Here is a 72,089-nt window from a genome sequence, read left to right on the forward strand (position 1 = left end):
AAAAATTTATAAGAGTGCGGAATTTTATTTAAAATGAGAAGATAACAACAAAAAATATATTAATGTTTAAAACACAAAAAACAAAATACGTTCTATTAGTTTCTCTCAAATTTTACATCTGCCATCCCTCATAATAAAGTAAAAAATATATATTTTCTTAACAAATACTTAGTTCACTCCCCACGAGATAGATAAGCTAAAGAGTTAGAATGATATTGCGTTAATTTAAACTCTAAAAAGATTTTCAAGTTTTCAAATGGATCAAGTATTGAACTTTCAACCCATTTTAAATTTCAAAAAAAAAAATTGTAGAATTTTGCCTTAACAGAGTTCTTATCAACTTCAAATGACTTCAAACTTAAACCCAAGCATTTCCATAGAATGAATCAATTTGATCCAATGTCCATTGCTTCACTACATGTCAATATTGAGAATTAAAGGATATTCCAATATGGAGATCATCTCAACATCACCTAAGACTTTTTATGATTTAAAGAATCAAGTTCAAAGCGTAGTTCAGTCATCCTAGATACCAATCCAAATGATATGATTGGAAGCTCAAGACTTGAGTTCTTCCAAAGCTTGAATTAACTCAACCTTAGCAAAGGCCTCGTACGCTAATTTTGTCTCAATGAGGTTCATGACCTATTGCTAATGGTCTAAGGACTTGTGAGTTATATGTAGGGTCGTATAGTGCACTAAGTCAAGAGTGGAGCTTTCAAGTGAGTTACTTTAGAAAAACTTTATATTAAATTCTAGTCACTCACCCAAGATTATTTACCCAAATCTTTGATCTTCCGTGGTGTCCTTTGGGTTGATGTCCTCATCTTGAGTATGCCTCTTCGTATTTCATAAGGGTTTGTTTGATTTCTTAATTCAGCACTGAATGCATAAGACGGCATAGGTATTCGCAGAAGACATAAGTAATTGGGTTTAAAAAATAACTTTTTAATGACTACTCTACCATCATATAATTATGTTTTCTCTTTTAAGATTTCTCTCTACAATTTCACTAATGAAAATGAATGACATGTAACAAATTCCAAAAAAAATAAAAAAACACAATTCTATCTAATATATGTTAAACACGTATATAACATTTTGGTTACCTTTTATATTGGTTCACTATAGAAAACAATTATTTATATAACAGAATTCTATTCAATTTCACATACTTTCTTTAATATTTTGAACACCATTTTTATACCAAACATAAATATTATGTAATTATTTATATAATTAAATTCTATTCCCAAAGAAGAATTGTATTTCATGTACATTCTTAACACTCTTTTCAATACATCACCATGTAATTCAAAACTCATATATTTTAAATTTTACTTTTTTTTAATCTTTTGTAACATTCTTTTTGATATCCAAAACCTATATATTTTAAATTTTTATTAATTATTTATATAATAGAATTATGGTCCTAGATAATAATTCTTTTTAACTTTCCTTAATTTTTGTAACACATTTTTTAATACCTTACATAAATATTATGTAATTCAAAACACATATATTTTAAATTTTACTTTCTTTAATTTATGTAACACCATACCTACATAAATATTATGTAATCCAAAACCAATAAATTCAAAATTTCCATCAATTATTTATATAGTAGAATTTTATTACAAAAATTTTCACAATTGGCTTTTTGAAATATAAAATATGCTACGTCATTAATTCTGAAAAGTTAACATAATTCAAGAAAGTTTAAATATATATATATATATATATAAAACACTAGCTTTCTTTCAGAACATTCTAAGAAGAGGATTATTTTAACAGAGATGAAGAAATTTGACAAAAAAATCTCTCTCATATTTTAATGATTTTCAAATTTATTTTATGGTATCTCAAAATCTTTGTTTGACTCTTGCATTTCCTTACAAATTTGAAATATTTTTCAATGTAATTAACAATTACTGTTCTTGCTTTTTTTAGATTCAAAATCTTAAATTATAAACATCTTTTAATTATTGTGTTTTCTATATATTTTTTTTTTTTTTTTTTGTTAATATCTTATAAGTTGACTTTTCGGGACAATTTTTAATTGTATCCATATATATTCTACATGAAATATTTATGATATGAATTTTATTGGCATACGATAAGATTGTGTTAAAAAATATATACATAAAAGTTGAATTTCAGTGTACATAAATAAGACCACCATGTAAATATATATATATATATATATATATCTATAAACATATATCTATTAACCAGTTAAATTTCACTCACCAATATTTATGATCAATTGGTACAACTGTACAAGTTGAGGAAGTAATTGTCCAACCTGCCCAAGTAATTATAAATATTAAAGTTATTTCTTCTGCAAAATTATTACCACCTACCAGGCTACCAGGGACACAAACGGAGGCTTTCTAGTGGGTCCATCCACCGTATTCACGTGCTTATTGCACCACACGTGTCCACTAAGTGCATTTTATGAGCTATTGTGTGCGTTGAAATGGAAGTTTTTTTATAGTGATTTTTTACTTTATACAGTTACGTTTCATTATTCAATTGCCCAACAACAACACTGTACATACTCCATCATTTTCTATCAATGAGGATTAGTAACAATGTACTCGAGGATCCACGGCCTAGTGGTTGGCTTGTTAGGCTTTGGTATATTTTTTTTTGGTTAGTTTTCACTGTTTTTATAATGACTTATTCGATTGGGGTGCGAAAACATTCGTTTTAATTGTCACAATTAATCGAATTGTTGAGGGGTCATTTCAATCGTGTCTTTCCTAATACCCCGAATTAATTAAAATAAATAAATAATATACTCAAGGAAAAAGATAATCATCCCAACTATCTTATTCTTTTTTCTTTTTATTTTTTATTTTTTATTTTTAGAGACATCACCAGTGACTTAATTAGTGCGGCGTTCAGTTTCTCAAACATGTGTGCCGTATTTGAATTTCCCCTCTTCCTATATATAATAATGATTTAACAACATAATTTCGTAATTATATAATTCAATTTATGTGAATAGAGTAATGGATCCCACCACACTAAATCATTACTTTAAAAAATATATTTGAATTATTATTATTATTATTATTATTATTATTATTATCATTTAAGGCTGGCTACGGAAGAAAAAAGAAAGCAGTATATATATATATATATTCGTTGACAAATTTCTTTTTTCCCCCACAAATATATTTTTCTTCTAATCTCTTATGTGAAATGAATTATTCATCATTTATTTAACTATATAATTTATGTACAGCCTTTTTTATTAATTTTTTTATTTTTTAGTTTTAAAAGAAACTCATAACATGCCCATCTCATGAAAACTTGAAAGTTTTACATAAGTTTAATTATAATTATTTTAACTATGTGAAATTTAAGTTTGGAATACATTGGAAATGAGATAATCCAATTTTAGAGACTCCAATAACATTAATAAGAAAGTTTTGAATAACATTAATAAGAAAGATGAGGCAAAAAACAAAGAGAAAAGTAATTGACATATCACGGTAGCAGTCGATTCAATATTATCAAGTATATAACTTGCCTCTGAATTTTTATGAGTTGTGATGACTTTTTTTTCTCTCTTTGTTTTTCTAAATTTGAATCATTTAAAAATGAGTCATTGGGACCGTGTTCAAGTCTCCCTTAACCCTAATTTGTAAAGAGAAAAAAAAAAAAAAAAGAGGGTTGAAATATTGAAGATTATAATACTCTAAAAAATAGTATTGGATTTCATTTGAGTTTGTTGTTGAATCATTGGTAACAAATAAAATCTCAAAATACAATTATTATTTTTTTCATTTGTAAGAAATTCAATCAATCATTTGTTTATATGGGGGATTCAAATTCTCGCCTTTCCGTACCACTAATTGACTGATTTTATGGAAGACATGGATGGAAACATATACATCAATATAAGCATATAATGTGTGTGTGTATATATATATTGCACAAGAACTAGAGTCAATAGTCCATGACAGATTGTAAAAACATAATGATCCGATCCTATATAAGCACATTCATGAAGAGCGACAAAAATAAATGTAATTACGTAGTGCATGTGTTTAATGATGGACTATGAAGTGGAAACACCAACTTTTTTAAATTAAAAAGAAATGTATCCTTAAATCTATCTAATCTTTAGCTTTGGAAAAAAAATAAAAAGAATTCTTAATTAGGAGTTAAATCAGCACTAAAAGGAAAGACTAAAAAAACTCAGTTTGAACTGATCTTGAACCCCAAAAAAATAAAAAATAAAAAATAAATAAAGTTCAAATTTCATATAAATTATTCACTCTATATATATATTGTTCTATTATTATTATTAGGATAAAGTACAATAACACCCCTGAGGTTTGGAGTAAGGACAGATAGATACAAGTTGGCCTATTTTTGGACAATAACACCCCCTCGGATTTGATAAAGTGGATAAAGACACTCCAACAATGGTGAATTGATGTTGCTACCATTTGACACAGTAAATTATCAATTTAAACCATACAACCATTTTCGATTGACTAAAATGCCCTTGGATTAAATATGTGTAAACGGATTACCGGGTACAACCCGTCTGAAAACCCATTTTTTATGTCTCCTCACTCGCTTGTTCTCTTTCAACTCTTAAATCCTAACCCTAACCCAAACAAAGCCGCCACTGCTTCTCCCTCAAACCCACCAACGTCACCATCCCCAAAACCACCCACTGCTGTGTATTCACTACCACTGCCACCACAATGATGAGGGAGCCGTAACAAAGCCCCAAAAAAATAGAGGCCGATCAAATCCTCATGCACGGATCGACCGCAACAGAGCCCAGCAGCGGTTCTGACGAGCAAGGAGTGAACGGCGATGAAAGGGTGAGCACGACAGTGAAAGGGCAATGGTGGATTTTGCTGAGGTAGAAGACGAAAGGCAATGTTAGTGGTCATGTTGGCACGCCGGAATATAGAGTGGTAGTGGTGGTGGTTATGGGTTCACACGGTTTGATTTGAAAATTTGAAATTTATCTTCAGAACTATGAATCTTGGAGTGTATTTCACGAATCTTGGAGTGTGTTTGATTTGAAATTTACAGGCACGGGATTGGAGGTCTCCAATTCTGCCCGCAATGTCGAATTCTTCGGTGAATTCACAACACAACAACGAACAGCAGCACAGCTCCAAGTGTTCCCGCAAGAAATCCATAGACGAACAAAACTAGTGGTGATAGTGCTGATGATCGGTGGCCTCGACTCTACAACGGACATGAATGAGACGAACAAAATTGATTTTCCAGAGAATTGAAAATTTAAGTTTTTTGTTGTGAATGGGTTTAAATTTGAGTGAGCTGATTCTTCAAATTCAATTTATGTGACTACAGTGAATCAGAAAAGCAAAATTGCTAACAGGGACTTAAAGAAGAAGAGTGTCTATTGTCTGGTTTTTCAAAATCTAACTGGATTTCACTAGTTTAGGGCTTTAATGGTGGATGTAAAAGACGACACAAAGAGTCAGTTAGAGCTAATTTTAGGGCCAGTTTGGGAAGTGTAGTGTGATGTAGTGTATTGCTCTAGCCTAGAACAGAACAAGTGTTTTATAGTGTGATGTTCTGAAATGAGAACAAAACATGTTTGGTGTTCCAAATTTGCTCTGAGAATTTTGGAACAAAAATATGGTAGAACATGTTTGGTAATGTATATTATTTTAAGAAATATGAAAACAAAATATGTTTGGAAGACTGAATGTGTAACCAAAATCAGTAGAAAAATAAAATAATTAAATATGTTGGAATAAGAATGTTTTTAAATAATGTTTTTTTGAATACATTTTTTCTAACTTTATTAAGTATAAAGTTAAATTTAATTATTGTATAATTTTAATATACAATTGATATAACTTTATATATATATATATATATATATATATATATATATATATATTGTTCCTCCATTTATCTTAGTTTATTATAAAAACTATTAAAATAAATTATAAATTGCAAAACTTATTAATACTGCATATAATTTTGACAGTCGTCCCATACATTATTTCAATGTGGAACTGAAAGAAAGTTTCAATATATTATACATTTCATGAATTTTAATATATTACATGTATGAGTTTCAAAAATATTACAGCATTCGTCAACAGTCACAATAAAAGTTCATGAAATAAAATTAAACTAATATATTACATCATTTCTCAATAGCCACAATAATCAACAACAACAACAACATGAGCAAAAATAACAAGAATATAGTTATAATAAGACAATAACAACATCCATAGATAATGTAGTTTTGCCCATTTTATTGAGCTTGCATAACAGTAACTACATCCTCCAACTCTTCCTATACATGACCACCCATTTGCAGACGTTGGTGCATGTCATCCAACCATATAAATGCACGATCATGTGACTAAATTAGAACAAAGAGTTGTACATTATTAGAATGCACCTGTAACACTAAGATGTAGTTAAAATATTCTTATTAATGCAAAGAAAATTGTATACTTCCCAAGCTGGACATCTACAGAATGAACGTCCATAATTCTTAAAAGTTTCAGCCATATAAAGATTCATTCGACCCCTTCCACATGCACAAGGTGGACCGTCACCCTGTATCTTATACATGACTGCATATACAAGTTATTAAACTGATCCAAAGAAGTTAATAAAAAATATAAAGAGAATAATTTATCGAAATCATAAATTAATGTGAAAATAAAATAGTTATTACAGTTATCCAAATCCTAAGAAATAGTTAAAATAAAGTAGTTGTTACAGTTATTCAAATACTAACAAATGAAACAAGTATAAAGTAGTTATTACAGTTATCCAAATATGGTAAACATGTAAATCCTATTTCAAGGGTGATGACTTGCATTCCATATAGTATCAGCAATATAATCACGTACAATATTCATTGGTCACGAGCGAGACTACGACACATTAAGCTGAACATCAACTTCATCATCTCCAAAAATTTCATATATCATTGCCTCCACAGTTGCATCATTAAATATTGGATTTACGTGCGCCTCCTTTCTTATAAAGTTATGAAGTGTGCAACAGGCTAATGCAATAACAACTTGGGCTTCAAACCTATATGGGGGCATTTGCTTCAAGATGGGGAATCTCATCTTAAGCATCGCAAAACAACGCTCAATTATATTGCGCAATGACGAGTGCCTATGATTATATATTTCTTCTCTATCTTGGGGTTGCCGAGAAACTCTACGGTACTCTTAGAAGTGGTACCGTTGGCCCCTGTAGGGAGCCAAGAAACCCGGTTGATTGGCATACTCGGAGTCCACCAAATAATATTTCTCTGCCATTTTACAAACTATAAGGCACGTTTTATTACCATGATATTTTAAATAAGTATTGCAAAATTATAGCAAGTATGACATTTACCTTCTGGAGGCATTGGGAAATGCAAATCCTCATTATTAATGGTCTCATTCAATATCTTAGAATCATTAGCAGACTCTTCCCATCCTGCTACAACGTACGTGAACATCATAACAAAATCACAAACAACCATTACATTTTGTGTGGTATCCCCCTTCCTACCACGAAATGGTATTTGTTGGTCCACATGTACGTTCGCATGGACATGAGTTCCATCAATTGCCTCTACACAATTCTTAAAAAAATGTGGTACTTTTTTGACTTCTTTATATGGTTAAGAACTTCGCTAAAATCTGGGGCGACAATAATCTGTTTTCCTAAATCACAGACTTTTTGTAAAACCGCATGGAAGTATTTTGAAATTGTATAGGTAGAGTGTTGAAATCTTTCTGCGACCACACGATTCCTTTCATTATGAGCTAAAGTAAGCAAAAATATGCCAACTTGTTCATAAACACTTACCACTGTAGAGTCTTTCAACCCTAATGACTTAAGCTCCCCACACAACTTCAAAAAAATAGGGGTGGACATCCTGAAATTTTCAAAACATCTACTTCCATGCCCATGCAAGATCTCCATTATATATGCTTCCCCGGTTAAAAAGAGAATCCCTACAAGGTCGTCTCTCATAATGTTTCTTATAATAGTCCAACATACATGCCATTATGATGACACAATCATTCTCCTCATCACCATCATCATACAAGTCAATTATTGTCCTAATATCCATCTGTATAAATACAATATTTAATAAACGAGATAAATTACAATCATCTCAAGCAAAATACCAAATAATAAATAAAAAGCAAGACAACAAATAAAATCAAAGTAAGCAAAATAGTTATATTGTCATTACAATGAAACCAAATAACATAAATACGAGTGTACTTAATATTACAATCAACCAAAGTCATAGTAAAACCAAATAAGAAATAAAAGCGACACACTAAAAGTCATAATATGTACTAGTACAGTCATCCAAAGTCATAATAAAATCAACATACCAAGTCAAATCCTATTGATCCAACCAACCCTCTTATCATCAGAAAGGTTATTAAGAAAAAAATCCCTCCAAACTTCATCATTACGTAACATCTGGGTGACCTTAGCATATTATTTCATATCAACGCCCTCCAACTTATTCAAAATATAACAACATAATTTAAAATCACCTTTTGTCTTATCCGGAAAATTGACTTCAACTTGCCCAGCTTCATGAACTGTTTTCATATTAGATAATGAAGAAGCGACTATGACCCTTTCAATTCGATCTGTTTTCTCTTTATAAATGTCACTCATTTTCTCCATAACACGATCCATTGTGGAGGCAAAACTCTATCTCTTTGGTTTTTTACCACGAGGTTCAGGAAAAGGAGTGAACTCATGATGGCCTAACTCAACAAAATCATCATTAAGGTCAAACGAGGTATGTGTGCCTTCATGGTGTGCGGGGGGCTTGGTTGAGAATGGGTGGACTGTAAGAAGTATGGACATGTGCACCTGTAGCGTGTGTGCTTCTAAATATGGTGGTGAGCTTGTCAAAATAATTGCATGGCTTCTTTTGATACTTACCATATTGGGCATTCACTTACAAATTATTAAATTACTATTAATATTAAGTTAAGTATAATTTTTTGTAAAATCAACATACATTTATTTGAATAACTAACATCGATCAATCTAGTCCATCTTTCATTTTCAACTATAGCCATGCCCGTCTCAGCATTGTATCCCATGCCTATTTCTCCTAACAAACTCACAAAGGCTTTGTAGTCTACCCTCATGTGGTTGAATTTGCTCTTAAGTTGTTTCGGTACATAGTTCTTGTCTGTACGGACCATCATGCCTTTTCGTATATTCTTCCAACCATTTGGACTAAAATTTGTGTTATTCCGATTACCAGCCTTCACTTCTTCCTCCATACAGATGATGAAAGCTTCAATATGAGAATCATCCCATACTAGTTTTCCATCATCGGTATTGTCTGTAAGGTCCTCTATTTCTTCTCCCACCACATTGTCGGCATTGATATCCATCTAATTACATAGTTTTAAAAAAAATATGTTAAAAGGGTCATTAACAACTGTAATCTTTTATTAAGAAAGTACGAATACATTTACTAAGTTGTCATAATAATATGACTTATCATGAGTTCTACAACTTCAGTCCAAGAAGAAGTTTAATTTAACCATAATTGAATAAGTATTGATAATGGCATTATTCAATGGTCTTGTTGATGTACTTTATATTATAATACCATGAGGATGTTTTTAGCATTAACACTTATAAATTTTCAATTGTGTGGGCAATGAATACCCCATCTATTTTAATTTTGTATTATATATATAGTGAGAGAGAGAGAGAGAAATAAGAATAATAAGATTTTTGTCACTAAATTTTATCTTTTATTTTCAGTTTTATTTTGTCCAACTGTTTGCGTATAATAAGTAAATGCTTTTGGATCATTCATACAAATATCTAATGGAAATGTGAATTATGTGACCAAGAAGTTGACACACCTCTAAACTACTTTGTGCCAATGCAAAAAGAGGGAAACAAAAATTGTCCTTGTGTGTGTATGCAAGAAACAAACTCCAATATACCATATAAAAAATTCCACTATGTTTAATAACTGCTTCCATGTTTAGTTTCTTACAACTGTAATCTCCACTATGTTCGCTAAATCCTATTTCACTAGTGTTCCAAATCAAGAGTCACTTGAAAACCCTTATACTTATGCGGCTTAATTTCAACACGAAAACCAGCAAATCAACAATGGTATCTTGTAGACAAAGTTTCTGTGTACAACTAGGGGGAAATGGTGGAGGAAAAAAAACAAAAAGGCATAAACTGTCATATATATATAAATATTGGATTTTACAATGTACACAACAAGTGAGATGGGTTCATTTATTTCGTACAACAATTAGTCTATCTCATTTTTTGAGTCCTTCAGTAAGAATAAGATAAACTAGACAGCAATAAAAATTATAGCTACAACAATTAAGTACACAGTTAGGTTAAGGGAAACACACAAACATGGAAATTCGACCAAAGCCAAAAAACATATATCCATATACAAAAGAGAGAATCAACCAAAATCAAGCATCATTTTGAGTCTCTATAATCTATGTATCCATATATATACATATGTGCGCCAGTGTGTGTGTATATACACACAAATATAAATATACGCTCACACACATAACCAGAAATGCCAAGTGAGATTTGGTGAATTTCTAACTTCTAAAGATTTTTTAAGAACTCCAAAATGCCGAGAAACTCACTTGGTGTCGACGATGAACGTAATAGACTGAGAATTGCGTGTGAATCTGAGAGTGCAGAGAGCAGCGGCGAAGCTTGGGTTCGCCGGAAAAAGCAGAGCAGAGGTGAGACAGAGGGTTCCTTTCTTCAGATCTGCATACACAGCTCAGCGATTTGAAGCCCGATCTTCAAACAACAATACCAATTTTATACAGAGCACAACGAATTCTGATGAAGAAAAAGCAGAGGAACTCATCGGTGAGAAGGAGACGACTCTCGGAAAGCTTCAACCCCGGTACATTGTGAATCGCCTCTGTGAGTCGTCTAGAGAGAACCCTATAAATGTTCCACCGAATATATTTATATGTGTTCTCAGAATGCTCCAAGTTTGGGCTGTTGTTCCAAGCTCTACAGTGAATAGTGGGTCGGCTTTATTTTGGGTACACTTTGGAACACCGATTTTTTGTTCCAGAAATTGGCCTATTCTATGAAATTGTTCTTGCACTGTTGGACACAATACAGCCCATGCCAAACAAGTTGGTGTCCTCAATAGTGTCCATTTGCACTGTAGGGAACAACATCGAACAAGATAGAGCATCCCCCAAACAGGCCCTTAATATTTTTTATCCAAACAAGTATGCGTATAGTATATATATTATATATATATATATAGAGAGAGAGAGAGAGAGAGAGAGAGAGAGGATAATTCGGTCCTCTAATTATTTTGATACCTTATTATTAAAATTAATCAAATAATGAAGGGTAAATTAGACTTTTCACATATTTTAAGCTCTGTTTGAATTGCAAATCTTATCAGAGATGTCATTGTCAAAAAATAAGTTAACTTTTATTTATCTATTCTTATTCCAAATTTCATAAATGTAATTGTACTTTATCTTTATTATTATTATCATTATTTTTATCATGTGTATACTGTGTTTGAAATGGTAAACAAAGCGTCGAACTGTTCCGTTCATGACCTTCACAATGACAAGACATGACCTCCGCAATGAGAAGACGGTTGACATTGGTTCTGATTTGGTAAGTTACTCAGTCGGCAGCTGGGAAATATTTATTAATTATCATATTTTTTATTTCTTCTGAAAAATTGTTTATTTGTTTTTGTGATCAAGTGGTATTGGTTTATTGGTGATTGATTGAGGTTTGTCACTTGGAAATTTAGGGCTCTTAGATCGTGCATGATTTGGTATTTTTATTTATTTATAGGATTTTGTTTAAAATTAAATTGAATTACACAATATTTGCAATTAATTTTCTATTGGGAATTTGGAGAGTTATACATAGGAGGATTTGAAGGTTTTTGGACTTTTATATCAAATAAATTGGATATGAGTTATTGAGTTGTGCATGTGCAAGGACATTGATAAAAAGAAAAGAAAAAAAGAAAGAAAATAAAAGAAGCAAGCAGGTAATTTTATTTATTATTTCTTCTTTCTCAAACATTTTTGTTAGATAATGTTTACAGAAAAAAAAAAAAAAATCTTAAATTATATTATCATATTCATATACGAGTATGTAAAGTCTTGAAGCTAGGAAGAAGGAAACTGATGTGTTATATGATATAAAAATGACAAAAATGTCAATAACAATAATAATATTATATATATTAATATTTGTAAGTGTCAATTGTTAAATAAAAATTCTATAATTACTCTTTGTATAAATTATTAAAGTACTTTTATATTTTGTACCTAATAATAACGTTTTATAAAAAATGTGAGGAGTTTTGTTTAGTTAAAATGATACTTTTTATTATTAATCTCTCATTGAGTTAATAACTATATGTCTTTCTCAAAGTGGAATTAATGTACTAATTTCTTTTTTTCTTAAAATATTTGAATTTTTAAAAAATTAAAACAATTGCTTGATAAAAATTAAAATTTTAACAAAGTTTTTTTTTTTTTTTTTACAACTTCAATTGCTGTTTTTTTATTTTTTGAATTATATTTTCCTCAATACATACAATATTGGAAGAAAAAATATATTAGAATTGATTTATAAAATTTTACTTACACAACTTCAGTTTGGCCCCAAACAAAATTATTGTCTCCACCCTGATTATGATGAACTTAAATCCTTAATATTTTTTCACTTTTAAAAAGCAGAGAAGACATTTCTAGTTTTCCCATTTTTTTTTTTTTTTCATTTGAAACTATGTATTTTAGTAATTATACAAAAATTTAAATTATTATTAGAAATATTTAATTTTAATTCATTTATTTATGTGATTTTGATATTGACACGTTAAAAAAAAAAAAAAAAAAAAAAACCACAAATAGGCGCTCTCTCTGCCTTCTGGGTTGTTCGGCAGACAGATGTTCTACTCCTCCGCATTCCAGAAGCTCTACATCATGGCAGCCAAACCCCATCGCTTCCGTCAAAGTACTCTCTCTCTCTTTATATATATACATATTGATGTATCTATCTATCTGAATTTTATGCCATTTTCACTCTCCCAAAACTAGGAGTTTCAAAACCCTAACTTTGTCGCCTCTCTGGTTCTTGTAACTCTTGTCTAAAATGCTTGCCTTTATATCTTGACAATGAAGCTCTTATATTCTTTTTTATTTTGTTTACTCAAAAACAAAAAGTTGCAGATACTACTCTTCAGAGCGCCGCAAAAAGACCCAGATCAGTTTCCACAGACTGTTCCATGAAGGACGCTTTCGCCAAATACGCAGACTACCTCAATGGACTTGTTAGCCTTCTCACCCTTTTCGTTTTCCTGCCCCAATTTGCTCTATAATGCTTCAACACTATGTAGAAAGCTTTGAAATGGGATGGGTTTAATTGGGTTTTTCTCTATAAGTACTCAAATTGGTTTTAGTATTAGGGTTCAAGTGTGTGGCAAAAGGGCCTTCATTCCGCTTAATGCTTGCAAATTGTGATGAATTTCTCAGTTTCTTGACATTTCATTGTTAACATTATTTGCTTATATGAGATTTTGACAATGTCCATTCATAGCTTAGCATATTACCCTTCTTTTTTTTTTTTTTTTTAATAGCTTTTCTGCAGTTAAAATGATTCATTTGGGACTAGTTGGTAGTAATAGAAATTATAGAAGTGTGGGATATGTATTGGTAAATACTCAAATGGTTTTGAATGGGGTTTACTATATATATATATATATATATATATATTGCTAAGTACTAAAATGTGTTTTAGTCTTAGTGTTAAGTGTGTGGGTAAAGGGCCTTAATTCCGTTTACTGCTTGCAAGCTGTTGAATTTCTCAACTTCTTTACATTTCAGTGTTAGCACTATTTGCCTATATGAGATTTTGATAACGTCCATTCATAGCTTAACATATTACATTTGGGCTCTTTGAAGTCACTTTTATTTTTTTTATTTTTATTCTTATATCTTTCCTGCAGTTATAATCATTCATTTGGGACTAGTTAGTAGTAATAGAAGTGTGGGATATGTAATTGTATTCTTGTATCTTTTAATGATTCATTTTTAGTTTTGTTTGATTGTATTCCCTCTTTGGTTGCAAAAGGTTCTAGCCTCTCCTCTCAGGCTGTGAGAGGTCGGGATTTTGTTTTGTTTCTGCCTTCGGATTTGTCTTATACGTTACTTGTTTTTTGGTTTAAAAACTTATCCTAGAAAATGATTCAATCTCTCAGCATCAATAGAGTTCGTTGCACGTGATGAGGAAATAATTTAATTCTATGGGTGATCGATATATCATAATGTTCTTTTTATATTTGTATCTTTTATCTTTTATTTTATTTTTTTGACTTTTTTCGTAGCATGAGCCAATGCCTCATACAAAATAATTCTTGTAATGTCTCTGTGCATTTCTAAGCAAATAATATTAGTGTTCTAAAAGGGTAGTGAGGCTACCATCTAAAAGCCAAACAATTCCCTACTGGATTCGTAGCTTTAAAGAGCTAGAAACACCTAAGGTTATGCATAATTGAATTAAAAGATGTATATATGTGGGATTCTAGTGTGCAATCTTTTTTGGGATATGGAGTTGGTCTTGGGGTAAAAAAGGAAAAAAAGAAAAAAAAAAGAAAAGAAAAAAAGAGAAAGAAAAAAGAAAAAAAGAATTGGTTTTAGGGTTTACTCTCACGGTGAGTGAAATGGAAGGGGCTGAAAATGTTACCATCACTTTATTTGCTCCAAGGAAGTGGATATTTGTGAACATTGAAGATTTCTATTTCATGACTTGGTGATGTTTCTTATTACTTCCAGTTCCTTTTTGGTATTTATATACACCCTAAGTGTCCATTCCAAAAAATTGACAAGTTGGCTACCAATGGTGTTGGTTGAGGTGGTTTGTGTGTCAAGACTCTAGGTTTTTTCTTTCTTTCTACGGAAGTCAAATTTTTGATAATGCCCTTGTTGCTAATAAAAGCATTTATTCCTAAAGGACGACCTTAACCAAAGGGTTGTACATCATCATTTGGAAGTGTGTATGTGAATATGATTTCCATTTTTGTCTGCATTATAGTTTGCACTTTGGTGTTCATTTTAGCAAATGGATCAAGGTGCACATATCATCTTCTTTCTCTTCACTGGTGTGGTCTAAAGAAGGGCCTATGTAATTCAATGTCCTTTCAGGTTCATTATAGTTGAAGCATGCAAAAGGCTTCCGGCTTCGCTATGTAAGCAAGTCACAATTAAGACGAAAAAAAGATTGATTGGGTCCTAAGAGGTCATCATAGCTTGAGCTCAGTTCGGGTTAGTATATACATACGGAGTATTTTTTTTCCTAGTTGCTACTTAGACACCCTCCCTTAAGGAATTATTTGCATCCAAGAGGAGTCAACCTTTAGACCTAATGCTTCATGAGGCACCAGGACCAAGTGACTTACCCACTTGAGCCAACCCCTTGGGGTTGGTTGGTATATACATATACATATAAATATGCATATGGGTCTGTGTTTGTCATGACAGCATTATCCAACCTTCCCTAGTGGCAATTTAGTTGCATGGATTGTAAGATACTGCTAAAAATGGGTAGAGTTGTAGAATTCTATATCTAACTATATTTTGAATAGCTTGCATTCGAACCCCCAACTTGCCTTAGGACAGACTGAGTAGCTGGGGATCATGTTTCAGAAAGCAAACATTGGGTTCTTTTGTATAATTAACAAATGATCATTATGATCCTATGACTAAGACCTATGGTTTTTGAAACCTATCTGGTTAATTAGTGGTGAATTCCTAAAGCTGGTTTCTAAATTGATTTAAGTGATTGGCTTAGTTAAGATGAATAGATTGTTAAGCTAGGAGTTGAGATTTGAAATTAAATTACACTTGGTTTAATTAAGTTTGGCTTTTTGGAATGCTTTAAGTCACTTGAAGGTAGAGTGTTGATGTTGGTTTATTGATTGGTTAAATGATTAATCATGATGTGTTTGAAACCTATCTAACCTACATTGAACACTAATAGTTTATTTTAGTAAATAAATACAAACTTAGACATACAACAAAAACTAACTAAATTATCACACATGTAATTAATATAACTTTGGGACTACTGAACTAACTATGTTGACTGGTTTGGCTAGACCAGTTTATTGATCCAATAGTAAAAGTTGACCGAGGCACATGTCCTTTGAGTGATTAAATTCTCTAGACAAACTTAGTCGATTGGTCCCAAGGGATTAGTTGACTAACTTCAGTAATGGCTATTCTTTGGTTTGTACGAGACAACTGACACTATGTCATGAGTCGACTGAACAATGAAAGCTTCAGCTAGAGATGCCACTAGAATGTTTGAGTCGACTGGTGCTCACAGAGCGGTCACCTGAATTGGCTTGATGCAATACATATTTTCCATCTTTTGAGTTCAATCAAGGCTCAATTCCATTCCATCTCTTTTTAGGACTTCATGGATGTATATATAAAAGTTCAAGTCCTAATCTTTTGAGTCTAGGGACCATTTCTGTAGAATGAATCAATTTGATCCAATGCCCTTGGCTTCACTAAATGTCAATAATGAGAATTAAAGGATATTCCAATGTGGAAATCATCTCAACATCATCTAAGGCTTTTTATGATTTAAACAATTAAGTTCAAAGCCTAGTTCAATCATCCTAGACACCAATTCAAATGATATGATTGGAGTACATGGTCCTAGTTTTGTAGCTTAAGACTTGAGTTCTTCCAAAGCTTGAACTAACTCAACCTTAGCAAAGGCCTCATACACTAATTTTGTCTCAATGAGGTTCATGGCCTATTGCTAATGGAATAAGGAATTGTGAATAATATGCATGGTCGTAAGTCGAGAGTTGAGCTTTCAAGTGAGTTACTTTAGAATAACTTTATATTAAATTCTAGTCACTCACCCAAGACTATTTACCCAAATTTTTATCTTCAGTGGTGTCATTTGGGTTGATGTCCTCGTCTTGACTTTTGATGCCTCTTCGTATTGTAGAAGTCTCTGTCTTGACTTCAACGTCTTTTGATCTTTAGCATATTATCATGATCCTTTTTGGTCTTTGCCGTTGATCCTTGAGCTTAACTTGAGTTTTCTTATATATTTAACCTATTTAACATAAACTCAAGTAGACACCAAGGTGCTGTTTGATAACTTAATTTAACGCTTAATTCTGAATGTATTAAGCGCATATCCAATTAAGTGCGTTTGATAATGCAATTTAAATATCACTGAAAATGGTAAGCACCACTTAAAATGACAGGGACATCACTTATCACTGAATGTTGTACACTGAAAATTCAAAACGATATTAAAAAATATATATATTTTAATTACCACTTAAAAACTTCAGCACTTAAAATTAGCTCTTAAAATTTTTAGTACTTAATTTTCAGTTTTATCAAACAACACCTAAATCTAACACCTTTAATGATTTGTTATCATCAGATTATCTTAATTACCGTTGGTTTGAAACGTTTAGATCAATAGTTTCCATTGGTTGTTCATTTCACGCAACCTTTTTTCTATTATCCCGTGTAAGATAATTTTTACATATCAAAATACAAGCACAGATTCGTTATATAACATTAGTCAAGACTAGGAGCATCCTAAACCTAAAGGCATGCTATCTTATTGATCGTGCAACATGTTGCATACAAGGTGTAATTTTAGGTATGTCCTCCCTTCCTCCCTCCCTCCCACCTAATGAACATTAATACTAAAAGGGATTTTGTTATAGTTACTGTTTTAGTTGCTCATTGTGCTACACTATCCATTTGTCTTGTCAACATCCAACTAAATGGCGATGGGAAAAGGGTGGGCTTGCCATTAGCAACACTCAACCTGACCCTTTTTTGTTTCATAGCCTTGACTGGTTTCTCATGGTTGGCCAATCCTCGACTTTGAGTAAATTATCTCATTCCTCCCCTGATTTACCCTTTGTTTGGTGCAGATGATTTAATTTGGGCCTATAATACCAAGCTTTACCAATAAAAGCAAGTTAAACTTTGGGACCTAATTTTAACATTCACCAAAGCCTACACTATATAGTAAACAAATTATCTTTCCAACAATTTTGTTCATCCATTTCTAAAGGTTCATCCCTTCTTCCCAAGAAATAAAGTAGAGGAAAACCTCAAATAGTAAAATTGCGTTCCAAATCTTATGATCGAGAGAAGCTTATAACTTAGAACATGACAATGGAAAGAATACTAGGAAGGCATACCATATTTAGAGAGATTGTGATTCTAGACACTAGGAAGACATACCATATTTAGAGACATTGTGATTCTAGAAGAGGGAGTTTGTAAAGTGTAACAATGATAGACCGCATGGTATATAGTTGATGGAGAGACTGTTAGATGGGTGTGGGAAACATTAAGAGTAAATCAGAAATCCTAAAGAAGTGTTATCAGGATAATTTAATGCTCCATTTTGTACGAAGGATGGAAAAGTAGATGGAAGGGAGGGTAGGAAGGATGGATGTGGTATATCCATAGAGATGGGGAGGTGTCCTTCCCTCTTTTTGTTTGGTTGAGGGAAGAGAAGAAAGAGTTGATACCTTCCCTTGTCAGGTAAGAAGGAAGGGAAGGACATATTTTGTATTTTTCTTGCCATTGTATCCTCGTTACCTAAAATATACAAGTAAACATCAAAATTCAAAATCATGCAAAAATTGAAGGGTACTAATGTCACTTTACAATATACAGAATAGTGATCATTCTCTTCCCTCTCTCTTTCGTCCAATTTTGAAGGAATGAAAATTGGTGGGCAGGAGGGAATAGGGATGGCTCATCCATCCATCCTTCCCTCCCTTAACTTCCCTTCTACCAAATAATGGAGACTTGTTTCATCCTTCGTCTCTTCCTTCCCTGCTACCAAACAAATCATAAAATTACGCAGTGGCAATTAAACAAAATCGGTTCAAATGGGGTGGGTAGGACTGGTCCACTAATCTGGACTTTACCTAAATTGGGTCTGGGTAAGTATTTTTCTCCCTGAACCTGCCTTACTCTTTGATTAAGTACGTTAATCTGTACCAATTGGGGTTTGGTGGGCAAGTTACTAGGGAATTAAGTATATTGTGATTCCTTAAACTAAGATGGAGTTGAAAGGGCAGTAAGACATCCATAATGCCGATGGCTGTAGTGAGCAATGACATATATGAATTCTTTCTATGTGGAATGGGATTTTTGAAAATGATATGTAAGCCACTTGTGCTATTGAGTTTGGTTTGATTGGTATTTATAAAACTGTTGCGCCAAGGGGGTTCACTACTCTTTGAAAATTTGCTTAAAACACACAAACTTTTATGATGCTTAAGATATAGTTGATTGTTCAAAAGCATGCTTAGCTGCCTTCATGTTATTTAGGTTTTGTCAAAATGTCCTGAACTTTAAGCTTCTACCTTATGATGAACCTGGTAATAAATTCATTTGACATCGGTTTTCCAAACGGCATTCTATTTGACCATCATGCTAATTTTAATCTTGTAAATGCGGCAAAATACTTTTTATCATTAGAAATCTAAATGTGGTGCTACTGTCAATCTGAGGTATGCATCCTGATATCTAATGACCATTCATATTTCCATGGTAAGACATGGGTTGTCACATCATCCATGTATGTTGATTGTAGCAAGGGAAGGAGGGCCTGTTGAGTGGTCCTTGTCATCCAGCATTATCAGTCCTCAACAGTCTATATGTGTGGATAAATTATACTATTGTATGTGATTTGAGCAAACAAATGTAATATACTTTACTGGTCTTTTTTAAATATTGGTTGCCGTTGGACTGAGTGCAAGATGTTTAGAAACAATTCTTGTTGTCGAGTAATAATATCCTGGACTTTTTTGAATATTTGTAGCACATTGTTGAATTAATGTCTTTAATGTTATTTATTTTCCTAGATTTATTTATTTATCAACCTCTTTATGTTGTAGAATGACAAACGAGAAAGGGTGGTAAAAGCAAGTCGAGATATCACCATTAATAGCAAAAAGGTCATATTTCAGGTGCACAGGTGACAATATATTTCTCCTGGCCTAAAAATATTCCATGAATTTTTGTATTACATCTTGCCTGTTTAGTGATAGATGCTTTAAATCTCCTGTAATGTCTTCCACATAATTGATAATGTAGCTGTAGAACTTTTTTATTGGGTAGATCATGATCTTTACTTCTGCTTTAAATGCAATGTCCAAGGAATCAATAGAACCGCTTCTCTACTTCTAAAATGTTGCAGATGTCTGACATTTCTTTTATTATTAAGTTCATAATTAAAATGAATGTTAAATTTTTTTGTTATTTATTTATACCGTCTGCTCTGCATGTGTTTCTGGCACTCTCTGGTGTGGTGTTATTACATATAGAAATCAGTTATAACCTATCCTGCCTTTGGCTTTATCTAACTTTGAGGACTTGGTACGTCATTATCTTGCTCTGACATGGACCGTAAGTGTTTGCTAGTGCATTTTTGTTGCAATTTATTATTATTATTATTATTATTACTTTTTATTTTTTTATTTTTTTATATTTTCCATTAACAGGATCAGTAAGGACAACAGAGAGGAAGTTCTGGAGAAGGCGGAAAAGGATCTAGCAGCTGTGACAGATCAGTATATATCCCGGCTGGTAAAAGAACTGCAAGGGACTGATTTCTGGAAGCTAAGACGAGCATACTCTCCTGGGGTAGCATCTTCTTGCCCTTTTTACCTGCTAAGGCTAGAAATGGACTGTTCCAATTGACTTATATTGCTTGAACATTACAGGTACAAGAATATGTTGAAGCTGCAACACTATTTAAATTCTGCAAAACTGGGACTCTTTTGAATCTTGATGAGATTAATGCCACTTTATTACCGCTAAGTGATCCATCAATTGAGCCTTTGCAGATTAATGTCCTCGACTATCTGCTAGGGGTAATTGCCTTAAATCTTATTTCATTTGATTTTTTAATTTTTAAAATGGAGCCAGAGCAAGTGGTAATTCAACTCAAAAAAGCCTTTTCCGAATTATTTGGGTTAGCTGTATTAATCCTGTTTGGCTATTCCATCTATGGAAGGCCATATTCTCAAATCTTATGCTATCATATCTTTCCTATCTATTTCAACACATCTTAGTTTTAGTCTTCTCGTGTCACTTTTCCTAACTGTTGCAGTCCGTTGTTGGACAGTGTATTTGCGGATGAAAGGTATAGATTTCTATGTGACGATGAAAATAGTTAAATCGACACAACATTATGTCATTCTAGTTTTCTGATTGATTTAATATATGTGATAAATAGTCAAAGACTTAACACATCAAAATGTAACACGATGAATCTTATGTTAAATTTAATGTGTGTGTGTGTGTGTGTTGGTAATGGACTTAAGTGTTCTGCTTTAGCTCGCGGACTTGACAGGTGAGTTGATGAGATTGGCGATTGGTCGAATATCAGATGGCGAACTTGAATTTGCTGAGAAGATATGCAGATTTGTACGTAATATCCACAGGGAGTTGACCCTTCTAGCACCGAATATGGATGACAGTTCTGAGATGAAGACAAAGATGGATACGATGCTACAAAGTGTAGTTAAAATAGAAAATGGTATGGTATTGATGGTTTTCCTTCTGAGATGTTGCAAACTAGTACTATTATTTCTTGTATATATTAAACCATGCCTCCATACTAAAAACAACTGGTCAAATGACTAAAAAGATTTGCAGATACAACCCTTGGCAATTGGCTAAATCGCTTATATAATCCACTTTGACTTGTATGCTTCCATTTCATCATATTTTCTCTCAATGGCGAACAGATATTATTTTTACATTTTTTTTTTTTTTTGATAAGTAAAAATATATTAGAAAAGCGTTCAAAAGGGGAACGCGTCCCTAATACAAGGAGAAAAAAGATCTAAGGATCAATAGAATCCAAGAGATCAAAGAAATCATCAATAGAGGAGCATGCATTTCCTCTTACATAGTAGAACAAAGAACGAAGAATATGAATTTTTAAAGTAGCTAAAGACGATTCTTTTCCTTCAAAGGATCTGTTATTTCTCTCGCGCCACAAACACCACCAGACACAATTTGGAATAATCCTCCAATATTCACGAGCTTGTTCTTTAACAGGACACCTTCTCCAAGCGTTAATCAATTGTGAGGAGTGCTTAGGCGTTACCCAACAACCGCCAATGGCGAACAGATATTATGACAATACCATTGTACAATTTGTTTTTACTTTAAACCCTTTATCTCCAATTGATAATGACGATAATGCCATTATGTATACTCTTTTAACTCATCTAATATAACCCATAGTATATGTTAATGTTGTGTCCTGAGTTTTGTACGCGACCCTGTTCTGACCCAAAAAAATGGAAATTTTTTTGACCGTTTTTCACTTGCTGGTCTTGGATCCTGTTTAGGACTCCCTTGTAGTCCAATATATAAATGCATTTAGATTTTGGAGTGAGTCACAAGAGAACATTGAACCAGGAAAGAGTGAGAGAGAGAGCTAGGGTTTGGGGGGCTGAAACTTATAATCTCCTGATTTTCGCATAGTGAGATCTTTTGCCAGATCTTCACCGTGGATGAAGGATTTGCCAAACCACGTAAATCTTTCTTAACTGTTTTATTGGTTCATGGTGTTAGTCTTAATTATATATATATTGTCTTTGTTATCAATTTGATAGTAAAGATAAAAGCCCTAATGTGTTTTCTTTCCATTTATAGTCCCTAACGTTAGTTGGTAGTAATCTTAATACCAGTTTATCCTATAAATTCTATGCACTAACTTATCCTTCTTGACCCCATTGTGATTTTATAATAACTATTGTATGATGACTTACTTTTTGTTTCCATTTTTGCCCCTAACATCAATTAATATTTGCAATTTCATTATTGTATATGTATGTATAATAATAATTCTCTATTGTTTATTATAGAAGTGGCATAGGGTGCTCTTCTGTAGGTTCCATTCGTCTAGAGATGTGCTTGCATTTAGCCCCTCAACTTTTATCAATGAAGCTCTTAAGGGGCCATTTCCCAGCAATAGGCCCTACAAGTTCTGGCTGATGGATTCTGTTAACGCCCTCTTTTTTTAGTTAATGATAAAGATAATGCCTTTTTGTGCAGCGACTGCATTTGGTTCTGTTCAGTTGTCCATAATTGCCATCTATAACTGCACTCAATATTTTCTGTGGTATTGTTGTATTCATGGTGATGGTTGTCGAAAATATTCTATATGACTTAGTGGGAGGAGATTTGGCCACTCTGTTGTGAATTTTTTAGCTATTGTATGTTGTTTGGTATGGTCACATCTTCTTTTTAATGGAGTTTTTGTACCTAGAAGATTAGACTTTTTTTTTTTATTAGTATTCTTAAAACAATTAGCAATCGACTAGGCTGTCTACTTCAAGAATATTCTTGTGGAATTAATATTGTAGATTGTGAGACTTCGTCAAGGGTGTGTGTGGAATTGATTACAGTCTAATGTGACCTGCTTACAGGAAAATGTTTTGCCTGATGATCCTTAAAGATTTTTTCGTAACCTGTCTTACGTTTCTGATTTGTCATGCAGCTTGCTTTAGCGTCCATGTCAGAGGATCAGAGTATATCCCACTTCTTGGTTCTGCCGATAACGGTTACTCCTTACTGGGGGTGACTGACCTTGAATGATGAGTAATATCTGCATCACCTTAAGGGTCATTTCCTCTATTTTTAGTTTGTACCACCATTTAATTTACCTATGTTTTGCTGCAGTTCTTCTTATCTGGAAAAAAGGAGGAAAGCTCTCTGGTTTTATCAATCAGAAAGCCAGACGCCTTGTGCACCCACTTGGGCGCCCAGCAGACGATACATTTTGGAACACTTCAATGAGGGTAACTTGGTGCCTCGATCTGCAGGTTGGAAAAAATTATCAAGCTTTTAAGTACATCTTTTATTAGTAATATTTAGTGTTGAAGACAGAACAGTTGGGCTTGAATTGAAATGCCGTGGTTGAAAGTTTTTGAAGTAATTTTTATTGTGGTTTTAGTATGTTTCTTTGAATTTGGTTACAACATCAAATAGTATATACATCTCAAGTTATTAACTTTTGATTGTTGTTTCAATATTATGATGTATAACCTTGTGGACTGTTTCTGATCCGGGCCTAATAATTTCCGAGAAATTTTATTGAAGTACAAATAAGCTTATGTCTGGACTTCACTGCACTTAATGGTCCAAAAATGTGGCACAATCCAAGCAGAAGCATAATTGTGTTTGTGTGTGTGTGTGTGTGTGTGTGTGTGTATAATTCTATGTTGATATTGGATTTTGATGTAATTTGATAGAACTGTATAAGAAGTTTAGCTGGATGTGGAGGAGCGGTTAAGATGCATTGAAGTTTTAGGCAGCTGATCATATTATTGAATGCAAGCCTTCTTTGATTTTATTGTGGTTTCAGTATATTTCTTAGTATTTGGTTACAACATCAAATAGTGTATACATCTGGAATTTATATATACGAGTCTAAAGAAAGTTCCTTAGACCATTTTAAACATTGGTTTGATTTTTTTTCTCTTTTTCTGGGGAGATAGAGGTATATATTGATTTTAATTACTTTGCTAATAAAAATATTGCATGTTGAGTTTAAAAAATGCTTTGGGTGTGTCCGATTGCATGAAATTGGAGCTTTGAAATTGGAATTGGTATTGGTAGAATTAAAGAAAATTTTGGTTCAAATTTTTTTAGGCGGTCAATAAAATTGAAAATTAAGTATTAAAAATCCCAAGTACTTGAAATTTTTGGTATTGAATGTATTAATTTGAAAATTTGTTTGATAACGTTTTAATTTTAAGTGCTAAATTCATTAAAGGTGTTTAAATTATATTTTTGCATATTTTTGTTCTTAGTATCAGGTTCTCATAATAATTTTATATTTATAATATAAAAATATTAATAAACAACTTTAATAATGAATATTAATGTCAAATCTAATAATAAATTTAAAATTATGTTTTTTTTGTTTTTGTTTTTTTTTTTTTTTTTTGCCAATATATTTTATCAATGTAATTCACTCTCATTAACATTTAATTAAAAAGAAACAACTAAACCACACACACACACCTCTACTCTTATATATATATATATAAGAGTTTTTCAAAAGAGAACCTATAATGCTCAGGTTTCCAGAAACGAAGAGTAGACATAAAGAAATTGCAAAGAACTTGATTATTTTAAGGGTAGAGTAGTCATTAAAAAATATTTTTAAAATTTAATCATTGCTCCTTTTGTTTCGATGTAAGATGTTATACTTGGATTTTTTTTTTTAATTTTTGTGTTAGACAAAGGTTGATGTCGAGTGCATCGGGGAGGACGTGTGAAGTAACTTGACAAAAATTGACGAGTAAGTTATTATTGTTAGATTTTAATATTTTTTTTCTTTGTAAATACTTTAAGACAATCAAAAATCAAAAAATAAAAAAATATTTTTTGAAAAATATTTTACGAAACAAACAGAGCCAAAGTGTGGAGTTCACATCTATGTGTAAAGTGTGAACTACATGTTCAGAAGACTGTTTGAGCCTTATACCCTTCCATCCCCTCTAACCACTAATCCTTTAACATTCATGGCTTGAAAAAAAGAAAAAGAAAAAAAGAAACCACCATTTCAGACTCTGTGTAGAATTCGAAGCTGGCATCGATCTACAATACACATGTTTGCCTGATTAATCTGGTATACAAAAACAAAGCTCTATATTTGGCGGAGCCATGAATGGGCTAACATGGGCTATAGCCCAGGTCCAATTATAAAAAAATAGTTAGTACTACTAAGCCCATGTACTAATTTTCATTTTCCTATCAGTCATTCAGCCAGTCCAATTTATAATAAAACATTCAGCTCAGCCCAATCCAAACACATTGTTGCAAACCCAAACACATTGTTGAAGTCTCTTTTTCTCAATTGTGAACAATTTGGATGTTCAAACTTATAAACAATTCCTTAAATTGTACGGCAAGCTCAATTTTGTATCAAGTAACAAAGACACTTAAACTTTACTCTTTTGAATACAATTTTAAAGTTAAAAAGTAGTTATGTATGTTTCTAATCTGCTTGAATTTTTTTTTTTTCACCAGTAAATCCTCTGCTTGAAATTTATCTTTAGCCCCCACTTTCAAATCCACTATATATAAATGTTCACATGGAGAACGGATGTACAGCAGATGGGGTACGTCTGGTGCCATCATTCGATGTCGAAAAGTGATCATGTGGATTGGAGGAACATTTTACTTGATTGAATTATGTGGTTGGGAAGAAATTGAATGATGATACACACTTAAAGAAGCCCATAAATAAGATTGATTACTTGTTGCTACTTGTAACGCCCCTAAATTGATACTAAATTCAAAAAAAAAAAAAATTCGGCATGACCTCTTCTAAAAATGGTCCTACCACAATCTGTTCAAATGAAAAAAAATGCGATGGCCTTTCAAGACCTATCCAACCTGTCCCAACACACAATACAAAAGAAATATAATATATTCCCCAATACCACAACATCAACAACCTCCCCAAGTTAGCCCATCATCGTCATCCCATTCAACTTAACCATTTATATAGTCTTGCTTCCCTTCAAAATATCAACAAGAGTTATGATTTATAATACATGACCTTGTCTTGCAAAAATGAATACACGACATTTTAGTTTTGAGACTATACAAAAAAAATGGGCTAAGATACAAAAGATAACAAAATACAACTCCTAATCTTCTTCAAGCTTGCGGGGGATTTTCATCCGCCACTTCTTTCCCATTTCCTGAAAAAAAAGAGTTAAATAAATGGGGTGAGCATATTGCTTAGTAGGTGGCACCTAAGACACACCTCTTGTGTCCCCATGAATTCATACAAAGAATAGAGCAATAAGAATCGGGGTCATACTATGTTGGGAAAGTACAACATCACATCCAAACTCAACATCAACAATACAATACAATGGAATGCAATGCGTGTCAAATGTCGCTCCCCATTTTCAAAATCATTCATCTGTCATTTTCCAAACTGTTATTGTAACCACCTTTGGTACCCCCGCAGCGCCGAGAGAAGGATTGGCTACTGTCCCTAGACCTTTGGTGACTCCGCAGCGTTATCGAGGGGTCCAGATAGCTTAACCACGCTAGGGCAATCTCCCTAGTTCCCTTTAGGCTACATTAACCTACCGGCCCGTTGGTAACTCCGCAGCGACCGGGTTTTCTCAAAATTATTTTTATCAAAAACTTATTTCCCAAAATTCCCTTTTTTTGTTTTCAAAACATTTCCCCTTTTTCCTACATGCCCAATGCCATGGATGTATAATGCACACCCATTTTATACTATGGAAATGGAGGAAACTATCATTACACAATTAACATAGATCCACGCAAATTTCCTGACAATTTATCAATCATCATAGTTATGGAAAATTCACATATCAAGCATGCTCTCCACATAAATTAACAATTACACATATATAGGCATAATTTTCTAATTCAACAATTGTATCACTTTCAAGGTAATTAATTTAAATAAGGCATGCTTTCCACATAACAAATTCTACCAAGTTACAAACACACAAGCATGTAAAATCAACATCTAAACATGTTTATTTCATAAATCCACATATACACATAAGTATGAATCTCACATACAAAATCACATCATTTTAGAGGCAATCAACTTAATTAAACATGTTAATCATCAATTTAATCACAATTAACAAGGAATAACTCACAAGGGAGCAAGAACACATGGATTAGGAACCCCTACCTCTTAGAATGCAAAAACCCTCAAAGTGGGTCTTAAAATTCGAACTCCAAAGGGTGCACGAAATCTGCAATTGCTGGTATGGACATGTAGAGTTCGTCGTGGGCTTCGTTTTGCCTCAAACGGCACCTTAATCCGGCATGAAATGAGAAAGAAATCTTGTTTCAAAGATTGGTTGTCAAGTGGAAGAAAAAAGAGAAGAGAAACTGAGAGAGAAAAGAATTGGATGGGCAGAGAGAAAGAAATGAAGGGAAAATGGTCTCTAGACCATAAATTGGGTAGTGGTGGGTCCCACCACTATACTTTGACTTTTCATTTTTCCATTTGATTTAATTTACTCCACATATGAATACATAGTGCACCACCATGCAAATACTACATAAGTCACATGAAAATAAATGCACCAAAAACAATTGGACTCAACCAAAATCCCAAGCGTAAAAGTGAAATGACCAAAATACCCTTGCGGCAACAAAATCCCAGAAAATTGAAAAAAGGCTGAAAATCGAAAACGTTACAATCTACCCTCCTTAAAGAGATTTCGTCCTCGAAATCTACCCTCCTTAAAGAAGGAGGCCCACAACCACATTCTTTCAGAGAACACCTCACAAAATCCCGAGATTAAGAACTCAACAACTATACTGCCTTTGACACCAGCGCCAACAGGCAATCACACACTGCCGCCAGAAAACCCAATGATCACCACTCCCATGAGGGAACTCATCACTCACAACATCATGCACAAAACCCACTGAATCCTATACTCGACTTAAGACCAACACCGGTTTCCTCTACACTACTACATAATACTTCGGAGCTCGAAGAAGAATAGTCACAGGACCCCGGAACATGATGACATCCTATCACACTCATCCTTCTAAAGGGCAACTCAGACCCCAAATGAGAAACCTCATCCAGTACACAATCAGACTCAAACCCAATCTACACGTCAATGTCCAACCAATACTCGTCATCCAACATACATCTATACTCCTACAAAATTATATAATGACCACCAATCACACTAGCCAATAACTATAATATTGGTCAACGTCAAGATAACTAAATGATGAATTCCTCAACAATTATTCAATCATGAGTCACCAAAACAATAAAATGTACTACTCTGTATTCTGAACACAAGTCCTCAAAATGAGATTCTCTATAATCAATGATTGTACTACTAACTTGTTATCAAACACCCAATATGACCGTCTCATACCTGAAACCTCAAAACCAGAGTCAGTTATCCGTACTATTCTCTAATGGAATCCCATAATCATTTTCTAATTGTATAACACCCAAGTAATATGAACATTTATCCTTAAGTCACTACTAAAATCAATCACCTTTACAATCATCCGAATACAAGAGTCATATCACATCACTTGATTATTCTCAAATTGTAATTCATGACACATTCCCTAGCTACCACCACGAATAACAAACATTAGGAATATAAACCTTATTTGGCAACTCGTGCCTCAAATTCTACCAGTCAAAACCACCTTCAAAACAAGGACTACAAAACTAAAGGCTATACCTCCTTCCGTGGAAGTAAGTCGACCCCTTCAATCAAAACCTCAATCAACGAACTCTAATAGAGTAACACTCACTCGCGATTCCATCCTTCTACGGACGCACACAACTCCTAGACAGAGACAAGACTCATAACAATTAACACCTTTGCCAAGACTAAAACAAACGGAAGAGTAACATGCCCCGCTCTCACAAGAGACCAACAACTTGCACCTGTATGCACCCGACACCCTATTACACGTTACTCATCAACTGTCCAACCATGAACCCCTACTCGCTCCTGAGATGAAATGAACTTCCTATGCACTAAGAAAAGAACCGACTAGTAACACACAGAGAACTACGAACACCAATCTGTGATACTGAAGGTCGAGTCGGTCTTTGCCTTGAACCTACCTCGCCAACTGGAATTCCACCTCTTTTGGGACAATCCTTCTTCCTATGATCAGGCTGACCACATTTAAAACAAACTCCAGAACTAGGCCGATTCCAAGGGCACTCTGCTCTCAAATGACCTATCTGCTTGCACTTATAGCAAGCCTTCTCAATTTTAGGGGATGTCTCTAGTGATGATGTAAAAACAATGGGGGAATAAGAAGAATCACCATTTAACACCTTTCGTACATGACTCTTAGACAACATCTCCACTTCCTTAACCTGATTCCACAAATCCCTATCTCCTGATCCGTCCTTTCTCTCTAACTGTACCATCGACCTCTGAGTTTCCATGATTACTGCACATATAAAGTTTGTCGTAACCTCAATCAAATTCTTAACCAAAAGATTCCCTTTAAAGAGCTCATCCTGCTCCCCATCATTATCTGTTTCTCTACGTCTCTTCGGAGGCATGACTCTAAAATGGAAAGAAAAAGGATCAGTACAATACAATCATGCGGCCCTGACTGAAAGCTATGAACACCCTCACACAATAAGAACACCTAGCCATGAAATATGAACTTGTTCTACCGTCGTGCTTTAAGCGCTTCACCAAATGTGACAAGAAAATCAAAATGATTGCACACAAAATAACTCAATCCGCGAGCTAGAAACCCACGCCATAGTTCGACAAGAACCAACACCCAAACAACCCTGGAGCAACCGAGCTCCTCACCTTCTCAGGTCAAAACACACAACTATCCTATGCTTGACCGCATACATGCATAAAGGTACATAGGTATACATACAAGGCATACGCATATATATAACTGAAATAACACTTTTGACACGACCGTGTCCTATCACATAAGTTTAAACTATGAATTTACTAAATTATTATGTGAAATTAATTATCCCTTCTATTCTCATCATCGTTTCCCCATACTACACACTTGCACAATCCGTACTTACAACTCGCCATTAACATGCTCGTCGTACTTATCATCATATCGAAATCAACATGCTTTCAATCATTATCCTGGTAATAGTATACATTATTTTAAACACATAAACATGTGATCACATAAGCAAATAAACAAGTAAACAAATAAACATGCTTCTTCAAATATCAAAACACGCAACAAATGATCGCATACGGAAAGCAAACAACTTCCCATGCAATCCTACATAGGCCTCTACCCGTCGTCCTAAGGTTTTCGAACCATCGCTCTGATACCAAATTTGTAACGCCCCTAAACTGATACTAAATTCAAAAAAAAAAAAAAAAATTCGGCATGACCTCTCCTAAAAATGGTCCTACCACAACCTGTTCAAATGAAAAAAAATGCGATGGCCTTTCAAGATCTATCCAACCTGTTCCAACATACAATACAAAAGAAATATAATACATTCCCCAAAACCACAACATTAACAACCTCCCCAAGTTAGCCCATCATCGTCATCCCATTCAACTTAAGCATTTACATAGTCTTGCTTCCCTTCAAAATATCAACAAGAGTTATGATTTATAATACATGACCTTATCTTGCAAAAATGAATACACGACATTTTAGTTTTGAGACTATACAAAAAAAATGGGCTAAGATACAAAAGATAACAAAATACAACTCCTAATCTTCTTCAAGCTTGCGGGGGATTTTCATCCGCCACTTCTTTCCTATTTCCTGAAAAAAAAGAGTTAAATAAATGGGGTAAGCATATTGCTCAGTAGGTGGCACCTAAGACACACCTCTTGTGTCCCCGTGAATTCATACAAAGAATAGAGCAATAGGAATCAGGGTTATACTATGTCGGGAAAGTACAACATCACATCCAAACTTAACATCAACAATACAATACAATGGAATGCAATGCGTGTCAAATGTCGCTCCCCATTTTCAAAATCATTCATCTGTCACTTTCTAAACTGTTAATGTAACCCCCTTTGGTACCCCCGCAGCGCCGAGAGAAGGATTGGCTACTGTCCCTAGACTTTTGGTGACTCCGCAGCGTCATCGAGGGGCCCAGATAGTTCAACCACGTTAGGGCAATCTCCCTAGTTCCCTCTAGGCTACATTAACCTAACGGCCCGTTGGTGACTCCGCAGCGACCGGGTTTTCTCAAAATTCTTTTTATCAAAAACTTATTTCCCAAAATTCCCTTTTTTTGTTTTCAAAAATTTTCCCTTTTTCCTTCATGCCCAATGCCATGGATGTATAATGCACACCCATTTTATACTATGGAAATGGAGGGAACTATCATTACATAATTAACATAGATCCACACAAATTTCCTGACAATTTATCAATCATCATAGTCATGGAAAATTCACATATCAAGCATGCTCTCCACATAAATTAACAATTACACATATATAAGCATAATTTTCTAATTCAACAATTGTATCACTTTCAAGGTAATTAATTTAAATAAGGCATGCTTTCCATATAACAAATTTTACCAAGTTACAAACACACAAGCATGTAAAATCAACTTCTAAACATGTTTATTTCACAAATCCACATATACACATAAATATGAATCTTACATACAAAATCACATCATTTTAGAGGCAATCAACTTAATTAAACATGTTAATCATCAATTTAATCACAATTAACAAGAAATAACTCACAAGGGAGCAAGAACACATGGATTAGGAACCCCTACCTCTTAGAATGCAAAAACCCTCAAAGTGGGTCTCAAAATTCGAACTCCAAAGGGTGTACGAAATCTGCAATTGCTGGTATGGACGTGTAGAGTTCGTCGTGGGCTTCGTTTTGCCTCAAACGGCACCTTAATTCGGTATGAAATGAGAAAAAAATCTTGTTTCAAAGATTGGTTGTCAAGTGGAAGAAAAAAAAGAAGAGAAACTGAGAGAGAAAAGAATTGGACGGGGAGAGAGAAAGAAATGAAGGGAAAATGGTCTCTAGACCATAAATTGGGTAGTGGTGGGTCCCACCACTATCCTTTGACTTTTCCTTTTTCCATTTGATTTAATTTACTCCACATATGAATATATAGTGCTCCACCATGCATATACTACATAAGTCACATGAAAATAAATGCACCAAAAACAATTGGACTCAACCAAAATCCCACGCGTAAAAGTGAAATGACCAAAATACCCTTGCGACAACAAAATCCCTGAAAATTGAAAAAAGGCTAAAAATCGAAAACGTTACACTACTATCGGACTTATACATCTGCAATATATACACACAATATCATATACATATATATGCCATATCAAGAATTCATGGGGAGAAGGTAAGAGGACTCCAAAGCCTCTCAAAACCATGTCAACATTTCAACCTCTTTCTCTTCCCAAGTTTTTAGTAGAAGGTGAGTTTAGCCAAGAATGCAAGGACTTAATAACCTCTTTACCCAAAGAGAATGGACGGCTTACAACCCACTACTATCAATATCAAGGATTTTGGCATAATACTACATGCAATGCTTGCATGTCAAAAGCATTTCCAAGCTCAGGGTACTGATATCCTCCTCATCACCAATCCCAAATCAGGCACCACCTGGTTAAAGGCACTCTTATTCACCTTGGTAAACCGGATTTGTTACCGCGACACTTAAACACAATACCTTTTCCTCACAAACAATCCTCATGATTTTGCAGTGGAATACACATGTATGGACCTTTTTGGGATCATGTTTTGGGTTATTGGAAAGAAAGCTTGGAAAAGCCTGAAAAGGTTCTTTTCTTGAAGTATGAGGAGATGAAAGAGCAACCCACTGCCCATTTTCTCCAGAGGAAGAAACAGAAAGGGTTGTGGATAAAATCATAAGGTTGTGTAGCTTTGATAATTTGAGAAATTTGGAGGTGAATAGAAGTGAAAAATTGTCAACTGGCCTTGAAAATAAAGTCTTCTTCCGACGAGGAGAGAGGTTGGAGATTGGAAAAATTATCTGACGCCTGAAATGGTAGAGAGGTTAGATCGATTCATTGAACAAAAGTTATATGGGTTTGGATTAAAATTTTAGATTTGCTACCATAGTCGTTACCCAAAAAAAAATTTAATTTATTTTCTTAATTGCAGTATATATGTATTCCTTGATGTCTGGTTTTTTTCCAATGTTGTATGAAAACTTATTAATTGCTTAAAATGATATGATTTTTTTTTTTTTTTTGTTTTCAATCAATAATATGATTTTGATGTTTGATTGTGAGTTTAATTATTTTCATCATAAGAGCATTGTTGAGTATTAAAAAATGCTTATTGTAATAATGCAGTTAATTGTTGGGAAACGGAAGTTTTAAAATTTTTTAGAGGGATTTTAAAATATAGATCTCGATTTATATACAGAGACAAGTTTTATGCATGAAGAACATGATGATCTATTCAATTAAAGATAGAAAACTTACATCAAGGTTTGAGTAAATCTTAAATCTCTCATCTAAAATGAATGTTCTCACTTATTATAGATCCCTTAGTTAGATGCATCTTTCTTGAATCTCCATCTTTTTGATAATGATCTTACCTTTAGGAATCACCTATAAGCCTCCATAAATGATCTTGGAGAGCTTAACTTGTGGGAGTCTCAATAAGATGAGAACACTAACCCTAATATCTTAGAGAGAAAAATATTTTCTTGTCTTCCAAAATTAATGCACAAAGACGTAAAATATACATGGACCCCATGTATATATAGGCAAAATAAAAATAATAATGGAAGACAATATATTTTTCTTAATCTCTAAAATTCACGTGATATCTCAAATTTAATGGGCTGCCAATATCAAGTTGGACTATGAGTGAGAATCCTTTAGGCTTATTATTTTCTTAGTTACAATGAATTAATAATTGGCCCGATCCATTATACCATGGACCCAATTCAATTAATTCATAAATTAATTTTTACTCTACTAAAAGAAATTAATCAAACTCTAATTAAATAATAAATAACCTCTAAGTCAATGTTGTATAACCCCTATATGCATAATTAGTTATCGGATAAATAAAACAATTAGTCCGACTACTAAATTAATATATTTATTTTGGCACATTTGATTTTCGGCTTGATCACAATAAAACATTTGTTTGATAAAAATAATAATTTAAATAAATAAATATGTAGAAAATTATTTTGTCTAAAACATACGAAAGCATTTAAATTTACTTTGTGATCAATTATAATCAATACAAAATAAATATAAGTAGAAATGATGCAAATATTGAAAATATAACCCTCAAAACTATTAATTACATAATTACCCAAAGTGCCGGTCTATGGATTCCGAATAATACGCCAAACAAATTAAAGTAATTACTAATTAATAAAAGAGTCTATACTTCTCTCTATTGAAATATATAATATATATATGTATAATTATTATACATAAATATTATATTCGTTTTTCTTTCTTTCCTCCTTGATTTATTCCTTTTGTTTCTCTTCTTTCCTCGTATATATGTATAATATATATAATATATTATACATATATATTATATTCAGTTTTCTTTCTTTCCTCCTTGATTTATTCTTTTTGTCTGCAACTTTATTTCATATATATTGTGTATCAATACAATATAAACATATCAAGAAATACAAGTAATACGAGAAATGTAGTCTCAGTGACTCTTGACCTATAGATGTAGGCTTTAATGCCGAACCATGTATATACTCTGTTCATCTTCCTATTTTATATCTCATATTTCCACATCATAATCTTAACATGGTATCAGAGTAACGATCCTAGATCGTTTGCACCAAAGTTTGCGTTGTCTTCTATGTGCCTCCATTTGGAGCTTAGCCATTTTTTTCCCAGTAAAATCTGATCCAGCCATTTTTTTCCCAATAAAATCTGATCCATTTCTGGTTTAGAGCTCTCTTTGTTTTCCTTTTTTGATTAACCACACGCTTCCAAGCGACGTCCCTCACCGTCACGCACCGACGCTCCTGCGAAGTAACTGACTTGCGCTTCACGCGCCCACTCGACACATGTTCCTGCAAGTAGATCTCACTAGCGTTACACGCGCCTAAACGCTCCTCCTTCACCGACGGTAGTCAACGCTTTGAAGCGATGACTGATTATTCACCGGCGTTGTTCCAGCATTTCTCGGCTTTGTTCCGACTATTCCCCGGCTTAGTTCCGGCCTTTTACCGGCTTTGTTCCAGATCTTTTTCATTTTTCAGATGGATCACCCGGATGTCTTCCAGCGTTGCTCTGGCCCATTTCTTAGCTTTGTTCGGACCCATTTCCCCAGCGTTGTTCCGACCATTTCCCCGACGTTGTTTCGGCCTTTCTGATGCTTTTAGCTCCACCACTGTTTTCAAGATTTCATCTCCAAACTCAAGTTGGCTTCAAGAAACCCATTTTGAGTTTGCGGGAGAATATATTATATATATGTATATATATTCTTTCCTCATATATATGTATAATATTATATATATATATATATATATATATATATATATTATAGTCGGTTTCTTTTCTTTCTACCTTGATTCTTTCCTCCATGATTTATTCTTTTTGTCTACAACTTTATTTCTTATATATTGTGCATCAATACAATGTAAAAATATCAAGAAATACAAGCAATATGAGAAATATAGCCCCAATGACTCTTGATCCATGGATGTAGGCCTTAGTGTCGAACAATGTATATACTCTGTTCATCTTCCTATTTTACATCTTATATTTCACATCATAAGCTTAACACTCTCATGATTAAAAGTTAAATGTCATGACAATGAAGGGAACAATTACATACGACGGCTCTCGTAATATATCTCAACCTAACGCGGATTCGGTTCAAGTCTTAGTTAATTACGTCCATCCATAATTATTGACTTAACTATTTATGATTACTATTTATGTTCATGCATTGATCGCCATCACATACATATAAATATCTTTTGTAATCAAGTGGACACTATCAATTTCATAATGAATCGAAACATAATACATTAAATTCACCAATTGTATAAAACATAAATATTTCAGATATGTTAAGAACATATGTCACTTTAATTTAAATAGGAATTCGCTTTGCCAGGTTATACAAATCTCAACAATAATAATATTATATTAATTGTTAGATGTTGCAATATATTATTACATTGACACACACACACACACACACACACACACACACACACACACACACACACATATATATATATATATATATATATATATATATATAACTCATTCCACCAATCTTGAAAATAATTAGCAATCCTGTCCAATATTACAATAACCATTTTAATTAGTATATATTCTTAAAACAATTAGCAATCATATTTGGGAAAAATGAAGATTCAGCCATTTTTATCAGTATTCTTAAAAGGGACTAATCTGAAGTATTGCAATGAAGGGTCACAAACTTATATTTTCCTGTAGTTGTCCCTATCTTTGAAAAAATGATTTTAAGATGCTAAAAATGGGGCAGAATTTTATGTGTATATATATACAAAATTAATTGCTATGTTGAAAGTGGTTTTTGATCTAATTTGGTGGAACTATGCTTGAAGTTTAGTTGAACTAATTATGAGTAAGTTGGTATAATGGAATAGAGAGTACATATTATAGAAAAAAAGAAAAAAAAAAAAATTCAAAACAAGATATTATCTTTGTAGGGGAGTTGTTAGCTAATCGTTGAAACCCTCTTATCTCATTATTGATTCTCAATTGCGCTCTGTTACCCTCTCTTTTTGACTGCCTTCTAAATGACAAACAATTCAGATTAAAATCTGCCCTGAAGATATTTTAATTCAAATTTAGTGGATTAAAATAAATTAATCAACTAAATTTATGGCATTCGAAACCAAGGCCCACTCGTGCAACAATCCCTCCCCCACGCGATGATTTTCTTGTGAGTTGAACCCATAACCCCACGATATGATACCACTTCTTGGATCGGGTAGTGCCTTCTCATTTGAAAACCAATTGTGTGTAGTGAGGGAAAGATATGCTTTTTATGGCTTTCGACGCTGCCGCCCACCCATACAAGGAGTGACAAAAAATAAAAAGGTGAGTAGTAAATTTCATAGCTGTGCGTGTCAGATGAAAGAAAGAGATGGATAATTATTGTACTTATCCTCTTTTGTCATTTTCAACTATTGACTAATCTTTTAGTGTAGATCAATCCTAATGATTTCTAGCATGTTGCATACTTTCTCTCAAATCAAATTGAGATATATTCTTCACATATATGAAAAATATGAAAGAATCATAAGTTACAAATATGTATTTGTATCAACAACATACAAAATCAACTGAAAGTTTCAGTTGAACAAAGAGAGGAAGAATGTGACGACCTTGGTTTTTAGGCCAGCGTGTCCTGTGATGAACCGTAAGGATGATCCGATAACGGATCCGAATGCGGAAGCGAAAACAGAAAACAAGACTTTAAAAAGTCAAAGTGACCTTCCATGAGGTCGTGAAACTCAACAAGAACTGATGCGGAAGCAAAAGATCAAAAATATGACAAATAAGCCCCCAAGGGCAAAATAGTCATTTCTAAAAACTGTAGATTTGGGTGCCACCGAGCACACCACTGGAAGGACAACAAAAAAATAATCAAGATGGATTCAAGAATCGCATGATTCGGAGTCCGGACGAAGGAGAAACGGCATGACGAAGAAAAACGAGCACTTAAGGCAAAAAGGGTAAACTGGTAATTATCCGAGAAGAACCCGGTACAACCGAGTACACCGTTGGAAAGACAGCGAAAAATTAGTCAAGTTAAAAAAAAAATTCACTTGAATCGGAGTCCGGACGAAGGAGAAAAGCCCAAAAGAAGAATTGATGTCGCGACGGCCTAACGAGGGGCCATGACAGCCCCATGCGCACGCCCATGCACCCGCCCATGCACGCCGCGCGCGCGCTGAGTGCACCATGGCTGGCAGCAGCCCATAAAGCTGCTGTGTGGGTTTTTTTTTCAGAAAAATCCAGAACAGAGATTGAATTTGGAGGCCTAGATGAATTTTTTTGCAAAAACACAAAGAAGAAACCCTCCTTAAAATTGAGTTTTCTACGTGACTCGTGAGAGAATTAAAAAAAAACGTAATGTAGAATACCCGAAATGCCCCTCCATGAAATCTGGTCATGGAGGTCCAAAAAGCTGCTAAATTGAAAAACTGAGAGCTGAACTTCGTAAGCGATTTTCGATATCAAGACGACATTTTCTGGAAAAACACGGAAAAGAAACCCCCCCTAAAATCATGTTTTCTATTCAACCATGTTAAAAGAAGAAAATAAAACTACCGTGAAAAGTCTATAATGCTCCTGGATCAGAATATGCAAAAAAAGTGCGAAATGAATTCACAAGAGGCTTAAAACACAAACGATAAGGTTTTGCTCGGAAACGACCATGCACGCAAACATAACTTACATATTTGGACGTGCTACAATGGTTCACGACTTAAAAATACCACCGATACAAAATCCGACCCCCCAACGGTCAAAAAGGCAAAAATGGAACTTGTAATGAAAACTTGGAATCCAAAAATACAAAACGGGGTCAAATGACCGTTTGGCCCTTGGCCACACTTCATACAAGATTAATGAGACCCTATGAAAGAATGAAAATGGAATTTCCACACCCGATGCAACCATGGTGAAACAATGACTTGCGATTTTTCAAGATTTTCACAATATTTCATGAAGTTAAAAAGTACATAGAATACAATATAATGTTCATTGGCCTCCGGCCTCATCTCATACATATCAAATACATTGAAAGAAGTGTATTTAAGTACACATTACATACATGGAATCAAATATACATATTTTGACATATAAGTCTACAAAATGACATTTCATGCTAACATTCGCATGAAATGGAAACTTGAAAGTTACACGACATCCAAGGAATGCTAGGCGTCACGAACCAAGTCTTCGTACCTGAAATATGCCCCAGTATCGTAGGGGTGAGTAACATAATGCTACTCGTAGGAGATGAGCATACATCGACCTAGCATTTTACAAATTTATCACCTTAAGGTGAAACATGTTAAAGGGGTTCATGCCACCTAACGTCTATATCGAAATGAGACTCAGAGAGCATCCTAAGCTTTGTTAGAACGTCAAAACACAATTTTCAATATCGATACAATTTAACCAACATTGGAACTTCCAATACAATGCATAAAGCACAATTTCGCAAAGTTAACATCATGTAACTTAAAATGGAACGACAAATAAGAAACAACAAGTTACAACATCATCTAGTTATCAACTTGAAAATCAAATGCGAAATCAAACAAAGTGGATACTCGGACGTCACGCCGGATCAGACCGACAACATAGTTACTTTAGGGTTACTAGCCCATGGGTAACCTCCCTATGTGCGCACTAGACTATATAGAGGGACTATCCCCCGTACTAGAACCACGTCCTAGCCATAGTCAAACAACGACATACCCAAGTTTCCAAAATTAATAAGTTGTGCAACAACGCATATATCAACAGGAATATGCAAGATAATCAACTATCTACCAAGCACAACCAAATTTGGAAACCTATACAATACATGCTCTAAGTCCACAACTAATATGATGTGATTAATGTCGAATCTTCAGTGTGTGATTCGTTACACGCTATGCATGAATGATATTAAATACGAAATGTGCAAATCATTACACAAGGTAACAATAGATTCAATAAGGAAAACATATTCTCATGAGTATAAACATAGCAACTATGTTATCCAATGCTCAAAACATAACCAAATTGTAACGACCCGGATTTCTCAACCCGGTGCGTTAGTGATGAACCGGAAGTTGACCTGATAACGGACTCGAAATGCGGAAGCGAAAGAAGCCAAATGACCTCAAGAGATGTACGTCATCCCTAAGGCCCCAAAGTGACTCTCCATAAAGCCACGGAACTCAAATGAGCCAAGCAAATGAAGCAAGAATGCCTAACCCGAAAAGAGATGAACTAAGGGCAAAATGGTCATTTCTCACTGAAAAGAGTGCCACCGTGCACACCATTGGAAGGACAACAAAAAATGAACAAAATTTGACTCAAGAATCGTCTGAGTATGAGTCCGGGCAGAAAAGATATGAAATTCCAACACCCAATGCGAAAGTTATGAAGCAATGACTTAACATTTTTCAATATTTTCATAATAAACTTTGAAAACAAAAGTGCATAGAAAACGACATACATGTCATTGGCCTCTGGCCTCATCTCATACACGTTAAATACATTGAAAAGAGTGCACTTACGTACACTTTACATATACGAATCAACGAATACAAGTTTAAACAAATAAGATTACAAAGAGGCATCTTATGCTAACACTTGCATAAAATAGAAACTTAGAAACTGTAAGCCATCCAAGGAGCAATGGAATCTTCAAATCCTGAGTTCTGTACCTGAAATATGCCCCAATATCGTAAGGGTGAGTAACATAAAGCTACTCGTAGGAGATGAGCATGCATTGACCTAACATTTTACAATTTTATCACCTTATGGTGAAACATGTTAAAGGGGCTCATGCCACCTAACGTCTATGTCAAGATGAGACCTAGGGAGCATCCTAAGCTACCTAGATCATTTATATCATAATTACATTGTTCATGCAATTCAAACAACATGGAAACATGTTATACAAGGCAACAAGATATAGATTCTCAAAATCTTCAACTTGAAATCCAAAATACGAAAACAACAAGTGTGGGTCATGCCACCTAACGTTTATATTCAAAATGAATCTATAAGGTCATTCCTAAACTACATTTGAACATCAAAATACAAATTATGATATTGATGCAATTTAACCAACAATGGAACTTCCAATACAACGCATGAAGCATGCTTTCACAAAGCTACATCTTAAGCTCAAAATTGGAAATCAAATAATGAACAACAAGTTACGATATCATTTAGTTATCAACTTGAAATGAAATACAAAATCAAACAAAGTGGATACTCAGATGTCACGCTGGATCAGACCGACAACATAGTTACTTTAGGGTTACTAGCCCATGGGTAACCTCCCTATGTGCGCACTAGACTATATAGAGGGACAATCCCCCGTACTAGAACCAAGTCCTAGCCGTAGCCAAACAACGACATCCCCAAGTTTCCAAAATCAACAAATTGTGCAACAACGTATATATATCAACATGTATATACAAGATATCAACTATTTACCAAGCACAATCCAAATTTTGGAAACTTATACAATACATGCTCAAAATTCACAACTACTATGGCATGTAAGATGTCAAATACAAAGTGTGCAATTCCTTACACATAGCAACAATATATTCAATAAGGAAAAACATATTCTCATGAATATAAAAGTAACAACTATGTTATCCAATGCTCAAAAGTAATCAAGTGAACATACATCAAAATCAAATCCATGATTTAAATATAGAAACAACTTCCAAAATACAATTAAATCCGTGGAGTAATAAAGTAGAATTTAATTAAACATAAATAGTTAAATTCTTTAAATTCCAAGTTAATCCAAATAACCTCAATTTAATATATATTGAAAAATATGTCATGGTCATCATATATATAACATCAAATGACAAGTTAAGTGATTAAAACACTTAAAACAAAATTAATTAAGCTAATTAATTAATTTCCTCTAAATTTTTAAACAATTCCAAATGCCCTCAATTTAATCTATGTTAGAGAATATGCCAAGGCCTATTTAAATACCACATTACAACTTGATTTAATGCTTGATACAACCATGTGAATTAAACTTTCACTAAAGATAAATATTAAATAAAAGTTGTAATTCTTAATCAAATGATCCAAATTTAATATATGTTAACCAACATATCTAAGCATAATTTTCTAACATGTTACAATTCAAATCAAAGTTATACATCATTATAAATTTTAAATCTTATACAAAGAAATAAAAATTACTAACTTTCTAGATTTGATACAAGGCATACATATATGTTGTATAATCATGGCAAATACACAACACAACACATAAATAATCCTAAAGCATTCCCTACCTTAATTGGAATGAAAATCCCAATTACCACCGAAATGAAATCACCCCAAATTTTCAGTCCGCAAAACAGATTTTTCAGCTTATAAAATTCATAAAAAATTCAATTCTAACCCAAATTGAATGAATCCAAAGCCTAATGAAAGCTTAAACACTGTAATTTGATAATATAAATTTAGTTTAACAAAATATTTTCCCAATTGAAACAGTTTTGACCCACAACTTTGTAACAAATTCTGCCCAGAAAACACATTTTCAGCCTGTAGCTTCCAACTTTGAAAATTCATGAAAAATTCATTTGATATCCAAATTGGGCAAACCTAATTTATTTTGGAAGTAAACATATGAGAGTGTAAAAATGGAAATTTAAGCCATGATCCAATGTCAAAAGGTTAGTGAAATAAATTATCTAAAAATATGTTTTCCAGCTGTAATAAAAGCATGGACAGCAGATAGTTTCGGATTTTTTAAAAAATTTAGAAATGCTCTAAAATCCTGAAAAAATATTGAGTAGTGTAAAACCCATGGGGGAAGTTCCATTACAAATTTCAAGGCAATTGAAGTACCACAGCTCCATATAAAAATTTATTTCCAGACCAAAAAGGAAAAGCTTCAAATTTCCAGCAACTAGCTTGTAACTTCAAAAATTCATAACTAATTCATTTTAAATCCAAATTACATGAAACCAAAACTAAATGAAAGCTAATTGAGTATATTTTCATATTTTATATTTAATTTAATAAGATTAATTTCAAGTTAAAACAGTTTAAGGGCAAAATACAAGCCCTTCTCTTCCATACATGTAAAACACTCAATAATGACATAAAAATACTTCAAAATAATAGATCAATACCTCACTAGAGAATTGAATCTCTAGATACCAGAGCAAAACTAGGAGTTAGGCTAGATCTTTTAAGAGTTTTGAAGAGGAGGATGAGGGGAACAAAAAGTATTCCAAGCTTTATGGTCTAAAGTAAGTGAAAGGGTCTCAAAGATCAAGGTCAATGCTTAAGGCTTCAAGCTCCATCCATGGAGGCTAGGGTTTTCTTGTAAGGAAGAGAATGAAATAATGTGGTTTAGTGTGAGTGGAGAAAATAGAATTCCTCACTATGTGTCACTCACTATGTGCTCTTACACCATGGTCAACACACACATCTATGGTCAATTGCACAAAAACCCTCCTTTAAAACCATAATCCCAAAATGGCCAAAAGATATTTGCAAGACTAAATTGTGAACCTACACTTGTCACCAATCCATGGCTCCTACCTTGGCTTAATCCCACACGTACACTTGTAAACCATCCAAGCCAACAAGTGCACCAATCCTAGGCCAACAAGTGGGTGAATCTCCAACCTCCATGTGTCATGAGATTAAGCTTCCAAGTGGTTCCACCACAAAATCAACAAGTGACACCATAGGAATGTGACACTTGTCACATTTTTTGAAAATTGCAAAAAGGTCCTTTTTGAAATATCTTCCAATTTAATTTGCAAAATGGTCCCTAAGTCGAAAAATAATTACTTTACTTAATTACCCAAAAACACCTCAAGTTATGGATAATTGCAAAAAGTCTTGTTTTCATGGCTTTTACAAAGAAAGTAAGCATTTAATATGCATTTCTACAAAAGTAAAAATGTAGATGTCATGGAATTTAAATAACATGAATGTATGCAAAACCGGAATCAAATCCGAGCACAAAAAATGAGGTTATGCAAGTAAAAGTGAAAAATGAGAAGAGGACAAAATAAGGAAAAGACGAAAAATGATTAGTGTCAAAAAATAAAAAAATGTGGAAATGACTCGGTCCTCAAAGGAAGTTGTCAATCCAAAGGAAAGAGTCTTAGAAACCATTTTCGAGCACTCGAGACAACACTAAGAGGCGGGAAATCGAACCTGAAAAAGAAAAGATAATGAAAAAAAAATTTATCCGCAAAATTTGAAGAAAAAGGGAAAAGGAAGAAAATGACCGGGTCATTACACAAATAAATATACAAGTCCAAGTCCATGATTTGAATATAGAAACCACTTCTAAAACACAACTAGATCATGGAGCAAATTGATAGAATTTAAATAGATAAGCACAATTAAATTCTCTAGATTCCGATTCAATTCCAAATAACCTCAATCTAATACATGTTAAAGGACATGGCATGGTCATCACCTATATCCATTCTAAAACTCAATTAGGTTATTGGAACAACAAAGTAGAACTTTAATTAAATCATGCTAATTTAATTACCAAGGTTCTAAAACAACTTCTAATAGTCCCAAATTAATATATGCTAGTAACAAGTCATGATCAATACAATTATCAAGTTAAAAACTTAATTAAGCTAAGGGGACCATTAAATAGATTTTAATTAATTCTTTTAATTAAAATCCCTAAATTTTCAAACTTAACCAAATGCTCTCAATTTAATATATCTTAGAGAACATGCCAAGGACTAATGAAATATCACTTTACAAGTTTATTTCATTCAATTTACGACCATGCGAATTAAACTTTCACTAAAGTTAAATATAAAACAAAAGTTGCAATTCTCATGCAATAAATCATAATTTAATACATGTGAACAACCATATCAAAACTTAATTTTCTAGCATGCCACAATACAATTCCAAGTTGTATATCACCATGAGAATTAAATCTTAAACATGAAATTTAATTAAATAAAAGGTTTCAAAACCTAACCGAATATTCTAAATCAAATATATGTGAAGCTATATGGCATGTAAATCAAGAATATCAAGTCGGAATTCAAATAGAGTGAATAGTGCACTCGGGGCAAATTAAGTAATTAAATTAATTAATAATTACTAATTTTCAAAACACCTCCAATTACTTTCAAATTCAACTATGTTGGAGAGCATGCTAAGGCCTAATTTAATATGCTAACACATATTGATTTTGAGCTAGTTAAGGCCATGTGAATTAATCTTTCACCTAAGATAAATATTAAATAAAATATTTAATACTTATTCAAATGTTCCAATTTTAATACACGACAATGAGCATATCAAGGGGCAATATAAAATCATGCTACATGTTTAAACCAAGTCATGAGCAACCGGGAAAATTAGATCCCGTACAAGAAAAATAAATAATAAAATCTCTAGATTTTATATTTAATCATGCAAACAAGTAGTATAAGTATCACAAGCATGCTATATAACAAGAATTTAAACCTAGAACATCCCCTACCTCAATTTGAGATGAAAATCTCAAATGCCATCAAAATGGAACGGCTCCGAATCCGATGAAACTATTAGGTTTTGTCGGGGACAACGCCGTGAACATAACCCCCATGAAAGCCCCATCAAAATCATAACTTGACCTCAAAACTAAACTCAAGAAATGGTTAAAACTGAATTCTAATAAGGGGGAAAGGTAGAGCACGGCGAGGGGAATAACAAACGTTAAGGCCGAAGACTTTTCATCAAGGAAAAGTGAACTAAAAGAGGAGAGAGAAGATGGTAGCACCCCTTGGGCTGCCATGGGAGCTCCAGGTCATGCATGAAGAGGGGAGAAGATGAAAAATGAAATATCTCACCCCCCTTTTATAGAAATCTCAAAAAGTGCCCCGAACGGGCCCCTTCGGGTCTGAAAAAGTAAAATTTGAGTAGACGCACTCAAATGGAAAAACTTTGTGAATGAAAAAGATTCAAAATGATAAAATATGAACAACAGAAGAAACGGCGTCAAAAATCGAGTCCCGAGTAGAAAGTTATGCCCAAAACAAGTTTGGCGTAAACTGGGGCCAAAAACCCTGAAACTGGAAAACATCGACCAGGAGGAAATTCCAAGAGTACACAACTCAAGGAAATGTGAAAATGAATCCTGTACGAGGATTCAGGCTCAAAACAAGATATTTTGCAATAACTTTCATTAATTGCACAATGGCCTCTCCAAAAAGTAAAAACTGCACTTATGGTCCAGAATAAAAATATCTTCCAAAAATATTTTCTTAAAAACTCCTGAAATAAAATATCTTCAAAAGATATTTACGAAAAACACCCCAAGAAAAGAAAATAAATTCAAAGAACTTTGCATCCATGCCCCTATGGATATCGGGAGCAACCAGGGTACTTTCTTGCAAAAGTAAAGATACGTATTTCGTGGAAACCACTCAAGATGGAGATACATGAAGTCAAAAACCAACTCTGAACACAAGAAGTGTGGTTACGCCAACAAAGTGTCAAACGGGGAAAAGACAAAATAGGGTAAAGGACGAAATAGGGAAAATGACGAAAAGTGAATAGTGTCAAAAAACGAAAAATGTGAAAATGACTCGGTCCTCAAAAGAAGTTGTCAATCCACGGAAAAGAGTTCTAGGAACCAATTTCGAGCACTCGAGATGACACTAAGCGACACGAAACAGAGCTCAGAAAAGAAAATTAAACGAAAAAATTTCATTCGTAAAATTTCAGGAAAAAGGAAAGGAAGGCAAATGACTGGGTCGTTACAAAGAACAGACAAGAAGAAGCAAGCACTGGTTTACGATTTTTATGGTAGATAAAGGATTTAGATTAAGAAGGATACCTTCTATATGACCCTCATTATAACATCGTTAAAAACGACTCTCGTAACGTAGAATGAACTACTAGCTCGCCAACTATGGAAAAGTTTACTCGAATGATAAAAAAGCCGACTCCAATTGCCAGAGCAGTGTTAAAAGGCTTTTTGTGTGGTTATATCATGATTTCAATTTTTTTTTACAGAATGGGTTGAAATAATCATAGATGATTTAGGGCCTGTTTGGCTAATGCTTTTACTTCGTATTTTTTTACTTTTGCTAGTGTACTGTAGCAAAACAAAAGCGTGAAGCATGTTTGGTAACGTTCGCTGTGATTTGAATAGTATCGAATCACTTTCAAAATTGAGGCCAAAATCGACAGTATCAAAATGATGCTTTTCTTTCTAAATTAACATTTTTAACTAGTCATTTAATTTTTCAAACTTGCAACACTTTTTACCAAACCTGTTTTCATGTTTCTAAATAAGGGCCTATTTGACTAATGCTTTTGTTTCGTGTTTTTTGCTTTTGCTAATGTACTGTATCAAAGTAAAAGCGAAAAACATGTTTGATAAGCGCCGAATACTGTATATTCAAGCGCCCTAAATTACATTAACAAAGTCCATTAATTGATTATTTTATGTAGATTATCTCCATTTGCATGTTTTTGTACATTTTCAGGTTAAATTGCAAAAAGGAAGCAAAAATGATACCTTGTGGAATTTTGAACAAAAAGGGTGCTAATTCTGAAATTCGGGCAGCAGTAGAACCTGACTTTTGTCGCCATTTTAGACATAGCAAACTCAAGAACTGGACTTCCATCATAGCATGAAAGATTTATAGCTCTGAATCAGCTTTCCAAATCTTCAAGCGGTTCATCATTCGGAGTTCGGAGTAGAGAGTTATGATCTTCTTACCAGAGGTGCGCAGAACTGCCTGGCAGCACTGAAGTGCTGCCTTTCTCCCCATTTTCGACCAACCAGACTTGAGAATTAGGTCTTCATCAAAACATGAAGTTTTTAAAACTATGAATCAGCTCTCCAAATCTTCAAACAGTTCATCATTCGGAGTTTGGAGTACAAAGTTATAGTCATTCTTCCACAGTGGGTCAGTGATGGGCAAGAATTGCATGTTACACATTACACTAATTTCGAGTGCCCGAGGCCACCCTTCGAGTGCTCAAAATTTGGCCAGATTGCAGCTCGGAAATGAACCCCTCTTCAGCCCACTTTTGCATTGGTTTCCACATTTCCACCCTCCTTCTTTATGGAGTGGTTGGGAATGTCTTTGGAGGAGAGAGAGAGTTTGGTTGAAAGATATAAGGCAACTAAGGGCCACATGCATCATATCATTCATTCTTACAAGATTAGAGGAGAGAGAAGAGAGCAAGGAGGAGAGTGTTCTTGAATGCTACAGTAGAGCTCGAAAATGAAGTTGTATTCTTCTTCTTCTTCTTCCATTTTTGTATCAATGGAGAGCTAAACCTCCATCTAGGGAGGTGATGAAGCCTCCTCTTTTGATCATGTTCTAGATTAGGCTATACTTTAGGGGACTATAATGTATAATGTATGGTAGTTTCATAGTCTAAGAGCATATTCCTTCTTGTAATGAATTTTAATGTGTAAATGGTTGATGTAAGTTCATTGTCATATCTTTGATGATTCTTGGATCAATCTTATTGCTTTTATTTTCATAGTGACAATGAAAATATAGACTATGAATGTTTTTCAAGGCATGTTGATTTTGAAACTTGATATTCCATTGCTTAGGTAGCTCCTTTGATGGTTTATACTTGATTCCTACCTTCATGTGCTTCACCATTTGATTGAAAGCTTGATGGTCTTTTGCTTGAGATAGTGTATTTGATTCTACACCTTAGTTTAAGTAGTTCAACTATGGTAGCTTTTGATGGATCATTCTTGTTTTGATTAAGTGAACTTCTTGATGATTATTAAGCAACGGAGTTGCTTCATATTTCTTGACCATTGCATATATGCTATTTATCCCCAAATTTAGACCTAATCTAGCATGTACTTAGGGTGTAGTGTGGATTCATCTCCTTAGTCTTTTCTACTTGTATCTCACTTCTTCAATTTCATTGCAATCTATTGTTTTATGCATTTTAATTTCTTAGTTTAGTGACAAACACATAAACCTTTTATAAACCCCTCATCACTCTAAAATGACTTTAGATACTTAGGTTGCCTTAAGACTAGCGCAGTCCCAGTGGTTCGACTTACCCGTCAAATAGCCCTATTTTACAATGATTCGTGCTATTGCGAAGAGGGTTGATTTATAATTGATTTTGACTGTCGATCAATTTTTGGCGCCGTTGCCGGGGACTTGCATACGGTTTAGTGACCAAGGTTCTAGGGTTAATTTTAGTTTAATTGTTAATATTGTGTCTTGTGAATATTCCTTGTGTGGTTTAACCATTTTTGTGTTGTAAGATTCTAGGGACTCGAATCTCGCCGTGGGAACGCTAGCAAAGCGTAAGTCTGGAGGACCCCAGGTAAGTTTCTTGACCTTTTAGTTTCACATTGTAAGATATCGTGCATGTGTTAAGCTTAGAAGTAGTTAATTTATTTGCAGGCCCTTGTTGAGGCTATTTTATTGTTTTAATTCTGTGTATAAGCATCGGTCTTTGTCGTGACCATTTATTTTCTGTCTTGATAATTGAGGAGAAAGGGAACATCGTATGTGGAGTTGTGGATAATGAATTGCTGATTAGATGCTGTGCTGTTGATGTTCGGTCGTAGGTCACTCTCTCTACCCACAATCGATTCGCCCATTGATATCAATTCTCTTGAAAGAACTCTTAGAAGAAACCTTAGGGAATCTACTCTTACAAGGGATCTTGAAACTGAATTTAATACAATGGGAGATAATATAGGAAATCCGGGGAATGAAAGGGCTAAAATTCCTAATATCGAGCCAATGACTCTTAGAGATCATTTCATCCCTACCACCTATGCTTCTCCTTCTTGCATAGTAATGCTAAACATCGATGCAGCTCAATATGAGATCAAATCAAGCACCATCCAAATGCTTCCATCATTTCATGGCTTTGATAATGAAGATCCATATAAGCATCTTGATGAGTTCCTTGAAATCTGCTCGACCATCCGGTTGAGAGGTTTTCCGGACAATGCATTCCATCTCCATCTTTTCCCATTCTCTCTAAAGGATAGGGCAAAATATTGGTTGAACTCCCTCGCTCCCAACTCTATTACTTCTTAGGCTCAATTGCAACAAGAATTTCTTAAGAAGTATTATCCGGTGAGTAAAACCAACCAAATGAGGTGTTCCATTCTAAGCTTTTCTCAAGTTGATGGAGAACAACTCCACGAGACTTGGGAAAGGTTACAAGATCTTCTTCAGAAATGTCCTCATCATTTGATCCTAAAATGGCAATTAGTGCAAGCTTTCTATGACGGCTTGACTGACACCCATAGATTTATGGTTGACTCTTCTTATGATGGGATGCTCATGTCCAAGAATGCGGATGAGGCTTGGACCCTACTTGAGAATTTAAGCGAAAATTCACTTCAACATAATTCTCGTAGGGCTCCGACCTCAACCATTGCAAAGAACACCAACCCTTGTCAACCAAAATCAATAAAGGAGGAATCATCTCAAGTGGATGCCATCGCTCATAAATTCTACCAATTGATGGCACCACATCTTCCTCCTTCATTGTCTCAAAATTCTGCAAGTTCAGTTTGTGCTTTATGTACTAGTCCATTCCATCTCTCGGAAGATTGCCCCACACCGGAGCAATTTCCCAATCCCAACCAAGAGCAAGCTAATGCCATGTTCTCAAGGCCCGGGCATAACCCGTATTCCAATACATATAATCCGGGTTGGAGGGACCATCCGAATTTTTCGTGGAGGCAACAAGCCCCACAAAATTCCCAATTTCAAAATTAAGGGCCTCAAAATCAGCCCTCTTCTCAATATCAAGGTAGGCCTTTCCAAGCCTCTTCAAGCTACCGTCCTCCTTACAATCCAAATGTTTCCAATCAACCTCCTGTGTGTCCAACTGACGAGATAGTAGCTGCAAACAAGCAAATGATGGAATCATTGAACAAGCAAATCATGGATTCCAATAAGCAACTCTTGACATCTTTACAGCCTACTCTCTAAATGGTTCACTCCCATACTCAATCCATAGCTAAGCTCGAAAATCAAGTGGGCCAAATAGCTAACTCGGTGAATCAATTGCTTTAAAAGGACAAGGGCAAGCTTCCCTCTCAACCTTTTGAAAATCCTAGAGGAATGCATGTGATTGATAAAACCCCTCCTCCGAGTGGGCCGACTCATGAACAAGTTCAAGCTATCACCACCCTTCAGAGTGGTAGAGTGGTTGACAACAAGGTTGATGGAGACACAAGTGAGAAAAACCCTCCTTTGAAAAATCCAAATTCAAGCTCTTCTAATCCAAATCCAAGCTCTTCTAATCCAAATTCTTATCCAAATACCATTCACGGAAATCCCACACATGTCACCCCAAATGTGGAAACTACTTATGAGCCAAAAGCTCCATTTCCTCAACGTCTTCAAGAGTCGACACATTTTGGGAACAAGAATTGTAAAATTCAAGACATGTGGGAAGTTTTCAAGCAAGTGAAGATTAACTTGCCCCTATTGGATGCTATCAAGCAAATCCCTCCCTATGCAAAATTTCTCAAAGATTTGTGCACTCAAAAGTGCACTTCTAAAAATCATTTGCCAAAAAAGGTGAGGTTGACTGAAAATGTTAGTGCTATCATTCAACACAGCACTCCTCCGAAGTATAAGGATCCGGGTGCCCCCACAATCTCTTGCGTCATTGGTGACAGGAAAATCGAGAGGGCCCTCCTTGACTTAGGAGCTAGTGTGAATTTAATTCCATATTCAGTCTACCTATAACTTGGTTTGGGAGATCTTAAGCCGACTTCCGTGGTTTTGAAACTTGCCGATAGATCGGTCAAGCATCCACGAGGTATTCTCGAGGACGTTATCATCAAAGTGGACAAATTCTACTTCCCGGTAGATTTTGTGGTTCTTGATACGGAACCGGTCCATGACCCAAAAAAGCACATTCCCGTGATCCTTGGTAGGCCATTTTTAGCCACGGCTAATGCATCAATTAATTGCCGAACTGGAGTGATGGACATTGCTTTTGGAAACATGCAAGTCAAATTCCACATCTTTCATGCAACTCAACATCCCTCCAATGAGGATGATTGTTTTCTTGTGGATGTCATTGATGAAGTGGTCGAAGTATCTCTCCCCTTCATTCTAAGCAAAGATCCTCTTGAAACTTGCATGTCCCATTTTGACTTCTCAAACTTTGATGTTGATCAAGCCATTCAAGAAGTCAATTCCTTGCTTGATATTAATGCTATCATGGATGTACCTCCTTGGAAAATTCCAAAAGAACCACTTTCCCAACTTTCCACTACTCCTCCGGTCCCATCATTGCTATCTCCGCCACAACTTGAGCTTAAGCTGCTCCCGGCCCATCTCAAGTATGTGTTCCTTGGTCCAAAGCAAACCCTTCCGGTCATCATTGCCTTAGACCTTCAAAAAGACCAAGAGACCAACCTTTTAGCGGTGTTCCAAGAGCATAAAGAAGCTATTGGTTGGACAGTGGCAGATTTGAAAGGAATTGACCCCTCCACTTGTATGCACCGCATTCATATGGAGGATGACGCAAAGCCTACTAGAGAGGTCCAGCGCCGGTTAAATCCAAATATGAAGGAAGTGGTCATGAAAGAGGTGATCAAATTGCTAGATGCGGGAATCATCTACCCTATCTCTGATAGCAAGTGGGTGAGCCCCACACAAGTTGTCCCCAAGAAATCCGGTCTCACCGTTGTTGAAAATTCTGCGGGTGAGCTCGTGCCACAACGAACCACCACCGGGTGGCATGTGTGCATTGACTACCGGAAACTCAATTCATCAACTAGGAAGGATCATTTCCCACTCCCATTTATTGATCAAATCCTAGAAAGGTTAGCCGGCCAAAGCTTCTATTGTTTTCTTGATGGTTATTCCGGCTATAACCAAGTGGCAATCGCCCCCCAAGATCAAGAGAAAACAACATTCACATGTCCCTTTGGTACTTTTGCCTATCGACGCATGCCTTTTGGTCTATGCAATGCGCCGGCAATGTTCCAAAGGTGCATGATGTCTATATTCTCGGATATGGTTGAAAAGTTCTTGGAAGTTTTCATGGACGATTTTTCCGTATTTGGCTCCTTCTTTGACTCGTGTCTCAAAAATTTGTCTCTGGTGCTCCAAAGATGCAAAGAGACGAATCTCATTCTAAGTTGGGAGAAAAGCCACTTCATGGTCCAAGAAGGCATTGTTTTAGGACATGTCATTTCTAAACGGGGAATCGAGGTAGACAAGGCAAAAGTTGAGTTGATCTCTAATCTTCCTCCTCCGAATTCCGTCCGTCAAATTCGTTCTTTTCTTGGCCATGCCGGATTCTATCGTCGCTTCATCAAAGATTTTAGCAAAATCTCACGGCCCTTGTGTAATCTCTTAGCCAAGGATGTTCCGTTCAATTTTGATGACGCTTGTATGGAAGCTTTCATTAAACTTCGCACTCTTCTCTCATCCGCCCCAATCATGAAACCACCTAATAGGTCTCTTCCCTTTGAGATCATGTATGATGCATCCGACAATGCATTAGGGGCGGTTTTGGGCCAACGTGTGGATAAACTTCCGCATGTCATTTATTATGCCAGCAAGACTCTCTGCGATGCCCAATTGAACTACACCACCACTGAAAAAGAATTGCTAGCCGTGGTGTACGCCTTGGATAAATTTCGCTCCTATCTCCTAGGTTCCAAGGTCATCATCTTCTCGGATCATGCCGCTCTTAGGCACTTGTTAGCGAAAAAAGAGACAAAACCTCGTTTAATTCGATGGATCCTCTTACTTCAAGAGTTTGACATTGAAATCCGGGACAAAAAAGGGACCGACAATGTTATCGCCGATCATCTCTCTTGCTTGCTTATTGAAAAATCTTCCGAATTCGCAGCCATCCGTGATTCTTTTCCGGATGAGCAACTTCTTTAAGTTTCACATTCCAATCTTCCATTGTTTGCGGATATTGTCAATTATCTTACGGTTGGCAAAATTCCAGCTCATTGGTCCAAACAAGAGAGGGACCGGTTTTTCTCCCAAGTCAAGCATTTCTTTTGGGAAAATCCAGAACTATTCAAGTATTGCCCGGACCAAATCATCTGGCGATGCATTCTTGAAACCGAGGCCACAAGCATTCTAAATTTTTGCCATACTCTTGCTTGTGGAGGCCATTTCAGTGCCAAAAAGACCGCTAATAAAGTTCTTCAAAGCGGATTCTTTTGGCCTACCTTGTTTTGGGATGCATACAATTTTTGCAAATCATGTGAACGATGTCAAAAACTTGGATCCATGTCCCGAAGAGACATGATGCCCCTCACCAACATTTTAATTGTTGAAATTTTTGATGTGTGGGGGATTGACTTCATGGGACCATTTCCATCTTCTTATGGCTATGAGTACATCCTTGTAGCGGTGGATTATGTGTCTAAATGGGTTGAAGCCGAGGCTACCAAAACCGATGATCATAAAGTCGTGATCCATTTCATTCAGTCTCACATCTTTAGTCGTTTTGGTACGCCCCGAGCAATCATTAGTGATGGCGGATCTCATTTCCGAAATCGTTATCTCAAATCCGTCCTTGCTAAGTATTCAGTCATTCATAAGGTTGCTACACCTTACCACCCTCAAACGAGTGGTCAAGTAGAGATTTCTAACCGGGAGATTAAGCACATTTTGGAAAAAACGGTTAGACCGGACCGCAAAGATTGGTCATTAAGGCTAAACGATGCGCTTTGGGCTTACCGGACAGCTTATATGACACCTATTGGCATGTCACCATATCGACTTGTCTTTGGCAAAGCATGTCATCTCCCTGTAGAATTAGAGCACCGTGCTTATTGGGCTATAAAAAGGTTCAAATTTAATCTCAAACAAGTCGGCTCTAATCGTGCGTTGCAATTAAATGAACTTGAGGAATTGCTTAATGACGCGTATGAAAGTGCAAAAATTTATAAGGCAAAGACTAAAGCTTTTCATGACAAACACATCGTCAAGAAGTCTTTTGCCCCGGGACAAAAGGTTTGGCTTTTCAACTCCCGCTTGAAACTCTTTCCCGATAAACTCCGGTCAAGATGGGATGGTCCATACATTGTCACTACTGTCTTTCCTCATGGAGCAATCGAACTTCATGATCCTGCAAGTGGACCACTCTTCAAGGTAAATGGCCAACGGCTTAAGCCTTGCATTGACGGCACAATCCTAACCCGAAAAGTTGAGGAAGTCCTCTTGACGGATCCAATTTATGAGGATTAGTGTCTGCTCTAGCTTTGTCTAGCTATCGACATTAAATTTAGCAACTCAAGGGAAGCAATTCTTTCAATTTCCAAGCTTCCTTCTCTTTGAAATTGCTCGTGCCTTGCAAATTTTCTGGGAAACGGTTTAGAAAAGCCAAAAATTTGATTTTTCTTAAACCTTCTCAACTCTAATTTTCATTCCCGGAAGTCTCCATCGCTTTCTAGCAATTTCATTAGATTTTTCAAATGCGACTCATGTGCATATTTTCTCATTTTTAATGACAAGTTTGAAAATTTTCTCAAAATTCTTCATGCATTTGAGATGATTAAAAAGTTGAAAAATTGCAAGGTTTCAAAACAAAACTTTCAAAATTTCCCATGCATTGGAATGGAATGAATTTGCAAGTTTAAAATTTTCTCCAGAAATTTCATTCATGCATTGTATGATGTTGCAAAGGTTTGAAAATTTTCTTACATCCACCCATGCTTTGTGTGATGTTCTGAAAGTTGGCAATTTTTCCATGCATTAGAAATTGCAAAGTTTGAAAAGTAAAAAAAAAAAAAGGGGGATTTCATTCATTGAAATATTTAATTTAATTTTATCTTACTTTATTTTGTTATTATTATTATTTTTATTTTTATTTTATTTTAATTAATTAATTAATTAATTTATTATTATTATTTTTATTTTATCATGCATGCATAAGAATGATCAATCTATAGGTTACAATGTTGCATGCATGCATGCCTGCATTGCATTCATGCATTCTTTCATGAGTTCATGCATTCAACTTTCATCACGTGATCCCACTTCAATATTATATGGCACTACATTTGCATGCATGGAAACATTTTGAAACCATGGCACAATCCATCAGCATCCTTGCATGCCTTCACAACTTGCTGCATTACATGCATTGCCACCTTGCACTCGAAGCCACTGAAATTCTTCTTTCCAACATTGACACCTTGCATGCATAGGTGTCAATGTTGCTTAAATCCTCATTTTTGGAGTGCACAAGCTCAGTCAATGTTGCTTAAATCCTCATGCAAGCTCCTTGCATTCAAGTTGGCTGCAACTCACAGGCATTGCACCAGCCATGCCAATCCATCAAATGCCTTCATCTCTCTCACTCCTTACAAGCTCACTGCCATACTCTTGAGCAATCCCAACCCCATTCCGAGTGCCCAAGCTTCTTAACCCAACTCACTGCCCATACTTCGAGCACTCGAAGTCCAACTTCGAGTGCTCGAACCCCCCTTCAACCACAAACCCGAGCCATCTCAACCTCATCTCGAGTGCTCCAACTGCTAGCCAACCAACCTTCATCTCCCAACCTTCTCACTCGAGCCCACTGCTCAAATTTCGAGCACTCGAAGACTAAGCTTCGAGTGCTCGAACTCCATCTCAAAATACAAACCAAACCAACCCCAACTTCTCTCTCTCACTCCCCTTGCGAGTGCTCGAACCACCTCAACCCAACAACCAACCAACCCTCCTGCACACCATCCCGACACCAACCTTCAACAAACCCAACAACCCACCAATCACACCAACCTAACCAATCTCTCTCTATCTCTCTACAACACCACAAACCATCCTGCAAACCACCATAACCATCAAACCCCCATGCAAACCTCTCCCTCTCGGCTTCCCATGCAACCCTCTCAACCCCACCCTAGCACTCTTAAGCTCTCTGCATGCCACCACCTTCCTCTCCAACCCAAACCATCTTCTTTCTATATATCCAACTCCAAGCCCATGCATGCCTGCCCCTCAACCATGCACCAACCATACCAAAATTATGCCAATAATCCACAAACCAACTCTCTCATCTCTCGGTCCCTCTCTCATCACCCCCCTCCCAACCTCACCAACTCCACAAACCAACTCCACAAACCAACTCTCTCACCTCTCGGTTCTCTCTCTTCAAGATCACCCACACAACCTCAACCTCCAACATCCAACTCCATGCCCTGCATGCATGCATGCAAGCCCATGCATGCATGCCCCTCAACCAGCCACCAACAAAACCAACCCACGACCAACCCCTCTCCAAAACCAACCCACTTCCATGCATGCTCCAAACTTCATTCCAACCTCATCTCTCACCCCAAACACCAAACCAAACCCTCTCTGCCAAATTCTAGAGCACTCGAAGCCAAGCTTCGAGTGCTCGCCATTCCTTGAGTCCTCTCACCCAAGCCAACCGAGCCCACTGCCCCATTCTAGAGCACTCGAAGTCCAACTTCGAGTGCTCGAGCCAAGCTTACCCTCATCTCTTATAAACCCCTCATCACTCTAAAATGACTTTAGATACTTAGGTTGCCTTAAGACTAGCGCAGTCCCAGTGGTTCGACTTACCCGTCCTTATCCTTCTTCTTCCACTGAATCACCACCTCCACCAACACCACCCACCACCTTTTCTCTCCCCTTAATCTCTCTCTCTAACACCTCACCTTCTGCCACACACCACCACACACCACCCCAACCTTCATCACCCGACACCACCACACCCAAACCAACCATCTCCATCAGCCATCTCTCACCACATACCACCTTCTCTCACTTCCACACCACCTTCCCAGTTTTCATTCTAATGCATGCATGCATTCAATTCATGTGCCTCCATTCTTCTTCTTCTTCTCAAGGTATGTGAGCTTCATATTCTTCTCAATTCCTTGTCTTTATTTCCTTTATAAGGAGGATGGGAATACATTGTGGAGGTGTGTTGTATGTGGTTGATGATTGCTCTATGCTAGAGCTTGGTTTGGTTGTCAAAATTTTTGGTTTTCTTCATCCCTCCCACTCATCTTCACATTCTCTCTTTTATGGTGCACGCTAGGTGCTCGCTGAAAGTCCTCAACCAAGTCCACCTCTCTAAATATCTCGTGCCGGTCTTTCTCGCCCTCCTAGACCCTCTGCGGGTGCCCGTGCTGTCAATCGTGAGCGACTACGTGATCCTTGGGATCGCAAACAACTCAACTACGAGCTTTTTTTTCCGCTCACGGATGCCTTCGACATTCTACCCACTACTTCGTGGGCTGTAACCGAATTAACTAATTGGCGTCTGCAGCACATTTGCGCGCCCCTTGCCAGGGTTGCCTACCCCCGTGTAGTGCGCCTCTTCTACCAGAATCTCCAATGCCCGGAAAAGCCACCCATTTCTCTCACTACATCCATTGATGGCACCACCTATGCTTTCACTATGACTGACATCATTCAGGTTTCTGGTTGCCCCATTGAGTGCCCCGATGACATTGTCAATCGTGAGAATCTCCCTTTATATGAGGAGCCGGATACATTAACTGTGGAGCAGGTTGTCACTGCCATTGGCAATGTTGACGATCCTAATAGGCCCCGGTCTTTTATCCACAAAACCAATCTTCCGGAACGCCTCTGGTTCATTGACATTGTTTTCAAGAACAATGTCTGCCCTTTGGTGCATAGCACCGAGCGTAGGGGCCTCCTTTTGCAAGCCTTATATGCCATGGACCAAGGCCAATGGTTCTCTATCCCGGAGCTCATTTGGACAACATTTATGAAGTTTTGGCATGACGCTCATAATGCACGGGTTCCGTGAGTTGAAAATCAGAAATTGCCTTTGCCGTTTTTCATCACTCGGCTCCTAAAGCACAAGGGTTTCATTGTTCCTCCCCATGAACCAAAAGGCGGAAAGATTAAAAATTTTACCAAGCGCCGGTGGATCAATGTTCTTAGCCATTCTAGCACCCCTCAGCCTGCTGCCCCCTGTTCATCCAAGCTCCACCTCCTCCTCCTTCTGAGGATGCTTCCACGGCAGCAGCCACTGCAAGGTTCGAGCCTCCGGTTGACTCTCAGTAGGACCAGGCTTTCATCCGGGCTAGCATTGCCGGTATTCATGAGCGGATGGATCGTTTTGAAAATTCTTTGTCCGCGTACACTCGAACTATGTGTGCGACTTCTTCCCGTGCCGAAGAAGATCGTCGTCTTGCTGCTGAAGACCGCTGTGTCGCAGCTGAGGAACGTTGTTTGGCTCAGGCCAACCGGCGTAAGACTCAGTCTCTCATCCATTCCATCCTCGCCCGTCTTCCCTCTGGACCATAGCTGCTGCGAGTGTTGGACCTTATCTTTTTGTTTCATATGTACATATTTCTCTTATATCTGTTGTTTTACTTTTGCACTGTAAGAATTTGCTATATATAGGTTGCTCTAGTAGACATGATCCCTGTACAGCTCTTTTTGTAATCATGTAAACTCTTTTTGAAATGCAAATTCTCTCTTTTCTGTTAACTTTATGTACATTATTTTTCTGTATTTATGCTTGTGCTATTAATGCTTTTTGTAGTTGTCTCTTTTTGTTTTTCATGATGCTATCTAGGTTGCGCAGTCCAATTCAAGTTTGGGGGTTCTTCTCCCCATGTCTTTTCCTCCCCCTAGGTATTTTTGTTCCTTTTTATTTTTCTGTCATTTTTTGTCTTTAACTTCAACCCATGTCCACATTGAGGACACTGTGTAGTTTAAGTTTGGGGGTGCAATATTGCATTTTTGGCATAATTTTGGTATCACTATTTTGGAAAGCAATGATAGTATAACTTGAAACTTGTCGGAGACAAAGCATATGTTTAATACCTTGTGTATAGAAGCAATTGAGAATTTTTGAAAATAAAGAAATTTGAATTTGAAGTAATCATGCAAAATACAATGTAGTCTGTATAAATGCCTCAATTAGATTCTTGCTGGATTTACACTCTTATAAGCTTCACAATGCACAGATGCACATTGGAAACTTAACTGTGAGGCATTCAACTTGATTGACCTTGACCTTGGCCTAGTTAATCTGATTTGATGAACCTGATAGATGAATATCTTTGGCATGATATAAGTTGTCAAAAAAAAAAAAAATTGAAGATGAGAAAGAAAGAAAATAATGACCAGTTGAAGTTCGTAACCTTTCCAACTCGAGCTATTAAGCCCTATGGAGTGTCTCTACACTTAACACCCTAAAGCCGTCTGGTTTGGAAGTTGTTGGCCTAACGCTTGCTACATGGGTTGGTTAGAAAGCTTAAAGGACTTAAACATTGCACGGTCATTCAAAAAAAAAAATGTGTGTAATAAACATGGTTTGTTGGAATTCGTAACCTTTCCAACTTGAGCTATTAAGCCCTAGGAGTGTCTTTACACTTAGCACCCTAAAGCCGTCTGGTTTGGGAGTTGTTGGCCTAACGCTCGCTACATGGGTTGGTTAGAAAGCTTGAAGGATTTCAACACTGCACAACCATTTTATGTTTCACTTTTGAGTTATAATAAATTGTTAACAGGCAACAAAAGTTGTCTTGAAAATAAAATCATGCCTTAGAGACTTCATGTAAAGGGGAATTCATTGATTTGAAAACTTGTGCCTTGGAATTGGAAAAGAAAGTAAAAGCCGCATGTTGAGAATTCAATTCACTTTCACTGGAGTTTGAGTTATTTCCATTTAAGAGATGACAATTGAGTTATTTATATGGACGATGATGTTGATGCATGCATGTTGAAATGGTTTTTGTCAATTTTTGTATCAATGCTTCATATATGCATGGTAGTTTTCCCAATGACCCCGTCTCCAGCTCTTTGTTTATTTCAAGTTGTATTTGAGCTATGTATATATTTATTTTTGCCATGGTTGATATTTTTGTTATAGCATTCCCATGTTTTTCATTCCATTGAGCTTTGCATTTTGGTTTTGCTAAGGGACTAGCAAAATGTAAGTTTGGGGGTGTGATAAGCGTCGAATACTGTATATTCAAGCGCCCTAAATTACATTAACAAAGTCCATTAATTGATTATTTTATGTAGATTATCTCCATTTGCATGTTTTTGTACATTTTTAGGTTAAATTGTAAAAAGGAAGCAAAAATGATGCCTTGTGGAATTTTGAACAAAAAGGGTGCCAATTATGAAATTCGGGCAACAGTAGAACCTGACTTTTGTCGCCATTTTCGACCTAGAAAACTCAAGAATTGGATTTCCATCATAACATGAAAGATTTAGAGCTCTGAATCAGCTTTCCAAATCTTCAAGCGGTTCATCATTCGGAGTTCGGAGTAGAGAGTTATGATCTTCTTACCAGAGGTGCGCAGAACTGCCTGGCAGCACTGAAGTGCTGCCTTTCTCCCCATTTTCGACCAACCAGACTTGAGAATTAGGTCTTCATCAAAACATGATGTTTTTAAAGCTATGAATCAGCTCTCCAAATCTTCAAACAGTTCATCATTCGGAGTTTGGAGTACAAAGTTATAGTCATTCTTCCACAGTGGGTCAGTGATGGGCAAGAATTGCATGTTACACATTACACTAATTTCGAGTGCCCGAGGCCACCCTTCGAGTGCTCAAAATTTGGCCAGATTGCAGCTCGGAAATGAACCCCTCTTCAGCCCACTTTTGCATTGGTTTCCACATTTCCACCCTCCTTCTTTATGGAGTGGTTGCGAATGTCTTTGGAGGAGAGAGAGAGTTTGGTTGAAAGATATAAGGCAACTAAGGGCCACATGCATCATATCATTCATTCTTACAAGATTAGAGGAGAGAGAAGAGAGCAAGGAGGAGAGTGTTCTTGAATGCTACAGTAGAGCTCGAAAATGAAGTTGTATTATTCTTCTTCTTCTTCCATTTTTGTATCAATGGAGAGCTAAACCTCCATCTAGGGAGGTGATGAAGCCTCCTCTTTTGATCATGTTCTAGATTAGGCTATACTTTAGGGGACTATAATGTATAATGTATGGTAGTTTCATAGTCTAAGAGTATATTCCTTCTTGTAATGAATTTTAATGTGTAAATGGTTGATGTAAGTTCATTGTCATATCTTTGATGATTCTTGGATCAATCTTATTGCTTTTATTTTCATAGTGACAATGAAAATATAGACTATGAATGTTTTTCAAGGCATGTTGATTTTGAAACTTGATATTCCATTGCTTAGGTAGCTCCTTTGATGGTTTATACTTGATTCCTACCTTCATGTGCTTCACCATTTGATTGAAAGCTTGATGGTCTTTTGCTTGAGATAGTGTATTTGATTCTACACCTTAGTTTAAGTAGTTCAACTATGGTAGCTTTTGATGGATCATTCTTGTTTTGATTAAGTGAACTTCTTGATGATTATTAAGCAACGGAGTTGCTTCATATTTCTTGACCATTGCATATATGCTATTTATCCCCAAATTTAGACCTAATCTAGCATGTACTTAGGGTGTAGTGTGGATTCATCTCCCTAGTCTTTTCTACTTGTATCTCACTTCTTCAATTTCATTGCAATCTATTGTTTTATGCATTTTAATTTCTTAGTTTAGTGACAAACACACAAACCCTTTATAAACCCCTCATCACTCTAAAATGACTTTAGATACTTAGGTTGCCTTAAGACTAGCGCAGTCCCAGTGGTTCGACTTACCCGTCCAATAGCCCTATTTTACAATGATTCGTGCTATTGCGAAGAGGGTTGATTTATAATTGATTTCGACCGTCGATCAATGTTCGACAACGTTTGCTGTCATTTGCATAGTATCAAAGCGCTTCCAAAATTGACGCTAAAATCGAAAGCATCAAAATAATATTTTTGTTTGCTTTCACATTGTAGCAAAGCACTGTTAAAAAAAAAAAAAAAATTTCTTTCTAAATTAACATTTTTAACTTGCCATTCAAAATTTCAAACTTACAATACTTTTTATCAAATATATTTTCTTGTTTCTGTTTTAAAAAATCTTATAATAAATTTACGTAATCAAATAAATTTTAAAATAGTGTTAAACCCATTCTAAAGGGAAAATATTACTCCTATTTTAGGTCAAACGGTCCCTTAACGAGTGCCTGCACCATTATATGTACAACAGATAGATACAAATGCTACTGGCGAGCACTGAAAAAACATGGAAAGCTTTACAGGCTGTACGTGGCCATTTACTACTATAATTGCTTTACAGGCTGTACGTGGCCATTTACTACTATAATTGAAGTCATGATTGAAAAGAAAATTTATTGAGACAGGACTGTATAACAGTTGACACCAGAAACTTCACAGGTTGTAGTATTCATCATAATTGTGTGTGTATATTATTACTCTGTTGAAATTGGATTTTGATATAATTTGATAGAACTATGTGAGAAGTTTAGCTGAATGTGTGGATTTGGTAATTAATTGCATTGAAGTTTTAGGAAGCTGTTAGCTAACGTACAGTCGAAATTTTCTCCTCTCCGACTTTTAGTTGCGCTCTATTACACCTACTTCTTTTTGTGAGATATTATTTTGTATCTGACTTTCAGTTGAAATTTTCTCCTCTCTCTGACTTTTAGTTGCGTTACACCTGCTCCTTTTTGTGAGATATTATTTTGTATTTGATAATTGTCATAAATAAAACAAATTCAAATTATTTGCACTAGTTAAGTTCATTATTTGATATTTTTATATAAATTATCTTCAGTTCGTTTTTTTTTTTTTTTTTTTTTTTTTGGTATTTTTAGGTTTGTTTCCAAAAAAAAATAAAAAAAATATTTTATGGGTTCTTGAAGAACAAGGCATGCCGGGCCGAGGATCTACATGGATACTAGGCAATTTTGGTCTAATAAACTCATGGACACATTCTGCAGAGCCCAAAAAGGAAGATGGAGTCATTGGGCCAAACCCAAGGTCAATTTGAGAAGAAATTTTGAGCCCAGGTTACACCATTGCGGGCGCCCGCCAGCCTCATGCAGAAATCCTGCGGGTGCCCGCCAAGTTATGATCGAGGCATTTAATTCCAAAGAATGAAATAAATTCATTCCAGTAGCCTCTAGAATCCACGGGGCCCCGCCAGTTCCTGCGGGCGCCCGTCGATTGCTGCCACAGCCCTAGGATGCCCCTTTGTTGCGCGCGGAAGACAGCACCATGGCACCCAGTGGGCGCCCGCCAATTTGCAAACAGCAGATTGTGGTCTTCATTGTTTTAACCAATGTTGTCCCCTTAATTGAAGGGATGGTCTTCTTTCTTCTAGGGAGTTCTGAACATGAAATTAAGGGGGTTTGGTAGGATCTTTTGCTTATTTTGGGGTGAGGGATCATTGTAAAAACATTATTGAATATTGAGAGGAATTCTAGAAAGAGAAATATTGAGTCTTGGAGAGCTTTTGGGTTGCCATTGCTGAGAGGGGCAAAAATGAAAGGGCTGAAGTCTTCAACCTCTTCCTCCCTTGCTTCTATGGGTAACTAACTCCCTTCCTAGGGAGGTGATGAAGCCCTTCCTTGTAAGTATGCTCTAGTTGTGTTTTAATTTGGGGAATGAAGTATGTATATGGTAGTTTCATAGTCTAGAGATTTACACAAGTTGTAATGGATCTTCATTTCAATAGATGATTATGTTGAATTTATTGTCTTGTCTTAGATTGTATTTTCTCATGATTATATTGCTTACATCTTCATATTGAGAATGGAGATGAGATTGTGAAATGGTTTTTAATGGCATGTTGTATGAAAAATTTGATAGTCCATAGCTTAGGGCCTCCCTTTGATAGATTATTTTTAGTTTTTGACTTCATGTGCTCTCATCATATTTATTGAGGAATTTGATAGTCCTTAGCTTAGTGAGCATGTATAAGCTACACCCTAATTTAGGTAGTTGAATCATGTAAAACTTTGATGGATTATACTTAATTCTTGATTTTATGAATTTCTTGAAGATAATGTAGCAATCATGAATTACTACATATTATGGTCACATACATAAGTTGTTCCCCAAGTTAATAGCAAGTAAGCATATTTATATGGTTGGTTGTGGATTCATTTCCCTAGCTCTCTCTACATAAGTTTAATGCATCTTAAATCCATTCCATTTACCATTTTATGCAAATTTTAATTCCTAGTTCTAGTGACAAACAAACCAAACCTTACACCTCTTTCATCAAGCAAAGTGATTTTACAACCTTGGTTACTATAAACTAGCAATCCTTGTGGTTCGACTTACCCTTATGATAGCCCTATTTTACAATGATTTGTGTTATTGCAAGTGTTTATTATTATTGGTAAACATATTGCAAACCATCATCGAGTTGTAATTAAAGTTACTTATAATGCAAGTTATTGGGATTGACAGCGACTGCGGAATGAAAAGGTTGTTCCAAGTTACCATAACTGAGATTATTCGAGATAGATAAGAACAACACATTAGGAAGGAATTTTAAAAGATTAGGACACATTCTACACTTGGTATTTATTTCAAAATCTTACCATATAGTGTTTTAGCCTTAGTGAACCAGGAAATTCAAGTCTGGCATACTTGAACCGGTTCAACCCCTCTGAATCGGTTCAAGGTCTTCAGTTGGCCTCGAAATAAGTTTTTGCCATACTTGAACCAGTTCAGCCCCTTTGAACCGGTTCAAGGTGTCCTGATTAGTTTCCAACTTTCAGTTTCTTGTTTCGGAATTGTTTCCTAGTTGGTCTAGAATTGTACCGAATCCTATACACGAATTTTTTCATATTTTCAAAGGGATTAGGTCATTCTAAATTATATATAAACGTTGTCATACACATAGATTTATTTACGGCTTTTACATTATTAGTTTATTATTTTTAAAAGACTTAGGAATATTTTTTTTCTAAGAAATTCTTAGAGAATTTTCTGTTTGTCTTTCTAGAACATATACACATAAACACATAATGAGTTTAGAGTTGTGGTGTTTGAATCCTGATCATGATCATATAGTTGCATTTACATCGATCAGACAAAAGTAGATATACTTTTACATCAAATCCAGAAGCTGAAGAACAAAAGTAAAAGTGATCACACTTTGAAAGGTTTACAGCATTCGAGGAGTGTTGTCTGATCTACCTGATACTCTTCTACAGAGATCAAGCATAAGCCTGAGGTGAAGTTGCTGTTGGATGCAGAGTCGCAAAGCCAGAGGATTGTTAGCAATTGGTGTTTGGTAGAACGATAGGGTGTGAGCCAAAATCAAAGTTCTGTGTACTTTGTTTCAAGCATAGTGGATCGATTTACTTTGGACTACACAGTCCACGAGATTTTTCCCACGTAAACAGTTGACGTATTTTATCAATTGGGGTTTCCTCGCTAAAATCCTAGTGTCATCTCTAACTTTACTTTGCTTTATTTTATATTGCATGATATTAATTTATTAATTGCTAAAATAAAGAAAGTTAAAAAAATACAAGATTTGTTTTTAAAATAATCAAAACTTTCTAAATATTCTGCTGCGTGCGACTCACAAATTGATATCAGAGCTAATCTCTACACATTGAGTTGATACTTGTTGGAAAGTTTTGTTTTGATTTCAAAAATTGATTTTTAATCATGTCTTATGCGTTAAAAGAAGGTGGTTCTAATCAACACGGTCCTTTGTTTGAAGGAGATAATTACAATTTTTGGAAATCAAAGATGAGAGCCTATTTGCAAAATTTAGGTGGTAAAACTTGGGCAATAGTTGAATCTGGCTATACGCCACCAACAGTAGATAAAACTGTGGATGGTAAAGAAGTCAAAGAGTTAAAAGATGCTTTTGCTTTTACTGCTATTGAATCTGAGCGTAGTGATGCTAATGGAAAAGCTTTATATGCAATTATTAATTCTGTTGTTCCATCTGAATATGCTAGATTTTCTGATTGTAAAACTGCTAAAGAAGCTTGGGATATTTTGTAGGTTACTCATGAAGGGACTTCAAAAGTGAAGTTATCCAAAATTCAGATGCTTTCTTATAACTTTGGGAACATCGTGATGAAAGAAGATGAATCTTTTTCTGATTTTTATTCTAGTCTTCTTGATATAATTTTTGAACTGCGTCACTTAAGAAAAAAGGGTTAGTGATGAGAAAATCTGTGAGAAAATCTTAAGGTCGTTACCTAAAATATTTCAGATTAGGGTTGAAACCATCACTAACATTGGGATTTAACTTCCTGTAAAGTTGACGAGGTTGTAGGTTCATTGAAAACCTTTGAGATGCATAATTTCGATTTAAATCAGAAGGAGAAAAATCTTGCTTTAAAATCTACATACGCTGAGAATTCTGTCGATGATAACTTTGATAATGATTTTGTTTTTCTATCAAAGCAATTCACTCAGATCTTGCAAAGACAATAGAGGGGAAGGAATGTCAATAAGACGTCAAAATTTAGGTTTAATGAAAAGAAAGTAGAAGAATAAAAAAAACTGAATTCACTTGCTGGAATTGTGGTGGCAAAGGTCACACATCTAATGTTTATCTTAGTCTTAGGAAAGAACAAAAGGATAGGAATAAAGGAAAAGCAATGAAAGTTTCTATGTCTAAAAATTCTGCTTTAAGTGATAATGATTCTCCTTATGATGATACTAATGATTTTTCTTATGTCACTTTTCTTGAAAGAGGTCCTCATGTCGTTACTTTATCTGACAATGATATTTTAGATAATGAAGACAATGAAGTTCATGATGAACATGTACAAGAGGCTGAAAAAGACAATGAAAGATTGAAGAAGATGGTCAAAGAAACCATGAAAGTCAAACAGGCAATCAATAAGCTAGCAAAGGAGTTTATCCAAGCAAAAGGAAAGAATGAAGATCTAAGGAAACAGATTGATGAAGGCAAGAAGAAAGTTTTTGAAAGCAATTCTGTCATCACTGAGCTTGAGAAGAAGATCATCATTATTGAGGATAATGTAAGTATTGCTAACTCATTGAAGGAATGTCTTGCTTTGAAAAATGATTATCTTGAAATTGAATTGAAATCTAAACAAGATAAACTGAAAGGGTTCAATATGCATCAAAACAGTTTGAATAAGATAATCAACATGGGAAATGATGTAAATGATAAAACTGGGTTATGATTTGTTAGAGGTTCATCTAGTGATCAAGGTAAAACAATTTTTATTAAACCTGTTGATATGCCTAAACTGTGTTTGTTTGATTTATTGCATTCTGATATGTCTTATATGTCTAAACTGTTGCATTGCACTTTCTGTGGTAAGATTGGACATAAGTATCACTCATGTTTTCAAAGGAAAAAGAAAAAGTCTTCAAAAATTCATTCTCAGAATATTCAAGCTAAGAAAAAGGTGTTTTCTAAAAAGAAAAAGAATTTTGTGCCACTTAAGTTTTCTAAAGCTAAAAATTTGCCTAAGAAAGAGGTAAAGAATGAGAAATTTCAGGAAGTAAGAGTAAAGATTATGTGGATCAAAAAGACTGATTTGATCATTTTTGTGCCTGTTGAGTCCATGGAACTAGATTCCAAAAGGACTTCACCTTCAAACTGAGTCCTATAAAATTCAGTGATCATGGCTTGTGCTTAAAATTTTTTTTTTGCTGCCATTGGATCACTTGTCAGGGTTTGGTTAAGATTTTGAATTTCTGATCATAATCTTCATAGTATACATGTGAAAATTCTTTTGAGGAATTTATGATTTATCTTTGAATGCAAATTGAGACACATGATAATTTGGATAAAAATAAATTTTTGGTCTGTAATCTGTACAATGAAAGATGATTTGCATTGATTAGGGGATTTTTAGATTTGAATCTCTTAAGTTCATAGACTTTTGTGCACTAGTCCATTTATGAAAAATTTGGTTGAAAATCTTTTGATCTGTTGACTAGGGTTTATTGTTCACAAAAGCTATAAAGGTTATATTTTCTGAAAAAAATAGGAGCTTAAAAAAAAATAAATAAAAAATATTCAGTTTGAAAAGAAAGAAAATTTTGAAAGTTGCTGAATACTTTGCTAAGGAAAAGGCTGCCTATTGAGATTTGATCGAAACCTCCCATTAGACTATGAATTGAAGTTAAAAGTAGAGATAAGTTGAGTTGGGGAATTGCTGACTACTCTTTAGAGTGAAAGCCACATTGCTTAGAAAAATTGCTCAAAACAATTTTATTTTGATGCTTTTCGATGAATAAGGTTTAGACAATGATCAGTTGAAATTCAATTGAAGATGGATTAGATTGGATATCGAAGAATGACTCCGATCGATCGAACATGCAAAATCCTGCAGACATGTTTGATCAATGGGACAGAGAGCCTTTTGATGCAGGTTGGATGCAGGTTCAAAAATTTTCTAAGTGTGGAGACTGCAGATCGATCCAAGATGAAGTTGGATCGATCGAAGAACTAAAGATCGATCTAGGAAAGTCTTCGATCGATGGGACAAAGAGCTGAAATATGCAGGTTTTTCTCGATCGATGGGACAAAGGGTGATTTGGATGTAGGTGGGAAGTTCGATCGATCGAACTTAAGCAAAATGCTCAATTTCAACATAAAAGTGCATGCAATCCTAATCACAGTTCCTACCAATGCATATGAACCCAAAGCCAATATCTAGACTTCACAAGAAATGAAATTAAAGATAGAAATGAGGGAGGAATAGGGTTTTGACACCCTACGAAATGTACTAGTCTTTAACGTCTCTAGCAAGACGTTGGGCTCTTTTAGCCCGGATCAAACATCTTATAGTGCATCCCTTCCTTGATGGGGTGATAAGTGTTTTGAACTCCACCTAACAAATGGTTCCCTAGAGAACTTGTTGGATTAGGCTCAAAAGAATTTTTTAGTCCTTGGTCACAATGATCTTTGGGCTTCCATGCCCTTTCAAAGCAAGAATTTGAAACAATTTTCTTAGAATGCAGGGTTAAAGATGGACTTTTTGAAACTTCGGTCTCACACAAAAACTCAATTCCTTCACATTTAAGGTCACGACATTTCTCCACAACATTAACTTCTTCATGCTTGTCAAATGAATTGGGGGTCGGATTGAAGATATTCAACTTCATCTTCATGTGGCCAAATGAGATCTTCATTATCCCCGTCCTACAATTAATGTTGGCATTCGCGATTGCCAAAAAAGGACGGCCAAGGATAATGGGAATTTGGCTCTTAGGATTCGAGACCGGTTCCGTGTCAATGACAACGAAATCAATGGGGGAGAAGAATTTATCAATCTTAATCAATATGTCCTCAATGATACCCCTAGGCTTCTTGATGGATCGGTCGGCAAGTTGCAAAACCACCAACGTAGGTTTCAAGTCTCCTAAGCCTAATTTGACATATACCAAGTATAGAAGAAGATTAACACTTGTTCCTAAGTCAAGAAGAGACCGATTAATGATATGATCTCCAATGATGCATGAAGTGGTAGGTGAACTAGAGTCCTTAAACTTCGGAAGAGTGTTATGCTGCAAAATTGAGCTTACTTGCTCGGTTAAAACCACTTTCCTAGGTGTGTGGCTTTTGTTCTTCCTCTTTTGGGTGCATAAGTCTTTCAGAAACTTGGCATAAGCCGGAATTTGCTTGATTGCATCCAAAAGTGGAACATTGACTTTCACTTGCCTAAACACATCCATAATTTCATTTGTTTTGGCCTTTTGATTGTCAATTGAAATGAATCCTTTTAAGGAATACGGGAATGGAGCTCTTGGCTGAAAAACCTTTTTAGACATTTTTTTTAAGTCTCTTCAACACAAGAAGTTTTGAAATCATGTTGCATATTTTTCTTTTCAAAATCACTTTTCAAGATATTCTCATTTGAAAAATCATGCATATGCAATAAAGGAGGAATATGATGAGAAACGGGATGGGTGTCAACTTGTGGTTGCACCGGTTCACTATCTTCATTGGACATACCCACTTGGTTATCCACAATCTTCCTACTTCTCAAGGTTGTTACCGCATTGACATGTTCTATTGTATGACCTTCCGATGAAGAATGAGTTTCCACAACACATTGTTGCTTTTGTGGGGCATTCAGAGGCATTTTCCTTTTCTCTCTAGCATTTAAAGTACTAGCTATTTACCCTACTTGGGTTTCTAGCTTAGCAATGGATTGGGAATGAGAATGAAGCAATTGAGTGTTAGCCTCTAGAGTGCCTAGAGCAGTCAAAACTTTCTCTTCAAAAGCAGGAATCCTAACATTTCCTTGAAAATATGATGGTTGATTAGGAAAATGAGATTTAGAAAATTGGTTTCTTTGTGATTGGAATGGTCTATATCCTTGGGAACCTTGGTTTCGCATCGGAGGTGGAACATACTTCCCTTGGAAACCACATTGGGGAGGGTTTGAGCCTTCCCCTTAGTTTTTCCAGGAGAAATTCGGGTGATTCCTCCAACTAGGATTATAATGATTGTCACAAGGATTGTTCCCTTGATTAACAAAAGTTGCATTGACTTGTTCATTATGCTCACTTTGCATATGTCCATGGGGACAATTGGAAGTAGAATGTAAAACACTTGAACAAGTCATACATGTCTCATTGGATGCATGATGTGAATGGCTAGGGACAGAAGATACTTGATTTGCCGAGTTTTGGTTGATCAAGAATTGATCAAACCTTTGAGATAAGGATTTCATCTCGGCGGTTATTTCATTGGAATGGTCAACTTGATGTAAGCCAACAATTTTCCTTCCATTTGAATTCCTATCATTCTTGGAAGATAAAGTTCGATGCAAAGAATTCTCACTCATGCTCTCATAAAGACGCCACACGTCATCCTCATGCCTATCAATGTAAGAGCCACCCATGGAAGCATCAACCA

General features: G+C 35.3%; 1 protein-coding gene and 2 long non-coding RNA genes across 5 annotated transcripts; 1 reads left to right on the forward strand and 2 right to left on the reverse strand.

Moving 5' to 3' along the window:
• Nucleotides 1-12,914: 12,914 nt before the first annotated feature.
• On the forward strand, nt 12,915-24,194 carry LOC132294759 (uncharacterized). Of its 3 annotated transcripts, none has more exons than XM_059792733.1 (8): nt 12,915-13,053; nt 13,263-13,369; nt 20,006-20,085; nt 20,612-20,753; nt 20,834-20,983; nt 21,450-21,651; nt 23,629-23,729; nt 23,811-24,194. In XM_059792733.1, the coding sequence occupies exons 1-7, from the start codon at nt 12,987-12,989 to the stop codon at nt 23,724-23,726; spliced, it is 846 nt and encodes a 281-aa protein (XP_059648716.1). In that variant the 5' UTR covers nt 12,915-12,986; the 3' UTR covers nt 23,727-23,729; nt 23,811-24,194. The 3 variants fall into 3 exon arrangements, with proteins under 3 accessions (XP_059648716.1, XP_059648718.1, XP_059648717.1); XM_059792734.1 differs by having other exon boundaries at nt 12,925-13,053; nt 13,269-13,369; XM_059792735.1 differs by lacking the exon at nt 20,834-20,983.
• A 2,414-nt stretch (nt 24,195-26,608) lies between these two features.
• Nucleotides 26,609-28,052, reverse strand: LOC132286673 (uncharacterized). Its single transcript, XR_009472840.1, has 2 exons — nt 27,835-28,052; nt 26,609-26,848 (listed from the first exon to the last, which is right to left on the reverse strand). It is a non-coding gene; the product is annotated as an uncharacterized LOC132286673 (long non-coding RNA).
• Nucleotides 28,053-40,813: 12,761 nt separating this feature from the next.
• LOC132294760 (uncharacterized) lies at nt 40,814-43,796 on the reverse strand. The gene is made up of 2 exons (XR_009478202.1): nt 43,555-43,796; nt 40,814-41,091 (listed from the first exon to the last, which is right to left on the reverse strand). It is a non-coding gene; the product is annotated as an uncharacterized LOC132294760 (long non-coding RNA).
• Between the last annotated feature and the right edge of the window lie 28,293 nt (nt 43,797-72,089).

The sequence above is a fragment of the Cornus florida genome, unplaced genomic scaffold (genome assembly GCF_030987335.1).
Source record: "Cornus florida cultivar Cherokee Brave unplaced genomic scaffold, ASM3098733v1 CherokeeBrave_3.0.0_Hap2_Chr02, whole genome shotgun sequence".
Taxonomy (NCBI): domain Eukaryota; kingdom Viridiplantae; phylum Streptophyta; class Magnoliopsida; order Cornales; family Cornaceae; genus Cornus; species Cornus florida.

Excerpts from the sequence above, each read along its gene's own strand:
- LOC132294759 (XM_059792733.1), top strand. The coding sequence starts at position 12,987 with ATGTTCTACTCCTCCGCATTCCAGAAGCTCTACATCATGGCAGCCAAA. Across the intron at positions 20,086-20,611 it reads GTCATATTTCAGGTGCACAG|GATCAGTAAGGACAACAGAG; the intron begins GTGACAATATAT and ends TTCCATTAACAG. Across the intron at positions 20,984-21,449 it reads TCCTCGACTATCTGCTAGGG|CTCGCGGACTTGACAGGTGA; the intron begins GTAATTGCCTTA and ends GTTCTGCTTTAG.